The sequence below is a fragment of the Carassius gibelio genome, chromosome B18 (genome assembly GCF_023724105.1).
Source record: "Carassius gibelio isolate Cgi1373 ecotype wild population from Czech Republic chromosome B18, carGib1.2-hapl.c, whole genome shotgun sequence".
NCBI lineage: Eukaryota > Metazoa > Chordata > Actinopteri > Cypriniformes > Cyprinidae > Carassius > Carassius gibelio.
The window spans coordinates 18,968,207-19,040,295 of record NC_068413.1 but is presented as its reverse complement, the minus strand read 5'-3'; the positions used below and the strand labels follow the sequence as shown (position 1 = coordinate 19,040,295).

Sequence of the window (72,089 nt, the reverse complement as noted above, 5' to 3'; positions counted from 1 at the left end):
GTCTCCATCAGTAATACTATTTTACACTTTTTTATATATATATTTTTTTATTTATCTGGCTTAGGTTCATGAGTAAAGCCCTCAAGATTAGCATTTTACCACAGGGAAGTACTAATAAATATCTTGATTCAGTTTTTATTTTTCTTCACAGTCCATCACATGTGTCTATGAATCAAAGTCTTGTTGCTGAGCAGATAAACAGTGCAAGTCATGGAGTAAAAGAAGTGTACACTTTTTTTTTGACAAATTTTTTTTACAAATTATTATCTTCAACAAATTATTATCAACGAAAACTAAACTTTGCATCAGCAATGGTACATGATTTCTCAGATTTAACAAATTGTCAGCAGTGCTTTCATAAAATATTAAGAAGAGTTTATGTTTAACCATGCCTGTCAGGAGCATTTGGGACAAGAACATTGCGTGCCAACAGATTTTCTTGTGCAACAAGAAATTCTGTCCAGAGAGATTATTAAAAAAAACAACAACAACAAAAAAAAAAAAAACATGTTATGTATTGATGCATCATGTTCGTTCAGCTATTAAACAAGCTCTTTAACAACTATAACAGGACAGCTCTCAGTTATTGTGACTGCATCACCACTGCCCAGCTAGGAACCAATGAAGCAAAGCTGACCTTAACAGATGACCCCAGCCCTTAAACGAACATGTGACACGTCTCGACGAAAATCCGCCCCTGGCATTCTCTGTCCCTGTCTCCTAAGTGATCACTTACATGCTCTTTGTGCAGAGAAGCATTAAGGTGTGACTGACTCTCTTGCCTTTAGCGGATCAGACAAGGGTCTGATGGCTCTCAGCACTGCTGTGCTGCTATTGAGGTCTTCTGTTCTCCCAGAGAATGCTTGATATGTCTTTGAAGCTTGCCAATATAGTTACGTCCCCTAAGTAGCTCTTAAAGCTTACTCATTCTCTCATGTTTTCCCTTTTTTAACTTCTTTCTTTCCTTCTTGCACTCTATTTGTTCACTTTGTCAGCTCTCATCAGCCCAGAGATGAAGAAATGCTCTTTCCGGGGTCCGTGTGTGTATGTGTGTCCGTCTCCCAGTAGTTCTTTCTTCTTTGCTTTGTACTTTGCCCTATTTTTCTTCCATTAGACTCAATCCCCCCTGGATGTGAGAATTTACTTTATGTTTTTTGTCTTTTCAACATTCTCTACAACAATTAACGTGTACGAGAAACAGGCCACTGCCCTTGATAGGTAAGGGTTTTTGTAGTAAAGAAATCCAGGCTAAAACCACTCATCACATTCATTCTGGTACAGAGTGGTGTACTGAATGTTAAAGGGGACAAATCATGAGAACCACATTATCCTTAATGTTTTGTGGCAAAACTATTCATTGTACCAATAAATACAACTGTTACTTTCAGTACACAAAAAAAGACAATTTAAATAAACCTCATAATGCAAGTATAACCTATATATATCCAATGTGAGTCAGATGAATATATTTAAACATGTCTATGCATGTATTGTCAGGAATTATTGTTAAACTGCTATACCACTAAACACTAGAAGAACTAACAATACATAAAAAAATTCTACCATGCCTTGTGCTGTATATATATATATATATATATATATATATATATATATATATATATATATATATATATATATATATATATAATGTAGATAGTAGTGGAAAGTTCTGCAGGTGATTTACTGACCATGCACAAAATAAAGAACACAGATGCAGCCAACGTATTTTCCAGAATGACCAATGTAATGATGAGCTCTCCAAAGAGGACAAGGGTGGACAACCATTTCACACATCTAAAAGACTGGAAGACAGACAGACAGATGACTGCACTGGACAAACAGAATGCCAGGGAGCAAAGGGAAGAAAAGGCTATGTCATGATGGAAAAGAGAGAGAGAATGGAGGAGCAGTAGATAAAGAGATGGTTGGCTGGCTGATCAGGGGGATGAGAGATGAAAGGGGCTCGCGCTCCTCTCGTTGACTGTCTGTGCGTGTGAGATACAATGTGACAGCTGAGCAGAGCTGGAAGGCCAGAGATGAATTCACAAATGCTAGCCCCAAGGATGAGTGCAGGGTTAGGGATGAAAGGGTGGGGTTGAACAGATGTGTGGGTGCACAGGAGGTGAAGGGGGGAAAGGGATCCCAGATTTTTCCTTGCAGTGGTCAGTTGACATTCACATCCAACATGTAAATGAGTCGTGATCACAACTGTGTTTCATGTAAATTGTATGTTTGTTGTATTAAAATATGGCTGTGTTTGAGATTAATTTATGCAGGAAAATAATTGTCTAATGGCTTCAAAATGCCAAAACACTTCCTCTCTGAGACATAATTGTCTCGTTCAGTGAAAACAAACAGCCCAAGCATGCTTGCATGTGTCTTCTACAATATATTAATAATGACAAAAAAATAAAGCATTTTAAGGTTCTGCAAAAGTTTTTTTTTTTTTTTTACTTTAATAGGTATACTTGTGGGCTGCTATCAGTAGAAATTACTTTTTATGTTATCTGTGAAAGTAATGAAAAATCAATTTCTTGAAAAATGGTTAATTCAATTTAATTATAGTTTATTTTTATAGCACTTTTCACAAATCGTTGCAAAGCAGCTTTACAGAAAATGTTTTTTCTACAATATATTTAGTAGTAGTAGCTTTTTAGTGGTGACTATATCAATTTGATGTATACGTATGGTAGAAATATATGGTAAAAATCAATTAAAGATGTAATCAAACAGACAATGAACACTATTAACAGCAAAGGCTATATGTTACAATTAAACTTATAGCAAGATTTGTTAGTCCTGTATGTTGTTACAGGGTTGGCATCATCTGAGGTCCTCTGGGGGGGTGACATCATCTCTTCTCAGGTGTTCTGGATCCAGACTGGGATGTCAATTCTGTGGCAGAAACAGAGAAATACATAGAGACATAATTAGCTTAGCTGCTATTCCAACCAAACAAAAATTATTTGTTTGACCCAAGCTAAAATATAATAATGTGCATTTGATCTGATATAACTGCAGTACAAGATCATGAGATGCATTATTTGAATGCTTGGCCAAAGAGATAGGCCGAGAGAGTGTGTCTGATCCCCGAACATTATCAGGAAGGCTATTCCAGAGTTTGGGAGCCAAATGTGAAAAAGCTCTATCTTCTTTAGTGGACTTTGCCATCCTAAGAACTACCAAAAGTCCAGCGTTTTGTGACCTTAGGGTGTGTGATGGATTGTAGCATGGTATAAGGCTAGTTAGGTACGCAGGTGCTAAACCATTAAGGGCCTTGTAGTTAAGTGATTATAATTTGTAACTGATACAGAACTTAATAGGTAGCCAGTGTAGAGACTGTAAAATTGGGGTAATATGATCATATTTCCTTGACCTGTTAGGGACTCTAGCTGCTGTATTTTGGACTACCTGTAGCTTGTTTATTGAAGAAGCTGGACAACCACCTAGAAGTGCATTACAATAGTCCAGTCTAGAGTCATGAATGCATGAACTAGCTTTTCTGCATCAGAAACAGATAACATTTTTTGTAGCTTGGCAATGTTTCTAAGATGTAAGAATGCTGTTTTTGTAATATGGGAAATATATTTTTTATAAGACAAGTTGCTGTCTAATGTTACACCCAGATTTTTGACTGTAGAGGAAGTAACAGTACATCCGTCTAGTTGCAAATTGCAGTCCAAGAGATTCTGTGTACTGTTTTTTTTTTTTTTTTTTTTTGGTCAAAATAAGTAATATCTCTGTCTTATCCAAATTTAATAGAAGAAAATTATTGGTCATCCAATCTTTTACATTTTTAACACACTCTGTTAGCTTAGATAATTTAGAAGTTTCGTCTGATCACACAAAATGTGTCCCAAATTAGTCAGAACTTGATTGTTACTGGATGTTGCTATGCACAACACAAAATGGACTTTCTATGCATACATTAATGGATTCTAACAAATTCAATAGATCTGCAAACATCATTTTACAACAACTTTGAACATGACTTACTCTGTTTACACATAATGGATTTCAACTAAAAATGGAAAACGTTTATGCATTTCTGCCATTCATTTACACAACAATGATGTTTTGGGGACATGAAAATGCTAACTTTTGAAAACGGATTTCAAAGTTTTGAAAACAGTACCGTTATCATATCATATCATGAAAATGGTGAAATCATGGATGCATATTATGTGTTTAGTCTAGGTATGTGTATGTGCGCAGATGCGTAGTGTTTCTTTACAAAGTGACATCGCCAACTACTGGCCAGGAATGCATACTGTAATACACCATTTCTTTTCATTTTTGCAGATTAATGTAAACAAGTTTTGACAAAATTATCACCTAGTTTTTAAAATTGCAAACAAACTTTCATGCTTTTAGCACATATATATATATATTTTTTCTATATTTTTGTGTAAACCCAAGTCTAATGGTTTTAAAGGGTTTTGACCAATTGTCAGACCTGATGGCCCAGCAAAAAAGCAAACCATTTTAAGTTCCAAATAAAAACAGAACACTTACATTTAATTTGTGAATAATGTAATTCATTGGATTACTCAAAATATGTTTTACCACTTTGTTATTTCATGCATGAGGTTTTATTTCCACTGAACTGCCAGCAAAAGAACTACATAATAAACTATTAAATATAGCAATACTATCATATAAAATCACTTATATCGTGAAGATTTTGTACGTACTGACTATCCCTATTCAGATGCACATTTGTGGCCAAATATTCTGTCCTGTCAAAAAAGTAAAAAGACAAAGTCGGTGTGACTTATGTTGCCCCCATCATCACTGCAGATGTGTTTTCATCTCTGATATATTCATTTCTGGAGTCGGGCTCAGCATTCTGACACCTTCATAAAGAATCATGGGCATCTGAGGCCCAGGGGACTTTAGAGGAATCAATTTAAACTGGTTCGACGGTTGATGTGATTCCATCAGAGGGACCTCAATGCATTACATCAGGGTCTAGGTTTGTATTGCATCAGTAATTTTAATAAAAATACCATATCTGCCTCAGGGCGGCTCTAACATCATCGATAGGCACGACTGAGGCTAGATGAGACTGTGAGGTTTTATTTTTCTCCAGGGCCGGATGTAGGAAACAGGGAAGAGAGTATTAATATATCTCTCTTCTCCCTCCTGAGGACAAAAAAAAAAAGAAAAAAGTAAACATAGCAACCCACATTTGCCTGTTAAAAATATCCACACCCCACTGCAGGGACAAACCTATATACAGCATCTGTGCCCCGATGAAGAGTTCTCATGCCTGTCATCCACTTTACCACTATAAGATCCCACTCTGCCCTCTTCCTCCACGACTCAGCATGAGCCCAAATTAATATGCCACTCTGAAAACTTGTATGTCTTTGTAACTAATTCTTAAATGTTTCATTGATGAAAACCGCAGTTTTGACCATTTTCTATTTTGATATATTTTAAAATGCATCTTCAGTCTACTATGAAAACACTGTAACAGTATCCCTCCGAAATCATTATAGCAGGGTAATTTGGTACCTGTTTTTGTTATTAGCACAGATGAAAATGGTTGTGCTGCTTAATGAAGTGTTGAAACAGCAAACAGTGTTTTTTATTGTTTTTGTTTTTTTCAGCCGGAGAAGTGTTGAGCACATTTGCATTTTTCACAAGTCACGTTGCACTAGCAACTCAAACAAAAACACATATTTCTAGAAACACAACAGCCTGAAGTTCTTTTGAGAGATGAAGGCTATTCCATGCTCTGCACTCTTAAGAGTAGAAAGCAAACTGGATCAAACAAGCACAGACAGAGACTGAACAGTTCAGATGCACAACAACAAGATGAGGAGTCTGTAGTTTGAGAAATGGACCCCTTGCTGGTGCTCAGCTGGAAGCTTGATTGAACAGCACACACTAAACATCAGCTTTATCTGCAACATTGAAGAGAAAAGACGCTACTGGACTTTCAGGAGAGTTTCAAAGACGATGTCACGTCTGAGAGAAAGAACGGGGAGAACAGAAGAACAGATAGAACAAGGGAGAATGGGGGGGTATGTTTTTTCCCATAATTTCTTGACATTTGGTCTGCTATTGAACACTTTAAAAGATAAGGATATAATGATGTTTGTCCTATACAAATTACAGGAGTTTTTACCGGAGGCAAATGTAGCAAATATAAAATACGCCAAGCGGGAAGATATTTAAACGGGATGATCGCGGGATGGGATGGTAAAATACAGAATAAGCCTGGTGAAAATGGGAGGGTTGACAGATATGAAAGAGTGGATTTGCAGAGCTTGTGCAAATATACATGTGGCTCTGATCAGATGCTTTCTTGACTGCTGTTTTCTCACCACTGTCATTTTTGATGCAAACACACAGTATGTGTAATGTTTGCTTACCACAAACCACTGCAAATGTAGGCCTAACTTATCTTTAGTCCTTTAACAGTTTAAGTAATTGCCTCAGAAATTGCATCTAAAACTGAACAACTGATGAGTAAAGATGGCAGATTTCAAATCCTGCCCTGGCCGAGAAATTACCTTTGAAATACATGCAAATACTAATGGATGGCTTTCTCCAGGTGTTACAGAATAATTTGCTTGACCTCTATGTAAATTATTAGCCAATGGGTAGAGAAAGGTGTGCAATGGAAATCATAAGGGAATTTTTTTAAATAGCTTACAGGAAGCAGAGCAGTTAAGAGTCGATGGCATGGGATTCCCGCTCTTATTCACTTTACTGCGCCATTACGGAATGAACTAATCTGCACTGCCAACTTTATCATGATTGGATGAGGGTGATTTATTACAAGTCATGGGGAGAGATGACAGGGGAAGCCCTGCTCTCACACTTCAGCTCTTGAGAAGAAGTGGATAAGCGTAGAAGCAGCGAACTACATGCATTACTTCTGTGCACAATGATCGCCTTCTCAACTCACTCGTACAGCATAATATGATTCATTCTCTGTGTTAATTCCTGTCTCATAGATGCATTATTGACGATTTCAATGCAATTGACAACTTAGAGCTGTTAGAGATTCTTTTTCTGTAAAGGATTTTTCTTTTCTCTGATCAATTTACTCAATGTCCGCCTTCAAGGGCCTCCCTGTGTAACCTCAGGAGATCTCACGCTGTTGCAACAAAAGTTTCTGTGGTGTCAGACTGGTTAATGCAATTCAGACTGGCACTTTTCCTTGAACTAAGAGTAGGGAGGTGTGTGACATGTAAGGAAGCCTTTAAAAATACATTCACAAAGAGCTTTTAACAGACCCTGCACCAAAGCGCTGTAACATCAATCGCACACAACGACAAGCTCTCTCTCTGACTCTCTGACAAGTGTGCTGTTTCCAAGGCCGCTGAGTATCTTTATATTTAATTCAAACAGTAGTTTGCATAGAATCCTGTAAAACTCCAAATGCACTTTAAAATACAATGCAGTGTTCGCAAGATTTCTGCTCATACACTTGGAAGTAGTTGTAGTCTTACGTCAAGGATGATAACTATGACTACAGAAGTTTTAATAATCGTTCTAATTCTATGAGAACAGGGAATTGCAAGGTTTTGATATATTTATGGTAGGAAATTTACAAAATATCTTCATGGAACACGATCTTTACTCAATATGCTAATGATTTTTGGCATAAAAGAAAAATCATTAATTTTGACCCATACAATGTATTTTTGGTTATTGCTAACAACTTAACTCCAGCGACTTAAGACTACTTTTGTGGCCCAGCATCATTATAATATAATATAATATAATATAATATAATATAATATAATATAATATAATATAATATAATATAATATAATATAATTATTTTTTTTACTCATAACTAGATGCTTATTATCATCCACATTACTAGCGTGTTTATTAGTGAAAGCACTTATTCTGCATTCAGGAGTTAACATAATTTTAAATATAATTAAATATAATACAATTCAGGATTCTTTGATGAATACAAAGTAAAAAAAAAAAAAAAAAAAAAAAAAATGAAAACCCGTTTAAATGTATTTATGGTCTTTTTTTTTTAAATTCAATGCATCCTTTCTGAATAAAAGTATTAATGTCTGAAAAAATAAAATATAAAAATCCTGACCGGAGCATCTATTATGCTACATAAGAAAAAGAATGCTTCAATTAGACCGTGTGATCGATGATCGTGATCATTATCGCTCAATACAGCTTTCAGTGACGGGATGATCACCCTCAAAATCCTGATGGGAACACCCTTAAACATAATCATTTGAAATCAGCAAGTTATCACATTTTGAATAAAGACTAAAACATGGGTTCAACATGTTCCAGTGAATTATTCAAAGTTAGACCAGGAATTCGCATTTCTAACAAACTCAAACAGAAATTTATATTAAGAACTTCATAAGGGTCCAATTTATTTCTTGTTGACGTTATAAGACTATGGTTGAGTTGAAGGGCCTAATCCTATTCTCAATGCTACCAAATGACATTTCCCTCTGTGACTATCCCACATGGCCAAAACAAGCTTCCTCAAAAGCTATCAAAGAAATTTTTTCTTGACATATTTTATTTTCTTGACATATTCTAACTCAAGGAAAAAATAATGACACATTTTTTAATTTACTTTATGTCCAAGTTAGCAGCTAACATTAAAATCGACCCTCCAGGAGTAATGCATGAGCCTCACATTATATTGTGTGCATATAGTAGAGGCGCAAAGTTGGTTCCATGCCTCCTATCTAATAGCATTGGATAAGCTGCTGTTGCATTCAGGCACTATTAGCATGCACTAATGGGACCCAAAGAGGGAGACTCAGGGCTAATTACACTGTCTGCTCATTAGTGGGCCATGGGGGTTGGAGCAACAGAAAGTGCTTGTAAATAACAGTAGTTTCAGCCTGGGAGGCGATGAAAGACACTTGGAGGCTCGTGAAGGATGTGTGAGGAACAGGACTCTTTCCAAACCAACAGCGAAATCGTTTAAATGATGTGCGATTGCGCTGTTGACTTTGAAATCGTTGTGTCAGCGTTACAACTTCTCACAAGTCTCCAGATGGCTGTTTCGAGGAAAAAACACGACTTCTTAACACGGAGAGAAAGAGTCAACAATCAGCAGAAATCCTGGAGTATTAACACCTGAAGAAAGCATTTCTACAGAGATCTTTAGAGTGTGATATTAATTAGTTTTTAATGAAATGTAGATGAATAATAATAATAGAAAGAAAAAAAAAACTCTATTAACATTTAACAAGCGGTAAAATGGCGTAACACAAACAACAGCACCTCTGGGCTAAATACTAAATCAGATCTAATTACGGTGGCAGAAATTATGAATATAAATGAACGTGGAGCCCTTCAGGATGGATAGGCGCATACACACTCGTGCACGCATAAACAATCCCATCATCGCCATCTAACAAATAAATTAAGAGACCTGTACAGGTGCTCAATACAGACACAGCACTAATAAACCTCAACATGAGAGGTAACAATTTATTAGAACAATTAAACATGTTTTATATATATAGTCCAAAAACTCAGCAAAAATATATAACTGATATTACATATAAGTTACATATATTTTGAGTTTACTATAATCCAACTTCATCAGAGTGAAGTTAAATTTTTTTTTTTTTTTTTTTTTACACAGTTTTAATTTACGGTTGAGTCAATATATTATATTTAACTATATGACATACATTTCACAAATTAGCTGCCATAGTCGATGCATGCAAAAATCCCTAGGTAACAGTAAAGAGGACGGCACAATCTTTTTTTGTGTGTGAATTATCCCTTTAAATAGGTCAAAACAGCATTTACTTTTCCTTTAAAGAACTGTTACTCACTAGGTTTTGGAACAGAGCCCTACTAGAGTTTGTTTTTAATTTCCTAATTTCACTACACAGCTCATGGCTTTCTAAAAGCATCATGCTAAACCTGCAACGCAGAGCCCACCCCCATACTTCATTATGCATGTGAGTGGTATCACATTTAACAGATACGAGGCCTTGAGCATGTTACGCTACCCATAAAATGTAGGAATTTTGTATAAAACCTTCAGACCTATGCTACAAAGTATAATATCCAACAAGTGATTTATGAATTCCTCCTCTGATTTCCCCGTCCTCCATATATTGAGGTCTAATTACTCTCAGTGGCCTCTTTTTCCTCTGTACATGCCATGCTCAAACTAATGTGCATAATTTATTTACCTCCTGACAGTTTTTGAATAAGAAACACTGAAACACAGCATAACCTTGGTACATTTCCAAGTGCAGTCATCTCACTGTCACTTTGAACAGAAGTGAGTCTGGATATGCTAATTCAGTGAACACACAGTCATGACTCCCTTTTGTTTGTCATCAGGAACTTTGGCTGTGAATACGGGAACAGGCGGTGGCTTGCTCTCTATTGACACGTTTTTCATTTTCATTTTATGGGCATCATAATAAGGCGTGGATCAGTGGTTCTCAACCAGAAGGCTGGGGTCATTAAGGGATTCAGCAAATTTCCAGGAAAAGAAAATGGCTTAAAATTATTAAAAATAAGTCAAAATAAGCTTTAAAATAAGTAAAAACTGCCAAAATTTTAGATATTTATTGTTTTACTACTCTCTCTCAACAAATTTATATTTGTATATTAGGGGTGTAATGATACTTGTATTTATATTGAACCATTCAGGGGAGTGTTTCCCAAAACCATAGTTGCTAACTAAGCTAACTTTGTTGGTGGCAATACAATTTCCCATTGCCAACCAACTAAGTTGCTGACAGGTTAGCAACTATGCTTTTGGGAAACGCCCCCCAGTACGATGTTTTCGGTTTTGTTGGATACGTTGGACTTTATAGGAAATTGTGATGAATTATGAAATAACAATATTTTGGGAATATTCAGAATAAATATTTATTTAATAGTCAAATGATTAATCGCGATTAATCACTTTGTTTACATAATATGTGTGTACTGCGTATATCTATCATGCATATATACAGTTAATACACATACTTGCATGTAGATATAAAACAAATTAACATGTATTTACATGCATATATGTATATTCATATCATTTATATTATATTACATTTTAAATTATATATATATATATATATATATATATATTATTATTATTATTTATTTATTTATTTTTTTCAAATCTGTAAATAAATGAATGAATGAAAAAAAAAAAAAAGCAAAAGGCATCTCAGGAACAACACTTCAATGGTTTGAGTCTTACCTATCAGATAGGTCCTTCAAAGTATCTTGGAGAGGTGACGTGTCCAAGTCTCAACATCTAACTACTGGGGTGCCTCAGGGCTCAGTTCTTGGACCACTTCTCTTCTCTGTCTACATGGCATCATTAGGTTCTGTCATTCAAAAACATGGCTTTTCATACCACTGCTATGCTGATGACACTCAACTCTACCTCTCATTCCATCCTGATGATCCGACGGTAGCTATTCGCATCTCAGCTTCTCTAACTGACATTTCTTCCTGGTTGATGAACCATCATCTTCAACTCAACCTTGCCAAGACAGAACTGCTTGTGATTCCAGCAAACCCATCGTTCCATCACAATTTCACCATCAAGTTAGGCGCATCAACCATAACTCCTTCATAAACAGCTAGAAGCCTTGGAGTTATGATTGATGATCAGCTGACTTTCTCAGACCACAATGCTAAAACTGTCCGATCCTGCAGATTTGCTTTATTCAACATCAAGAAGATCAAGCCCTTTCTTTCAGAACATGCTGCACAACTCCTTGTTCAAGCTCTTGTTCTGTCCAGGCTGGACTATTGCAATGCCCTCTTGGCAGGTCTTCCAGCCAGTTCTATCAAACCTTTACAATTATTTCAGAACGCGGCAGCAAGATTAATTTTTAATGAGCCAAAAAGAATACACGTCACACCTCTGTTTATCAATTTGCACTGGCTTCCAATAGCTGCTCGCATAAAATTCAAGGCATTGATGTTTGCCTACAAAACTACCACGGGCTCTGCACCCATTTACCTAAATTCGTTACTTCAGACTTATGTGCCCTCTAGAAGCTTGCGTTCTGCAAGTGAAATTCGCTTGATTGTGCCATCCCAAAGAAGCACAAAGTCACTTTTACGGACTTTTAAATTAAATGTTCCCTTCTGGTGGAATGAACTCCCCAACTCAATCCGAGCAGCTGAGTCCTTAGCCATCTTCAAGAATCGGCTTAAAACACATCTCTTCCATCTTTATTTGACCCTCTAACTTTAACACTCACCATTCTAATTCTATTCTTTAAAAAATCTAACTACCTTTCTAATCTTTTTGTATTCTATTTTATTTTCATTTATTATGCAATTGTACATGTATGTGAGTGTGTATGTGTAAAGACCTCTAACTAGCTTGCTCTATTCTTTTATTTTTTTATTCTATATGTTTTCTTTTTATTTATTATATTAGTTAAAATACCCATGCTACGTGTACTGTGTTAACCTAACTGAGACTTGTTATAGCACTTATATATCATTGCTCTTTTTGTTGTTTTTGATTGCTTCCACTGTCTTCATCTGTAAGTCGCTTTGGATAAAAACGTCTGCTAAATGAATAAATGTAAATGTAAATGTAAATGAATGCATGAATGAATGGATTCAAAATGAATTGTACAGCCAATTTTAATATAGTTAAGTTTAATTTTTAATTTTTAAGTTGAAATACATTTTGTTATTTTTACTCTATCAACACTCCGAGTCTTACTTCCTGTAAATACATTTTGAAAGCTAGCATCTTTGTCATTTCAGCAGTGAAATGTACCAGCCTACCTGGGGATAAAAAGGTTGAGAACCAGTGTAGAAAAACACACCAAAGAGCATAAATGAGAAACCATGACATTACAGTATTGGGCTTTATTGGCTTTATTATTTGCTATGAGGACATGTCAGGACTATCACATGGGCATATTTATGCACTAAGCAGGCCAAGAGTTCAATACATGTTCCATTATGCTATGGACATAATTTCTGCTGGGTTAATGAACAAAACGAGAGGTTTTAGTGCCACGGGCAACATCCTACCACAACATTTAGGGACAGCACCTCCCATAATAGAGAAATTAATATTTCACAGGGCTACAACACCCATTAGACAAATGTGTGTGGACGTCCCGTCAATATGTGGCTGAAAGATTGATGAAATATCATGGCTGTGGGCAGGCCATGAACCTGTGTGAGTGGCCGTTGATACACAGGCTATTTTGGGTGAGTTTTTATATATTTTAGCTGGGAGCCAGAGTCGGGTAGGCAGACGCTCGTCATTGTTTCCTGCTAAATTAGAGCCAACAGCTTCAATGCACTGCACTGACTTGCCATCTTAAGATGAAAATATCAGGTGCAAGACAGTGGAATGATTTGCTTCACATTAAATATTACATTTAACTCTTTATATCCTCCTTGTGGCTTTTCATACACAGTGATAAAGGAGGCAAATATCACAAAAATAACCCTTAACTTGAAACCCCAGTGATTCTATGATAGAGTGCAGAAGCTTTCAGCAGCCTTTGCATGTCACACCGTTTGTTGTTTTACAGGGAGTTTAGAGACTTACCAGCTTCTCATATCAAGGCCAATAGTTATTTGACTACAACTTTTTCTTTCAAGTCAGACATTTTTCATCTGTAATTGCGAGTTTAAATATCATAATTATTTTTCTCTCCACAGTTTTCAAGTTTATATCTCATAATTGCTAACTATTTCTAGCAAAGTGCTACCTCAGAATAATGAGGAATAAAAATCTGAATTGTGAGATAAAAACTTGTAATCATCTTTGGATAAATTGTGATACATAAACAAGGCATTTTTATTCCATAACAAAAATAAGTTTCCTTATGATTGAAAAAGAACAAATTAAGTCATGATTAAGTGAATCATTGAGTTGATTCAAGAAATGCTTGAATTTTGCAAAACGATTCAACTGATTCACTAAAAAAACTGATCAGACATCCAGTAGCTCATATGCTGGGGGATACTGAGTAAATAACTAATCTAACTGCAAGCGCCGCTAGAACTGATTGCCTCATTACAAATGATTAACATGCCTCTTCGGTTAAAATTAGCATGGCGATGTGTACAATTAATTAACAATCTATTAGCTAAAATGCCATTACACACTCCATGTACTGTTTCCTTGTGCTGAAGAAGCAGTTTCTGAATTTATCAACACACATATCAAAGCAGACGCATGAAGTCTTAATTAGCAAAGACAAACTAATTTCAGACTGTAAAAATGTATTCGCACACACGACTGTGACCTTGGCGCTGATTGCTGCACCTCATGGTTTATCTCTGTGGTAGAGAGGAAAAGGTGAAACGGCTGGACGAGAGAAAAACAGGACAGCCTCCGTAGAGTTCACTTCTTATTTGAAGGTTAGCTTTGCAATTTTATGCCGATATAAGTCTGCTACTTGATTCAATTATTCTATAAAGCCTCTGCCTGCAATTAATTTACACGCCAAGCGTTGCCAACAAGATTGAGGATTCGTTGACCTTCTTTTACACTCTGTAAAATACTTGACTATACAAATAGCTTTTGGCTATAATTACTTGGCTAAATGCAGGTCTCAGTCTTCTGCCCATTTCATCACTGACTTCTGAGCTATAGATGCTTTTAAAGGGATTCTCCACCCCAAAATTTAAAATTTGTCATTAATCACTCAACTCCATGTTGTTCCAAACCCCCTAAAAGTTTATTTTGTCTTCGGAACACAATTTAAGATATTTTGGATGAAAACTGGGAGGCTTGTAACGGTCCCATAGACTGAAAAATAAATAACAGTGTCAAGGTTAAGAAAAGTATGAAAAGCATTGTCAGAATAGTCCATCTACCAGTAACCGTAACGTTATGAAATGACAAGAATACATTTTGAATGCGAATAATAAAAATATAATGATGCTATTCAACAATTTTTTTCCTCTATGTTATTACCGAGAATATAAGCTGAACACAAGCACCATACACTCTTCTGTGTCAGCCACAACACAAGGATACGCTGTTTTCTTTCAAATCAAAGTGTAAATACACTTGACAAATGCATCCTTGTGGTGCGGCTGACAAAGAAAAGTGTAATGTACCTGTGTTAAGCTTGTATTTTCCTAAATGTTGCTTTGGTAATACAAACCCGATTCCAAAAAAGTTGGGACACTGTACAAATTGTGAATAAAACAGAATGCAATGATTTGGAAGTTTCAAATTTCAGTGTTTTATTCAGAATACAACATAGATTACATATTAAATGTTTAAACTGAGAAAATGGATCATTTTAAGGGAAAAATAAGTTGATTTTAAATTCCATGGCATCTCAATAAAGTTGGGACAAGGCCATGTTTACCACTGTGTGGCATCCCCTCTTTTTTTTATAACAGTCTGCAAACGTCTGGGGACTGAGGAGACAAGTTGCTCAAGTTTAGGAATATGAATGTTGTCCCATTCTTGTCTAATACTGGCTTCTAGTTGCTCACCTGTCTTAGGTTTTCTTTGTCACATCTTCCTCTTTATGATGCGACCAAATTTTTTCTATTGGTGAAAGATCTGGACTGCAGCTGGCCATTTCAGGACCCGGATCCTTCTTCTATGCAGCCATGATGTTGTAATTGATGAAGTATGTGGTCTTGTTCTAGAACTTGGATATACCTTTCAGCATTGATGGTGCCTTTCCAGATGTGTAAGCTGCCCATGCCACACACACTCATGCAACCCCATACCATCAGAGATGCAGACTAATGAACTGAGAGCTGATAACAACTTGGGTTGTCCTTGTACTCTATAGTCCAGATGACATGGTGTCCCAGTTTTCCAAAAAGAACATCAAATTGTGATTTGTCTGACCACAGAACAGTTTTCCAATTTGCCACCGTCCATTTTAAAAGAGCCTTGGCCCAGAAAAAACGCCTGCGCTTCTGGATCATGTTTAGATATGGCTTATTTTTTGACCTAAAGAGTTTTAGCCGACAGCGGCGAATGTCACGGTGGATTGTGTTCACCGACAATGTTTTCTGGAAGTATTCCTGAGCCATGTTGTGATTTCCATTACACTATCATTCCTGTATGTGATGCAGTGCCATCCAAAGGCCTGAAGATCACGGGAATCCAGTATGGTTTTCCAGCCTTGACCCTTATGCACAGAGTTCCAGATTCTCTGTATCTTTGGATGATTTTATGCACTTTAGATGATGATAACTTTAAAATTTTTGGTATTTTTCTCTGAGAAACTCCTTTCTGATATTGCTCCACTACTTTTCGCCGCAGCATTGGGGGAATTGGTGATCCTCTGCCAATCTTGACTTCTGAGAGACACTGCCACTCTGAGAGGATCTTTTTATACCCAATCATGTTGCCAATTGACCTAATAAGTTGCAAATCGGTCCTCCAGCTGTTCCTTATGTGCACATTTAACTTTTCTGGCCTCTTATTGCTACCCGTCCCAACTTTTTTGGAATGTGTAGCTCTCATGAAATCCAAAATGAGCCTATATTTGCCATGAAATTTCAAAATGTCGCGCTTTCAACATTTGATATGTTATCTATATTCTATTGTGAATAAAATGTATACGTTTATGAGATTTGTAAATTATTCAATTCCTTTTTTTTTGGTTCTTCTGAATTTTCTATTCATCGAAGAATACTTTTTTAACATTAATAATTATCAGAAATGTTTCTTAAGCGGCAAATCGGCATAAGGTTCATGTGACACTGAAGACTGGAGTTATGATGCTGACAATTCCTCTTTGAATCACAGGACAATAAATTACATTTTAAAATATATTCCACCAGAAAACAGTTATTGTAAATTGTAATAATTTTTCACAATATGACTGTTTTTTAATGTATTGATGGCAAATAAATGTGATTAACATCAAGATCAAGATTTGTAAGAAGAATATCTGTATAGGGTAATACATGGATGAATGGAACATTTGTAATTTTCAGTTAAACTGTAGTTTCGAAACATTAAGCAAAAATATTGTCAAAATATGATTTTACCATATATATTTAGCATATGTAATGTTATCTATAAAATTAACCTTAGCAGCACAAGAGTATATATAGCGGCACTTCCACCTCCTGGTTTATCTCTGCAGTAGAGAGGAAAAGGCGAAACAGCTGGAAAATGTATACCCTTGTTGTCATGTTTATTAGACACCTTTAAAGCTATGACAAGAGATATCTTTGTCTCAGGCACTTATTGATTCCCAATTCTGGTTGTCTCCAGTCTAATTTTATGCAGACCAGCTCCAGTGTCACTTTAGACAAACAAATTGACTTTAATCCATAACGACGATTTGGGTCAGAATCACGGTAATTCCTACAGATTAAACTCACTGTGGTGTCAAATTGCTCTTTTGGGTAAATTCTGTCTAATTTCACCCTCAACCGCACATCCACGGTCGCTCAGATTATTCTAAATAAGGATCATCCCTTTGTTTCCTCAACTTCTTGGAAAAAAACACGTAGCTATTATCTGATTCCTTCACTGATTCCACTTGACCTCAATCGCTCTCTGGTGACGTGGTGCGAGAGCTTTCATTTAAAGGTTTGACAGGACTAATTATCTCCTTTGAAGCATTTGAAGCATAAAATGCATCTAGGGTGTGCATGGGGATCCAGCAGATGCTGGCGATTGGAGACGAGATAGCACTGATCTTAATGTCCCTCTGTTAATTGCTGCTGTAGGCACACCACTAATACGACCAGACTCTCATTCCATTAAGCATCTTGATTCTAACTCCTCTGGCTAAAGCTATCATCTCACCAGGAGATAGAGGACAATAGCTGAGAGAGGAGTCTCTCCTGTGGGTGAATTAAGGCTAATGGAGTTGAGTTTTTTAAGTTTCTTACTCTTGATTCATGATACAATGGCCCTCCAGTCTCTCCTAGCTAAACCAAAATGATTCTGCCTTACTGAAGTAATTAAACACCTTCTGAGACAGAATGATGTGGTATGATTATACCATTATGGAGTCTGTTTGTATTTGGATTTTGTAAAAGCTGCTTGCCAGCTTGCACAGGACTGCAAGCAATACTTGCGAGCATGATGCAAGTGTTAGCGGAGGGGCTAGCGTGACAGTAATTGTGCCTCCAGTCCAAACTGAAATTTAATAATGCCGCATTGGAAACAAGTGTTTAATCCAACGTGGGGAATCTATAGTGCATGTGGGAAGTTTCACACAAACCCCACTCTATGACTCAGACTTTGTATGATTGTGCAGCTTTGCAAAGACAGGGTGCATTTCCCAAAAGCATTGTTAGCTAACTATAATTGCTTGTTCCACTGCTACCAACATAGTTTGGGGATTCACAGTTTCTTGAAATCAAAGTTACAATGAACATTTGCAAACTAGTGTTTGGAACAGCTCTTGACCTTTTATTGGTGGACTTCTATAATAGTGGCAATCTATAATAATCTGTAATTGATTACAATCTCAAATCCTTACAAGTCATTACTAAACTACCTTTGCATGACAACATTACATTTACATATAGTCATTTAGCAGATGCTTTTATCCAAAGCGACTTATAAATGAGGGCAATAGAATAAATCAAAACTAACAAAAGAGCAACAATATGTAAGTGCAAATGACAAGTCAAGGTTATCCTAACACAGTACATGTAGAACGGTATTAACATTAACGACAGTACTATATTTTTTAAATAATTGAATGTGACCAAGTTTTGAGAAACATTTTTGACTAACTAGTTAATTTTTGCAAGCAATGCATCGTATTATGATGGTTAAGCACCAAGTTCCATCTTTGTAAAGGACACATTAAAGAAAAGGACATAATAAATGACATAAACGTATTGCAAAAAGAGGTCCAGATTCATGCAAGTTTAATGTGACAGAATTGCATGTTAATGTTATGTGACAGTTCACAGTTTTGAATTTGAATTAAATTGGTCACTTGACCGACAGGAAATTGAACTGGAATTTTAATTGGAATGACAGGAAGATTAATTTACCGAACTGTAATTCAAATGAATTCAGCTCAGATATTGCATTCTACAAGTGCTCTTGCACCTTGGATCACAAAAGTAAATGATTAAATATGATTAAATATTAGTGCTGTCAAATGATTATTCATGATTAATTGCATCCAAAATAAAAGTATTTGTTTACATTAGACAGGTGCATCTCAACAATTTAGAATGTCATTCATTTCAGTAATTCAACTCAAATTGTGAAACTTGTGTAATAAATAAATTCAATACACACAGACTGAAGACTGAAGCCTGTTAAGCCACTCCTGAACCACAGACAACGTAAGAGGAGTCTTACCTGGGCTAAGGAGAAGAAGAACTGGACTGTTGCCCTGTGGTCCAAATTCCTCTTTTCAGATGAGAGCAAGTTTTGTATTTCATTTGGAAACCAAGGTCCTAGAGTCTAGAGGAAGGGTGAAGAAGCTCATATCTCAAGCTGCTTGAAGTCCAGTGTTAAGTTTCCACAATCTGTCATGATTTGGGGTGCAATATCATCTGCTGGTGTTGGTCCATTGTGTTTTATTTTTTTCATGCTTCCTTCTGCTGACCAGAGTTTTGAAGCTGATGCTGATTTCATTTTCCAGCAGGATTTGGCACCTGCCCACACTGCCAAAAGCACCAAAAGTTGTTTAAATGACCATGTTGTTGGTGTGCTTGACTGGCCAGCAAACTCACCAGACCTGAACCCCAGAGAGAATCTATGGGGTATAGTCAAGAGGAAAATGAGAAACAAGAGACCAAACAATGCAGATGAGCTAAAGGCCACTGTCAAAGAAACCTGGGCTTCCAGACCACCTCAGCAGAGCCACACACTGATCACCTCCATGACACGCCGGATTGAGGCTGTCATTAAAGCAAAAGGAGCCCCTACCAAGTATTGAGTACATGTACAGTAAATTAACATTCTTGCCAGAAGGCCAACAATTCACAAAAAATGAAATACTTATGAAGTATTCTAATTTGTTAAGATCGTGAATTGGTGGGTGTTGGTAAATGTGAGCCAAATCATCACAATTAAAAGAGCCCGAGACTTAAACTACTTCTGTCTGTGTGCATTTAATTTATTTAACACACAAGTTTCACAATTCGAGTTGAATTACTGAACTAAAGCAACTTTTCCATGACAATCTAATTTATTGAGGTGCACTTGTATATGTGAACTTGGACCAGGAGTGTCTCTGGGGTATATTTGTAGCAATAGCCAACAATACATTGTATGGGTCAAAATTATCCATTTTTCTTTTATGCCAAAAATCATTAAAGATCGTGTTCCATGAAGATATTTGGTAAATTTCCTACTGTTAATACATTCAAACTATTTTTTTTTTTATTAGTAATATGCTAAGAACTTCATTTGGACAATTTTATGACCAACTTTTAAAGGTGAATTTCTGAATATTTAGATTTGTTTGCTCCCTCAGATTCCAGATTTTCAAATAGTTGCATCTCAGCCAAATATTGTCTTCCTAACAAACCATACATCAATGGAATGCTAATTTATTCAGCTTTCGTGTGATATAAATCTCAATTTCAAAAAAATGTAACCCTTATGACTGGTTTTGTGGTCTAGGGTCACAAAATGGCATAGGGTAAATATTAGGGGTGTAACGATACGCGTATTCGTATTGAACCGTTCGGTACGACGCTTTCGGTTCGGTACGCGGTACGCATTATGTATACCGAACGGTTCGTTGGAGTAATTAATTATATTTGAAAAAAAAAAAAAAAAAAGAGAGAGATAGAAATATAATGATATGCGTTCAACAAGGTAGCCCAATAACCCAAACAACGTAACAGGCAACGCCCCTGACACTCCCGAAGAAGAAAAAAACACCATCTTATATGTTTATGTTAGGCTACTCAGCAGGCGCTCGCTCACTCAGCACGCGCTGAAGGCTCGTTGCAAAATAGCCAATGCGTTTAACAGACTAGAAATGAGAAGATCCTCCAATAACCAACAGGTCTGGTGTTTGGGTGCACTTTGGATTCCCTTTAAGCTATAATGGTGATGGCAAGAGAGTGGTGGATAAAAAAACAACGGTATGTCGTTCTCCTCCTTTCCAAAGCGCTCGGGCAGAAGCGCTCATGAGGCGTCTGTCTTTGCTAAGCAACAATGACGTGCTCTCTCCATGAGACGCGGAAATTTCAGCGAAGGATAAATGGATTTGCAGCTCTAAAAATCGCTTGCAGTAGCTCTGCTACTAAATTTATTTCAAAATTGCAATCCATATACAACTACGATCAGCTGTTCCTTCATCTTGGCTGAGCTCTCAACGTTGTTACGGGAAAGGATGAAGCTGATTGGTTGGTTCTTGTCACATGACCCGCGGTGCGCTTGCGGCATTCTGAAAAGTTGAGATGTTTTTACATTTTGCTGTATCTAAAACGTATCGAACCGAACCGAACCGAACCGTGACATCAGTGTATCGTATCGAACCGAACCGTGAATTTTGTGAACCGTTACACCCCTAGTAAATATGTATATTTACTGTGTATATTTATTATGTAAATATAAATACACACACATACTGCACAGTATATATATATATATATATATATATATATATATACAAATATTTGCATGTTTATGCATTTATTCATATTCTTATATTTTATATTATATATAAATATATTTAATATATAAACAACACATTTTTTCTTAAATATATATATGCATGTATTTGTATTTTTTTTTTCATAATAAATATACACAGTATACACACATATATTATGTAAACAAACACTTTTGTTTTGTATGTGATTAATCGCTAGTAATCGTTTGATTGCATTATAAAATATATAAACTACATAAATTCCTATAAATGGCATTACACATCCATCCATCCATCCATAAACCTTACAAAGATTAGTCAAGCAAGCATTCAAAGTTAAGTTTGCCTTTCTATTACAGCTATTTGATTTTAAATTGACTCTAATTGTATCATCTTACATGCAAATGTTAACTGAAATTCTGCATTCTGTTTATCTCAATCTATTACACAGCTCTGTGGAATACTTGATTCTGATTGGTCAGTCACAACATTAAGTCTGAGGTATGTTTTTCCTCTATAACAACCAGTAAAAACTGATAACACAGGCTTATCTGGGTAACAAAAGTTGGTGTTGTACTCTTGCTAGAAACCGTTTTTATCAGTTTGTCTTCATTGTGTTTGCTTCGTGTCAGGGTCCTGATTCTGTGAGAACATCTGGATGGATGTACATTATCTCTTACTCAGAATACTGAATCAATATCAATACTGAATGGTGTACTACTCTTCAGCTCACTATACGGTGCCCCAGTTGACTCTACGGAAAAGAGTTACCTGAATATTCTTACAAAAAATATCCTTCCACGTCCCATGGGAGAAAATAAGTCGCACGACATGATTAAGTGATCACAGAATAACAGAACTATCCCTTTAAATTCAGTACGACTGAGGAAATCAGTTGTGTTAAATGGGAGTCTATACATCAGCTCGGGTTCAACATCCTGCGATTTCTCGCAAAAGTACAAATTCTGGAAAAACAGTCTCATTTAATAACTAGAATTCTTCCGATCTGTCTCTAAGACACAGTTCTTTGCCTTTGGCCCTCTATCAGTGTTTTTCCGTCCACGCACTTGTATTTTCACTCCTCTTCAGGACATTTCATCACAGTCTGGCAGCCATTTCACAGCTACGACAGACCCGATGTCTGTTCCATTCGAGGCCTCCTATCAGACATCTGCATAGTTCATGTCACGAGCCGCATTCCGCCTATCGCTCTGCTTTTAATATCTCTTACATGTCCATGCCTATCCATGCACTCTGCGGATCCATCAATAATTAGAGGCATTCACTTACGATGCAGCAGAAGACAGATGCATTCTCTGGCCGTTGCATTAAGCAAGATTGATCTCTGTGCATCCCGTGACACCTCAGGGGCATTTAAAAAGTGATCTCTCCTAAGCGGAGGCGGCAGAGAGGACGTAAGCTCGGTTCGTCTCGCGCAAAGACATTACTGCCCATTCTCAGCTTACAGGACACAGCCATTCAACCGGGCTGAGATTGCCAGCAGCCGGCCCGATTAAGGTTTCATCCCACAAATATTCATGTGCATTTAATGATCCCACATCACTTCATTCCACATGAATTATGAATATGATGAGTCAAAAAGACATTTGTGCTGGAGAGAAGAGCGGAGGAGGAGGGAAACTGGGACAGAGGTTGAAGTCTCCAGCGACTAATGGTGGCGATGCTGGTGATTTTCCCCAAGGTTAGAGAAGAGGATGAATGCGGCATGTGACGCATCTGATGGCCTAGATCTGGGAATCTCCACAGCTCGTTTTGGTGGCCAACCTCGCTCAAAGCAATAAACCCTCACGTCACGTTTGGCTAAAATAACGCTGGCTGGCTTCAAACACTCTAATATGATAGAGACACGGATGCCAGAGTGCATGTCTTAATCATGTTAAGTGTAACAGTTGACATTTGAGTGGACCTAGGGCTGCCTTGGACACATTTTAATCAGGAATTCAATACGCTTAAGTGGCCTCTTAATATAAACAAACTGGAACTATTCTGAGCTCACGTACTTTAGCTTTTGAGTGGATGACAATAAAAGTGTTCGCAATAAAGAAAGGGGAAATCTTTTTTCAGAAGCTAGCACATGCCAGATTCTTAGAAATGTTTCATATGGTTCTTCTATAGCCTACCATTTTCAAGAAAAACTACAATGTATATGATAATAACAAGGGGGAAAACAAACAAACATTATAATATTGTCAGGTGGTACATAAATTTGTATATATATTTTTAATAAAGTATATTTCATTTGTTTAATTGTATTATTTATTTTTATATTTTTTTTGACTGTTGCACGTACCCCCAGCTTTAATTGTAGGGCCCAGTATAAAAAACCCTGTTCTTAAGCATATGCACAATTAATTCCATTAAAATATCAACTTTCGAGAACAAGATAAGACTAAAATAAGGTGCATTTCTTATTGACTGAAAACAAAGGTACTATGCTAATTGGTGGCAGGCTGACATGTTGTAACAAGACAGGTCACGATGCCTCAGTTAAATATAGACTACCGGCTGGCATTTATTCTGCCTCACCAAAGGCCAACAAGGGCACTTGTAAGAGTACAATGCCAACACTTTTAATTTTAGTGCACTACAGCGATGTGTGACAGCATCGCTGGGGAATAATTCACCTTCAATCCAAGTCGTGACTAAGGCCGAAGAAATTCAGTGCTCCCCTGTGAGGTGCTGCCTCTGTGGAGCCCAAGAACATCGACCATCCTGAGACTCTGAGCTCACCTCAGGACTGAGGAACAACAACAGGAGGAAACGACACAGAGCTTCTTTCTTTCTAGTAGCGCTCTTTTCTCTTTCTCACACAAGCACATACATTCTCTTTTTGTTCTTCTGTCTGAGATTTGTATAATACACCTTAGCTCAACATAAATTCAATAGAAGTATGTTTTGTGCATTTGGAGTTAGTGTTGGGTGTCAGTGTAGTTCTGAGGGTGAACACTGCCATCTACTGTTAGATGGTGGAATTGCACACTTAAAATGTGAAGCGTGTGTTTCTAGCGGCACCCAGCGGCACCCAACAGAACTTCATCCTGATGTCTGACCCTAGAGATCAAGGAATGGGGTTGTGCCCAATTCTGACCCCTTTCAGTATGGTTTGCAATTCATTTTTGCATTAAAATATGTAAGCATGGAGTGACTTATTTGCATAACCCAGTGTTTGATTATTCTTAACATTTTAACAACACTGTCTAACAACAATGAAAGTAGTTTAACTAAGGAGTTTCAGAATATTATATAGAGCTTGTAACGGAAAATCGTTACATTTTTCATTAATCTAATTCTGGGAGCATTCTGGTCATCCTTTTACACTAATATTGGATTGTGTGTCTCAGGGGATCTTTTTCCAATCGTTATGTGTACCTTATGAGTATTTATATTATCTCTGATGTTTTGACAGCCACCTCACTTTATCATGCCCACCGAGTACCAGATCTAGCATTAATACCTGTGATTAGATTCATTTAAACAGTGCAAAAGTTACAGACAGTTAACTGTATTTCTCAAACAGTGAAATGGCGCCCCCTGTTGTCATTGATGTATCTGCGTCGTGAAGCCACTCTTCATCACGACAGTTAAAGCTCACCCACGGCAAACGCGTTTCAAAGACATTTGTGCTGGTGATAAATGCGAGCTAAAAGAGTTAACGCAATCATCCGGTTGGACTAGCATTATTTTGCAAAATGGGAATAGCCGATGAGGCTGACCGGACTCTGTTTGTCGGGAACCTGGACCCTCAAGTCACAGAAGAAGTTATATTTGAGCTGTTTCTACAGGTGAGTGATTAAGCGTCGTTCATTAGCCTGCTAATGCTAATGTTTTTTCTAATTACTATCAGCCCGCGTCTCAGTTGTTTGGAGTAGCGTTAACTTATAATTAACTTAGTTTGGAGCATTTTTGATCTCGCTTACACTTAATTTGGACAATTTTTCCAAGAGTATTATGTAATTTATATTGGTTTGCTGGTTATATTAATACACAAATACATTTTAGCTCTTGTCATTCATTTGCATTAAGTCTTTCTTTTCATTAATGCGACGTTAATTTACAATTAAGGCAAGCCATTTTAACAAATAAATATCGCCATAGTTCCCCATGTGATTAATTGCAGTACATAAAAAGTATTATTTTTTGTAAATTACAAGACTTCTGAAATATAGGCTAATTTTGAAATACAAATGATACACTATTTATTTTTTATGCTTTATTGTCAACAAGTAGCATGTACAGTGCCATACCTCACTATATAAAAACACATGTCACATGTCTCAACAAAAAAGGAACAGTAAAAAAAAAAGGAAAAAGAAGAGAGGGTAATAAGCATCTTTTTACAGACAAATATATGTTATACATTTACATTTCCATAGGATATTATTAATCAGTTTTAATACAGAAAAATATACTTTGCAGGTCAGCACCCTTATTTAAACATTATAATTATTATTGTTTTTATTATTACGTGAAAATGTTAAACGAGGAGCATATATTAATTGCTTTACTATTTTTAGATTGATATTACATCTACATACATTTTAATCTCTTTCTCGAGGTTTGCCTTTTGCAAACTTGCATTTATGAATGTGAAATTTACATAAAAATAACGTTTATAATAAAACCAACATCCTTTAAAGAGTGGTCTTTGATATAATAACCCAAAATCACATGTTTATAAGATAATGAAAATGTTTTTTTAGATATTATCAGTAATACATTATTTAGCCTCTCAGAATCCACCAGTGCAGGAAACACACACACACACACAATGGTTTTTCCTGCAGTGTGTCTTGGCTTAAGTAAAATTAATCAGAAGTCTCACGTGTGTTTCTCTTTCCAATAGGCTGGGCCGGTGATAAAAGTCAAAATCCCTAAAGACAATGAAGGAAAATCAAAACAGTTTGCGTTTGTAAACTTCAAACATGAAGTGTCTGTGCCCTACGCTTTAACCCTGATGAATGGGATCCGTCTGCACGGACGGCAGCTCAACATTCAGTTCAGAGCCGGTACCGATCTCCTCCTTTCTGCTTTGTGTGTTTACTAGAGATTCAGAACTGTCTAGCATTTCCACACACACACACTCTTTTATGAGTTAGGAACACTTCCACAATAACCTTTAATAATGTGTCATTAGAAAACGTTGGTGGAAGAAATAATCCTAATAACGTCATGCTGGAATTGTATACAGACTTAATTTTGATGTCATTTAGTTACTTGATTATGGTCATTTGGTGAGTGATTGTGTACAAATTATAAAAAAAAGGGAGATAAAATCGTCTTTGTTTAACTTGCTCTCCCACTGAAACAACTTTCTGCAACTCTGAAGCAATGCATCACAATATGGGGAAAAAGAAGTTGTAAAATGGGTGTCACATTTACTTAAAAAAAATAAATAAATAAAATATGTGATTTGTAAGACCAGATGAATGTTCATCTCAATCTGTGTTGTTTGTAACAGGCAGCAGTCATCTCAGTCAGGAAGGCAAAAGTCCAGCAAACTCTCAGAACCCCAGTCCAGCAAACACACCAGCTCACCGCGGTGGAAGGTAAGCTTCGATTAATGCTGTGATTTACAGGAGTGATCCTGGCACAAGATTTCACCTGAGACCTGTCACCGTTTACTCACAGCGTGTCTCTTGACCATTTGTGATCGCATTTCATCAAGTGGAGGGTTTCTGATTTCATGACCGCATGTTCTTAAACTATAAACTCATCAGAATAATATATCCAGAGTATAATATTAGAGGTGTGCAGAATAATTATACACTACAAATCAAAAGATTGGTGCGAGTAAGATATTAAATATTCAATTAACATGTTATCTGTCACTCTCATTTTTGAACATAGACTTGTGCATGATCCAAACCTATCTTTTTTTTTATACCTAAATGAACCTAAATTCATGACTGAAAACATTTTGAAACATGATTTTGATGTACCATTTACATGGTCATGCAATGTTTGATTTTAAAATGGGTTTCAAAGGATGAAGTCTGAGATTTTAAGTTTTCAAGTGATATATAAGTTCTGATGGTGTGATCAAGAAAAGGTCAGACAAAGGTCAGAACTCCTGTTATGATGGATGGTTTTTGAGGTGCACTCTTGCCATAAATTAATCTATTACTTTACCTACATAGATATCTTACCAATCTTTTTTATAATAAAATAAAATGTATATATTTAGGAGTCTTAGACCTTCCCAACGATATATAGTTTGTCATGATTAGATTAGGATTTATTTGTAATATTAGTGAAGTATACATAGGCATCCCACTGAGGGGACGAGTGACAGTTAACAGGTTTTAAATGGATTAAAACCAGCAATATTGTGAAATATAACAATTTAAAATAAAATAATTCAGTTTGACCTTTTTTTTTTTATGTGATTTTATACCTGTGATGGAAAAACTACATTTTCAGCATCATTACTCCAGTCTTCAGTGTCACGTGATCTTTCAAAAATCATTTTAATTGGCTGATTTTATTATTTTTGTTTGAAACAGTTGTGCCGCTTAATATTGATATAAAAACACCACACTATTATTTTTTAGGATTCTTGATTAAATGGAAAATACAATTAACAGCATTTTATTAAAAACAGAATTACATAAATATGTGAGTTTTTATATATATATATATATATATATATATATATATACACACATACATACTGGCAGCAACTTCTGTAACAGTGGTGTACTGTCTTGGTTCTTGGGGTTTTATCCTGAACTGTTGTAATTTTCTATTCTGGCAGAACCCCTGAGCAGCTGGGCTCTCCGTCCTACTCTCCTCCGCAGCATTTACAGAGATCTTTCTCTTCACCTGACAGTCTGCAGAGACAGGCCTTGGTGAGAACACCTTCTGCTCATTCTCACACTTCTGTTAATGTTAGACCAGACGTTAATGTTCTTGCTGATGAACACTTGAAAAAAGAAAAGACAATTAGCATTCCATCACTTGCTCAGCAATGGATGCTCTGCAGTGAATGGGTGCCATCAGAATGAGTTCAAACATCTGATTAAAACATCACAATAATCCACAAGTAATCCACAGCACAAGTCCATCAAGTCTTGTGCAGCGAAAAGCTAACAAATCCATAAAGACCTTTTTAACTCCACACAAAATACGAGTCCTCTTTCTGTAATATGACTTTCTCCAGTGAAATTAATCTCCTCTGAATCGGAAGAGAGATGTGCACATATTAAAAACTTGACTTGGATTTGAGTGGTGTGGATTATTGTGATGTTTTTATCAGCTGTTTGGACTCTCATTCCGACGGCACCCATTCACGGCAGAGCATCCAGCAAGTGATGGAATGCTACATTTCTCCAAATCTGAAACAAACTCTTCTAAATCTTGGATTTTGTTTTGAACTATTTATGTAAAATCTATTTCTTAAATATGCTCTGAAGCATTTAAGGTCATCACTCACTCACTTTTCTTTTCTTTTTTTGTAATAGATGAACAACATGTGGCAGGTTCAGATGCAGCAGTTGCTCCAGTTCAATGGCGGTCTCCAGCAGGGCACGCAGCAGCTGCGCAGTCCTCCAGACAGTAATCACTGGCAGCAGGATCGGTCCGGCCAGCGCGGTCATCGCCACCCTCACCAGGACAACAACAACCATCCCGGCAGAGATCAGCGGCACGGCCACAGCGGGAACAGCTATGACCGGCATCGGCGAGGTGACTTCTATCACCATGATGACCGCAGCGGAGGACACGGCAGGAATTACCCTCCTGAACGACGGAGAGACTCTAGTGAGGGACGATGGAAACACTTTTAAAAGCTTTTTAGTTCTCCTGTAAGCATTTTTAATCAACTGTTTTTATAACCTTTTGTTATCCTCCTAGATTTTAATTGTTTTTATTTTGTAGATTGCATCTCAACTGTTTATAAAAAAAAAGAGCACATTTTTGACATGAGGTTCAGACATTTCGACTGGGATGCAAGAACAAAAAAAAAATATATACAAAACTAGTAATAAATGGGCCATTTTGTGTGCTGACCTGTTTTAAATCTATATTTTGATCTCAGGGGGGTACTTATGTTTATATCGTTTTTATTTGTAAGAATGTCCTTTTTGAGATGTATTTCTGTACACCGGCAAAATGCATAAAAGAACAAAATATGGTACATTTCTTTTTCTCTAGCAAATTTGTAATTTCTCAGGATTTCTCATGAAAAATAGAAAACTAGTTTTCAGGTCACTTATGTTTGATAAAAAAAAAAAAAATTGTTTTAATTTTTTTTTTTTTTTTTTACTGATTCCGTTTACTTACTACTTTCCGCTTAAGGGATGTGATTAGGATCATGCTGAATATTAATTTGTCAAGATGGTCTTTGAAAATTTGTAACGATAACTAGTTTTAATAACTTTGGTATATACACAATTTTTACTGTCAAGTGCAAGATTTGATTTCATAAAAATCACAGTTTACTCATCACTTTGTGTCTGAATTTGTTGTCCAACTCTCTTATGTGAAAACTGTTGTTTTAATACAGCAAATACTTGTTTAATTGATCTAACAGGCATTTCAGCAGTCTATAGGTGGCGCCATAATTGAAGCATGTATAGTCAGTCAAAAAACAAAAAATTGTGTTTCTCTAAATGAGCATACTTATAAGCCTATGTATGGATTCTAATACTGGCTTAATAATATATTATTCCAATAATGAAATTGTAGGGTAAAGTATGCAAAAGTGGGACAGTTTTTGAATGATTTGCACAGAAGTAAAATCTTTTAATTGTAAACATTTTGAGTTGGAGTTCTATTCATATCAGTTTGGTTGTCATGCTGGGTTCTGGAGCATGAACACTGCTTCGGTAATGGTCAGGTGATCTTCCAGCTCTAGCTAGTTCTGTCTTCCTGGTCAGACCTGAACATTACTTCGCTAGAAAGGTGTATCCTTACAATTTTGCAAAAAACAGGCTTTTTATATACGAACATTTAATCAATATCTAATTTGCAGTTTTGTGTCCTTTTATTTGTGTTCTTTATAGAAAGTTCTAACTTGCTCATAGTTTGGTCAGCATATATACTGCTTATCATCATAGCCTACAAATGAAAAAAAAATCTGCAGAATAAGACGTCATTATGTATTAGATATTAATCAAGAAACGTATTTGCCCACTTTTATACACTTCCACCTTTAAATTTAACTAAATGGTAATTTGTTTTATATATATATATATATATATATAAGTATTATATTTAACCATTTGTCAGACGATTTTATCCAAAGCGACTTCCGAATTAGGACAACAGAAACAATCAGTTGTAGTATTAAAACAACTAAGAACAGAATAAACACTAAAAGATATTAACCGTATTACCTACACACATAAAAAAAAAAAAAACATTGAGTAAAAATAGCAAATACATTTTTTAAACTTAAAATAAAGCTAAAAACAATTCACGATACTAAAGAACCAAAGGCTAAAAGAGTATAATAATGAGTCCACTAAGCCCAACACCTAAAAAACCCCACAGCTACATATGTGTACAACCACACACACATGCATTTTATATATATATATATATATATATATATATATATATATATATATATATATATATATATAAAAAACAAATTACAATTTATATATATAAAATATATAAAAAATTATAGTCTATGGAATATATTGCAGCCAGTGAAGCTTTTATTCTTTTTTTCTTTGATGAAAACGGTAGGCTACATGTTTGTAAAGGCTAGATCTTGAACTGGACTAGTAGTGATACAGTCAGGCATTGACCAGCAAGTGGTCGCGCTTCAACAGCCTCGTGACACCAGGCAGCGGAATCCTTTAATGTCCGATCTGAGGTCATAATCTGCCCTTCCGAAAGTGCTTTAGCTTCCATCAGCGGCTCCCGGTGCGCGTGAAGCCGAACATCCCCACAAAGCTCCCGGATGCAGAAACGCGCTGAGCCCCGGGTCTGTGCATTAATCCGCGGAGGATCGGGTTCTAATGAAGCTGCTGTCCCGGGAAACGCGTTACCGAGGAGCTCAGCCTCTGCGCGTTCACCGCTTAATTGATTGAGCTGCTTGGCGTCCGGGATCCAGAAAGCGATGGCTGCTTGTGGCCCTTCACCGCCGCCAGCCTTTCACCACTCTATTCAAATCCATATATAATGTCTCTGTAAGTATACGATATACCTACATGCCTATATAGCCTATAACTTTTAAGAAACTTGTCAATCATAAAATAAACAACCTTTAAAATGTATATCCTTTTCTTCATTTTAAGAGAGTTGAAATTATATATATTCTTAAATTCCCATTTTCATTAATACATGTGCTGCACACACACACACACACACACACAGAGAGAGAGAGAGAGAGAGAGAGCACGCTTTAATATCATGACCCGATCTCTTGAATGTGCGTTTCAGTACCACGATTTTCTTTCAATTTTTTGTCGTAGGCCTAGCTACTAATTATACGCAAAAAAATGGACTTTGGCGTGCATAATTTATGTAGCCTAACTGGTAGGTTATTTATCTATCTATCTATCTCTCTCCATCCATCCATCCATCCATCTCTAGTTCACAGGTGCCACATGAACCCACTTCCCACTGTACAGTCTGTTTATCTTGAATTCTGTTGTATCCCTCTGTTTTAAAGCTCGCAGCAGTTGTTCTCATTTCTTCCCTTTGATCAAGATCTCCAACCAGAAAGAGCTCAAAGTTTTTCCAGTGGAGATCTCCAGATTTCCTTCACATAATCCCTCACGCTTTGAACGCGGCGGCTGTTATCTCGGATCCTCTGCGAGTTATATTTACTCGCATACATGGGAAAATGATAATCATTTGGACAGCAGAAACCCGAGCCTGAGCTCGATGAAGGAGTTCAGTGCGCCACGCACATCAAAGCAGCTCCATCTGTAATAAACATCATAATGTCAAACTAAACTGCTGCTGTCTGGAAAGAGCTGTCCTTCACACTCGTTCTGCATCAAAACCGAGAGAAATGTCTGTTCACCTCCATCATTTCACACGGTTAACACTGTCTGAACTTACTGACACTGATATGACAAACAACTGTCGATACTGCCTCTTAATTCACAATATACTCTTACAGAAGCAATGCATGGAAAACATTTTTTTTTTTTTTTACAGAATTTATTTATTTATTCGAATTTTACTTAAAAAATTGGGGAGAAAGAAACTGATCAGAAATGCCACTGGAATTACAGTCTATGTATTTCTACAGTTAGCCTATATAAATATTCATAGACTCTCACTCTTAAGTACCTTTTGGATTTTTTCACATTTATTTTGTATAACCTAGCGCCCTCACGACACACGTCACTGTAAAGCAGCCTCAAATAAAATATATTTTTCCCCTCCATATCTGTGACTAACACAACTGTAGGCTATTTTTCTTCTTCTTCTTTTTCTTTCAATTTGCATCAAATTGCCTTTGCTTCAACTCTAGAAAACAACAAACAGTTTAGTCTAGGATAAACAACAACAACAAGGAAATGCGTTTCGTCTGCACATTTATCAACTAAAGTTATTATATTCGTTGCCTTAGTTATTCTTTAAGTGTAGGCTATGATTATTGACAATCGAATAGCCTATTTGATTGCATTATTACACTTGATGTTTTTAAGCACAAACAAACAAATCATTATTTATCATGCAGATTTATCACAAGGTTGTGTCTCCTTCCCGCTGTTATCACAAATAGGCAAAACGTTACAATAAATAAATAAATAAAAGCCTAGGTAAATAATGCCTTAAAATAAATGCATTTTATTGATTTTTAATGAATGATTTTAACTTACATAACTTTAATTATAATTGTTGTGAACGTTAATAAAACGTAGGCTATTATAATGTTAAACGTTATATTTGCGCTTTTCTGAGACCCTTGTCCTGGCAAGTGAAATAGTTGCTTTACTCGGTCGCTGAAAGTTTTAAGACACGCAGGAGTTTCCGTGTCGACAGAACTTTTCCACCAACAGCAACACAAAATAACCACAACCGCCTGAATGAAATCATTCAATCATTTGTCGCCTTTTCTATTTTGATGACTTTAACTCTTTTGTATAGGCTACAAATAAGCTAACGCCTGCGTCATGTTTACTTAAAATGCATTTTATCATGAATGTGTCAGAATGAGTTTCAAAACTCTTTTCTCTTGTAAACAATGCATCATTCAACACTGAATATCGCCTAATAAAACCTGACCCAAACTAGATCAGATTTACGATTCTAGAGAGAAAAAAAAAAAACTTAGGCTACATTTTAAATAGTAGCTAAAATAAATAATCTTACATTTTGAATAGTAGTTAAGTCACCAAATTGTTTCACCTGCAGAACATTGATGTATAAAATAAAATACTACAAATAAATAAATATGCATTTGTGGGGTATTATTTCCTAATTTCTACAAAAATTAAACTATCACAACAGTATAGCTTATAAGAAGAAGAAGAAAAAGCAGAAGAGATGAGTACTTCATACTTCAGTTAACACATGAACCGTAATTCAGTGTCATGGATCGTGGATATATATATAAAAAAAAAGAAAACACACACACACACACACACACACGGAGAGACCCGGTTCATTGTTCTTCTGTACAGTGAGAGAGTGAGAGAGAGAGGGAGAGAGAGGGTGATTGACGTGAAGTGTGTCTGCTGTTGCACACACAGTGCAGTAGTGACAGGAGAGTTGGTTTATATAGCGGTGACTCAGAGCGCAGCGCGCACTCGCTGCATGAATGAGCGCGCGGGAGACACCGAGCACAGCTGCAAGAGCACGCACAGCCGATCAGATGAGATGTCGATTTAGATCACTATCTTACGCTAAAAGTTGTACACTACTTTGAAGAAGGCGATTATCAGAAGTTTTGTGGCGAACGTCATCTGGACACTATGCACTGTCAAGCCGAGCTGAGAGTCGCGAGCAGCGCGCAGCTGAAAGCCGCCAGAAGACGATACAAGACTTTCATGATCGACGAGATCCTCTCCAAGGAAACTTGTGATTACTTCGAGAAACTTTCTCTTTACTCGGTTTGCCCCTCTTTAATCGTCAGACCCAAACCTCTGCATTCATGCTCGGGTAAGTGACATAAAAACTTTCTATTTCATTTTATTATTATGTTTAATTTCTTTCCGAAATGTTTTCAAATTTTGAATGGACGGTGATATCCCTCACTTAGACTTCCTTTACTTTCCTTTTATCTTTTGTATTATTTATTTGCCCTCATATCTTAAAACAAAAATACAATTACACTGCAAAACTTTCAACCCATCAATACCGATGCATTTTACTTGTTTTGCCCGTTTTATTGAAATTACTAATAAAGAAAATAAAGGTGAAAATATAGCCATAGTATGAGAAGAAATTGCACAAATTATTAAGCCTATTTAATGAAAAGCATGAAACAATGAAAGCATTGTTTATAATGAGCATGCGACATTATTTTATAAAAAAAGCTATTAAAAATATATATATTTCCACTCTTGTTGTTTTTATTTTATTTTATTTCATGCATTTGTACTATTTGCACAGTTTTAAAGAAATGCTTGCTTCGAAACTGTGTAGCACCTATTTTTTCTTCTCATAATATGTTCATATTAGTAGCTTAATGCAGTAGTTTTTAAAACTAATAATAAACGAAACTAGTCATTTAATTTATATTTTGTTTCCAAATTCTGTATAGGTTACAAAACGGCCAGGAAAGCGGTATAGTTAAGAGTCTACATTATATTATATATATAGAAGTTCAGTAGGCTATTTGAAGCAACTGCTAGGAAATCGATATCGGTATTTTCCCCTTAATTAAACAATTCGTCATGCTAAATAAAACAAGCGATTTTGTATCATACTCATAGATATTAAAACGACTCCAGCTCTCTTTACGCACTCTTTAAAGCGCGCTTTATCAAGTTCCGATTCATATTCCAATTTAAAAGTTAAAATAGTAGAAAAATATCAGTATTTAAGTTCAAAACCTGTTTGTAGGTCGTGAATTAAATTGTGGAGTAGACTCTGTATATGTGATGAAGTCGTTTACTCTCAAAAACATAAAAGATAATAGTACAGCTGAAAGTGGTATGACTTTTTGGGTCATAACCTATATATATATATATATAAAGAATGTGATAGATTTACTTAAGAGACCTTACGATTTGTACATCTTGTCTTGTATTACATTTATATTTACAGTAGCATTGTCTGATTGGTGGCTGTTGTATATAAATTCATTCATATGCCCTGATTATTATTATTTTTTTTTAATTAATATTATTATTTCCACCATATATACCTCACTGACCGCAGTCATGACAGTAGGTGATAGCTGAACTCCACAGACAGACATCCCTTTGAAATAGCATCACTTCTCCTTGATGATTTATCATGGCACAATGAGATGAGACTCGTCATATTTCATCTTTAAATGTTTTAGCCTACCGTGTTTTGACCGTTTTTGCCTCAGTGACCTCAGGGTATTGGTGTGCGCACATTCCCCAAACTGCATTTGTTTCATTCATTTAAACTGTCACATTTATAATGAGTCGGGTATCTGTGGTAAAATAATGACATCTTCTCCTCTTACTCGCCCCAAGGAACACAAACTCTTGGAAGCCACAGGACATTTATCTATTTACAGAACTGTTGCCACACTCTTGACTATGCAACATAGGATGCAGTCAGGTATGACATCCTGAAGCAACAGGTGCAGTGTCATTCCAACATAATGAGGAGCATTGTGTGAAGTTCACAAGATGTTGCAAAATGTTCCTGGCATGCCATTAATCCAGGTTGTAATGCATCAGGGACGCATTAAAAAAAAAACAAAAAAAGTTTGACCCTCAAGATCATGATTGCATCATGGTAGTGTTGGTAGCAGCACCTGTGTAATTAGGTTTAAGGGATTGATTAAGCACATTTGTGAATTCTCGCAGCAACTGTGACCCATCCAAAGGTTTAGCAAGGTCTTAACTCTCTGGTTTCGTATGTGATTTCCCAAACAGCGCCCCACAGATCAAATATTATTCCAGTTGTCATTTAAAACTCACTGTTCCTTATACTCGTTGCACATAAATGTTCCCCATATTAACACTGGACATGTATGCTGGCAGTTATTCATACCAGGCCCACCAATGCAGGCCATTTTCTTTTCTTTTTACTGTAGTTATACAACCAAATAAAATCTGGTCCTGTAAAACTAAGTGCTGTATGTTTGCGAGCTTTTCATGTCAGAATGACTGATCTCACAGCAAATCTCATTTTGCATTGATGGATAGTTTTAGGTACATATTGATCTTGTTTCACAACACTAAAGCACCAAGAGATTTTCCTTCATTTCACAACCAGGCGTCTCCAGATCATATTATAATGATGCTCAAAAAGCCAATACTGCAGATATGATACTTTCTGAAACCTTTCGAAATAAAAGTTCATTGACATTATTTTCCCATGAAGAATCTTTAACATCCATGGCATCTTTCAAATGATCTTTCAAATATTCACAAACTATTTTGACTGAATGCAACCAAAAAAAAAAAGTTTTTCATAGCATCGCTGTTTAAACTCCTCTTGGATACTGGGTACTAATTACATGCAGTGTTTAATTTAGTAGACAAATTTATCTAAAGTTATTTAGCATCTGTGTTTGGGTGCAAACTTCCAAACTATAGCCCAGAAAAGTGCAAAGTATCCCTCTCCAGACCTAATGCGTGTTGACAGAGAGCATCTTCACTCCCTCATACCTGCTGTGCAATTTGTGAAATCAGAGACCTATCCTCTAAACGGACGGGATCATGATAAAAATAGCTTTAACAGGTCACTCGCTTTCAACAACCCGGCAAACACAGACGTACATGTTTAAGCGCGACAAAACATGCATGCAGATGTATACATACGTAGTATTAGGTCATAAACATGTATGCCAGAATAGGCAAGGCACATTAACGCACGCATGCTTCCTTCTGTTTGTTCATCCAGCTGTGAGATACAAGGCAGTGTGAGAGTTTTGGCAGGCCGGGGCGGGGGATAGAATATCCAGCCCAAATATCAGAATGCTGCACACACTGTGTCTTTTCAAGTCGGAGGGGTGTGAGATATTCTATATGCCAGCACATCAATGGATGATACTGCTTAATATAGAATGTAGCTGGCATTAAGACTGGCACTTACTGAAAGGCCAATGGCCCTGGAATCTCCCACATTGAGAGAATATCTGTCTCCTGTAAACTCTGTCACCACTAGGAGCCGCTGTAAGACACGGCAAAATACAACAGGCAATTATTCAAAAATGATACGGATAATACGTATTGAAATGCATATTTTTCTACCTTATTTTCTCACATAGTTTCTGCTTACAAACTTTAACATGACTGAATTCAACCCTGACTTCTCATTAAACAAGTTTGTTCACTTGACTAGCCTACTGAGTCAAAATATTCGGTTACAGCAGTCACTGACAGGCTAAATCATCTTTAAATGTAAGATTAGCCTATGTGAAATTCAAACATATTAAATACATCCTCTAATATTACACAGCCTAGTTGCACACACCTTTCATATCCGTTTGTGTTTTAAAGCGGCACAACTGGGTTTTGTCTGTAGGGAGTGTTTAACACAGCAAATACAATCATCATATATACCCACGATTACAGTAAGATCGATGCAAGCCTTGTTCCCGAATGTCCAAAGTAAAGTAAAGATGCAGTGGGCTTATTTAATAACTTCTGCAAACACAATCAGTCTCGAGTCACGCTGAAAGCATCATCATGCAAACAGCAATATTTAGCGTAGGCTACATGTCTATAGCCTGTAACAACTGCAAAGCGTCAAATGTGTAAACAATAGGATTTATGAGATAAACTCAATAAACAGATTATGAAACGCACATGCCAGACGTCGCTTCCCGCGTCTCATAGCAATTGGCCGCCGTTTTTCGCTAGATATTTGCATAATGTTACAAATTTCTCAACTTTTGGATGCTTCACTGTAAAGTCCACAATTCACTGTAAGCACAAAGCTCAACATAGAAATTAGGCTAATTGAAAAAGCCCGCTCTACTCAGTGAATAAATCCGGCACTACTTTCACGTATCTTGTATTAGTCCGCGGACTCGCGCTCTTTTTTTATTTTTATTTAATAATGGAACTGACACAGTCTTTTATCATTTCATCTGTACTGAAAACAATCCTTGGAGATGTCAGTATTACTATCATATACAGTAGTACTATAACAATAATAATTTAGCTGCTTTGCCGATTGTTTTGAATTTGTAATGGATTGTTTTGTTTTTTCTTGGCGGAAGCTTTAAGGTAACACATATACGATTCTTAAGAATAAAACACAATTCAATATTTAATTTCCTTTTTTTTTTCAATTGTTTGAGTAGCAGTGTAACAAGAATTAAAAACAATGCAAATGAACCCTTCAGGACCCCTCAACTTTTTGCCTTTTTTATTATTTCGAATGTTTATCGTACTCGCGTTGACAAAGGTGAGGCCTAGCACTTAAGAGTTTCTCCTGAGAGGGACGCACAGCATAATAGCAGGTTTTGATATTTCGTTTGGAGACATGTCTCTCGTCATAACACGGGAAAGGCTTTTAGGAACATTTTTGAAAGGAGGAGATACAGATACAATCATAGATAGTGCAATCTCCTCTGACAGCATGCTGAAAAACAACCTAATAGGAGGATGAGTTTCCTTTAGAGGAGCAAATGATTGAGAGACAACCGTCCACACCTTGCCTTTACATTGATCCACTGCAGACAATAAAAGCGGATGTCTTTCAGATGAGAACCAATTATGTTCACACACACATAAACAAAACACACAATTATAGATGCATTCTGTCACAATTGTCAGACCTCACCCATGATGCAACCCGGAGGGTGTGGCTACAGACATTTATGGAAACCTATTATCTGGGTATTATGGATATCTGTTGTGAGATCTTAGCTTTATTCCCTTTGGGTAATTATGGAAGCCAAATAATTCACAGGGTACTGTTTCGTGTCTAAACATTTAAAAGTAATACGATACACTGCTTAATGTTTTCCAGAGCTTAACGCTTTTTTACAGTCCGAAGGGAAGTTGTTAGATGCCTGGAAGACAAAACAGTCAAACAGAGCCAAACATATAAAGCTATCAGCTGCATTATCAATATGCTTGAGCAGATTCAGCTCAAAATCTGGCTTGCAGCAAGGAAGATCTGGAAAAATAAACTCTTTCCATTCACTTGCAGAGGCTGAGCTCCACCGTATGTATTTTTGTATTATGTATTAACTTGCCGGAGAGGTTTAATAGATATTGAGAGATAAAAACTCAAACGAGTGATGAAGCATTAAATCTGTCACCACTTGGCACAACCAAAACACAGTGTACCGTGTTACTGAGAGTTCAAATGCACATCCAGTGCCAGATGAAATCATCCCTCTGGAATCCAATCATTCAAGGAAAATAAGACAGGACTGAAAGAGCGCAATCAAGAGCTTAACGTTTGCTACTGTTTTCTGGCCATCGGTCGGCAAATGCACCAAGAAGAAAAACTGTTTGAATCATTCAAGTAAGTTCGTTAATTAACAGGGATCTAGGATACAATTAAGAAGCTAACCGATTGTCTTTATAACTGTCTAAACGTGGATCAGAGACATAGGTCTAACAGGTCAATGATGCATTTGCTGCAAATGTGAGAAAAGCAGATGTTCCAGAGTTTTAAAGCGTTTCCATTTCATGAAAAAGAAAAGGTAATCAAAATGATATAATTCATAAAATAATTATACAGAACATGATGGCACAGTGTCAGGAGACTGGATAGATTAAAACTGATTGATAGGCATTACAATCAGATCGTTGGGATGGATTTTAAAGAAAGAAAAGGGAGGGTGAGAAAGAAAGACAGAGAGATGAGCCAGAAGGGATGTCGTGCCTGAACGTGTTGCATTGATAGCAATGAGATCATCCTGTGAGTGCATACATGTTTGTGCATTATGTGTGTGGAAAACGTCTGCTTTCACTACTCTGTCCTGTCTCTCCACTATATGTTGCACTTAACAATTGTGTTGTTTTTTTTTTTTTTTTACTTCAAGTGTATATGTCATTACAGGGCTCCCAAATCCTAATGGCATTATGAGCCATTCATAAAATAGTTAACTTTGCCTATCAGGAGCGCTTTTATCTGCATAAAAGCCCTAGAGCCAAAGACTTTTGAATAGCATACTTAATGAAATATACATGTTTTTGATGTTTTGCCACCAGATTTAGAATTAAAATGCGACAGAGATTTCATAAGGATGAATATCATTTTATTTCAGTAACTAAAAGGCAACAATTCAAGTATGTAAGAGAGAAATTGCACCCAGTATTTGCAGTAAACTCCAAACACAAACGTTAATGTTTTTATATTTAATCAACTTCTGATGATTATGTGTCCCTCAGGCCATATTCAGTAAGGAAATGATTTTCTTATTATAAAATATAAGGCTTTGTCACAGTCATTTATTTATTTTTATCTGCAAGCAATCAAACGATTAGATAAGACATCCCAAGCATTTACCGGGATTAAATAAGATTGCAACCAATTTGCTTATGAAATGGACATGACATCATGTATTAATTTCACCAAACGCTCTTTCATTCTCACCTCACTCAATAAATCTCAGGATCACTGTTTCTTTGCTTGACGACATCTCTCCTGGAGGTATGATATGCTGAAGTGACCTCTCTCTGCTCAGACGGGCCCCGTGTTGCATTTTATGGACTCTGGCGTCTCGCTGATGTCTGAAAATAAAAAAGAGAGAGAGTTAGAAATATTACAACTGTAAGGGAGACGGTACAGATGCTCCAGGTAAAAATTATTACCCAGAGTGCATTGAGTTGCTGACAGCGTGTATCATAGAAGAGTCATTATCCTCCCCGAGTTCAGAGTAAAACAGCGGTTACATCACCAGAGCAGACCTCCGGACCTCTTAACACTTACCTACACTATCAGAGAAGGTGGGCCGACAGCATCACACGCTTTGAGTTCACTCGGACGTGACGGCTGTTAAAACTCCAGCTCACTTCAGCAGCTTGTGAACTAGATTTTACAGCGACGCACGATGTGTGATAGGCCTGATAAGAGCAGAACTGTTCCTAAAAATACACAACATTATTGATACATTGATGATTTCCATTATTTATTAACATTTATTAAGTGTATTTGTATAATGAATGGAGTTAGTTAAATATTACAAATGATTTTTACAAAAAGATTACAAATATATATACATATATATTTTTTCTTTCTTTTTGCATAAGGTACAATAATGAATCAATGAAAATTATGGTAACATTAACAGTAACATTAATAATAATAATATATTCTATAATAATATTTTTTTGTATAAATCAGATATTTTTCTGAGCAGATCATGATATATATATATATATATATATAATTAAAGTTAAATATATTTTAAATTAAAATGAAACTTAAATGGTTTTAGAAAATGAAGGAATACACATGAAAATTAATTTATTAAATGTATTAAATTAAATGTTGTCATAATGTGCAATGATGAATTGATCTGATTCCAAATTGGCAGTAGATAATGAAAGTTTACAAAGAAACATGTTTTGGAATTTTTCACAGTGTGAAGCAACGAATCTTGCAGAATGCAATCATTAATATTTAAAATTGTAAATAGGAATTTGCTTTTATGTTCACTTTAAGAAAGCAGAGCAATTATGCTGTAAATATTGAATCGGCTCTTCAAAATGCACATCATTACTGATTCATTAAAGATTTCTGCCAACAAACATGGTCAATATTTGACTTCTATCAATAGTAACCAGACCATTATGCTCCCTGTTTGCTCCAGCAGGCTCTGCTCCTCTGAGATCGTACCCTCTCCTGTCTGTGATCACACACCAGCCGCCCAGCAGCCTCCCGCAGATCTCTCAGCCGTCTCCTCACCTGACCCTTCTGTCACCCCAACACCCGCTGAGCTCCGAGCCCACGGCCAGCGAGACGCCCGTCAGCATCAGCAGCGAATCAGAGACGGAGCACAGCACCCCGCGGCTGAAGAAACCCCGCCGCAGCCGCACCATCTTCACCGAGCTGCAGCTGCTGGGCCTGGAGAAGAAGTTCCAGAAACAGAAATATCTCTCCACTCCAGACAGGTCAGTGTTTGACGAGGAAGCCTCGCACTGCTGGGATTGCTCAATTGAAGCTTTACGCCTGATTTGACATTTTTAAGGCCCGCGTCTATCCCTCATAAATGGTTATCGAAAAACTGGAAATATGTTACTTGTATGAAATTATTTATTTGTTTGTTTGTTTGTTTACTTATGAATGCAAAAAATTTAGAAACAAATATTTCATTTGCAACCCAAATTAAAGACATAATTATAATAACTTTTATTAATTTATTATTATTATTATTATTATTATTATTATTATTATTATTATTATTATTATTATTATTATTATTATTATTAATATTATTATTATTATTATACATTTCTAAATGGAACATTAAATATTTATAGTGGAATATATGACATCGACATTATGAGGATTGTTTGCTATTCTAGGTTCACTTTTATTTATTTATTAAAAAAAAAATGAAAAAAAACAAAAAAACAAAAACAAAAGAAAAACAAATACATTTGCAGCCCCACAAAAAGTTAATTTAATATTTATTATTGATCATTATTAGCTACTTATATAACATTTGTATTTCTGGGAATTGATTGGAACATAACACATTGGCATATATATATATATATATATATATATATATATATATATATATATATATATATATATATATATATATATATATATATATATATATATATAGATTGTGGGGGAAAATTATTCTTGGACTGATTGGAATATAAAATGCAATAATGAATCTTGCGCAATGAAACCATTAACATTAAAATGCGTTGATTTTAAGAAAGCAGAGTAATTATAAAATACTATAAAAGAAAATAATTCTTAATTCATATAAATCCAGAAATAAACACATTAAGCAAATCACTGTTAGCCAAACTATTACATGGCTCAGTGTTGTATTTAAGACGACAGTAAGATTTTAACCGTGCTTTGAATTGCAAAAGCCTTTAAAAGAAACACTACCCCATTCAAGACAACAGGGCCACAGGCCAAGAACAGCAAACAAAAATTATTACATTGATTTCATGCCAATCATTTAAAGCACACGCAGGTGTATTTAAAAAACTTTGGGCCTTTGTACAATGAGATGAGGTAATCTACCTGTCGTAGGTCTTCTCTCACGGGACAGTTTTTGGCCATAACACATTTTCCATTTCATTTCTGGCTCTGCGTTTAGATTTGGCCGGAGTGGATGTGTTTCCATTATGGCCCAGAGTGTGCATTTGAGTAAAATCAATTCTGTCCCACCTACAATGATTCTGAGCATGTCTGCCACACACACACACACACACACACACACACACACACACACACACATTCTGTGAGTTGTTGGTCAGACACAGCTTCAGGACAGATCCTGTCCTCCAGCAGAGGAGCTGTCAGAGATAATTGTCTGAAAACTGTCAGCACCACCAGACATGCAAAGCACAGAAAACCACCACCACAAGACTTCCTCTCAAATAACCTTTTTTTTTCTATTATTATTTGTGTGTGTGTGTGTGTGTGTGTGTCAAAAATAACTCTCTTTAATTTTCTTAAAACAAGAAAGATGCTGCATCTGACTCAAAGTGACTTTGTATGTGCATTTAAATTAAAAACACATTTATAAATATAGATACGCATTGAATTATTTATGAATATTATTTATGGCCAATGGCTGTTTTGGTAATCAATGTAAATGTAAACCTAAATGTTCCCCCTTGTCTTAACAATAAAATTGGCAATAATAATAATAATAATAATAATAATAATAATATATATATATATATTTTTTTTACCAGTATGCTATTCAGAATTTAAAGTAACTTTCTCAGTAGTTGCACACCTAAACTTGACACAAGCTTGCAAAGCTGGCCTGAAAGCGTCCTGTTTTGTTGGTTCCAGTCAGGGTCGGTCTGTGGAGGTTTTGGCTGAAGGCTGCTGAGTTCATAGCAAGGTCATGATTACGCTCTCTCTATCACTCTGTCACACTCATCACGGCCTGCAGCTCCCGCTCAGGAATCAGTTAATTAATTCACTGCTGAATGAGAAACAAGCGAGGGAAATTCCTCATCTCCTGGCACGTTTGAGGAATGGGCCTCAGGTTGGTCTTCTATCAATCTCAAAGACGACCTGAAGGTGTTGTGCTGTTTTTGGCTTGTCCTCCTATAGGCCGCACACTCAGAACATGAAAGCAATGAAAAAAATGTCGCAATATGGAGTTTAATGATTTATTTCGTGACGTTTTAATGGTTTTTATGAGGCAGAGATGATTATAATCATCTTCATCACCATTATGAATAAATGTCAGAACCCAAACTGAGCTTAAATTAGGCTTATAGTTGCAAGGAACAAGCCGACGGTGGAATGCAGCAAGTGTGTGTGTGTGTGTGTGTGTGTGTGTGTGTGTGAGTGTGTGTGTGAGTGAGTGTGTGGTTTCTCTCTGAAGAATAATAAGCACAAACACATAGGTGCTTTTCTTACCACCAATTATTGTAGAGAAAGCAGCCACAAATGATAGACAGCTAGATGGTTTTGTTAAAAAAAAAGAATAATAAATTGTTCCTCACCACTTGTAGTCATATGTTTTGCTTAGTTCTGTCAAACGATTAATCGCATCCAAAATAAAAGTTTGCTTTTACATAATATATGTGTGTGTACTGTGTATATATGTATATATATATATATATATATATATATATATGTATATATATATATATATATATATATATATATATATATATATATATATATATATGTATATATATATATATATATATATATATATATATATATATATATATATATATATATATATATATATATATATATATATATATATATATATATATATATATATATTATGTATATATAAATACACACATGCATGTACATATTGAAGAAAAATATGTTAGGTTTATATATTAAATATATTTATATTTAATATAAATTATATGAATGTAAACATATACACATAAATACATGTAAATATTTTCAAAATATATTCTGCATGTGTGTGTTTATATAAACATAATAAATATACACAGTACACACACATATTATGTAAACAAAAACTTTTATTTTGGATGCAATTATTCATTTGATAGAACCATAATTCAGCATGATATGACAGATATGACTCTTAGCAAATAAACAAATACATATTTCATGTTATATATATATATATATATATATATATATATATATATATATATATATATATATATATATATATATACAGTATATATATATATATATATATATATATATACAGTATATATATATATATATATATATATATATATATATATATATATATATATAACTAATACATAATTTTATTCTGTGAGACTGGCATGCGAGGGGCACACTATAATACAGTGTAATACAGAGTAGGACATAGATATTTGATGCAGCTGCACAATCAAAAACAAAAACAAACCTTGTTTCGTTGTCTCGTACACTACTTGGAAGGAAAGAGAGGAAAATGAGATAATGGACAGATAAAGAGGAGGAGACGGGAAAGACCAAAGTCAAGGGCTTTTGAGAGCAAGTGTTAATCTGCTCATTTCCAGAAGATCTCTCGGAGAGGCCCGAGTGAGGAGGTGCGTAATCCTGCTTGGCCGCTCGGAGCCACTTTGAAAGTAGACGGAGCACAAATCTGTGCACTTTTTTGATATCTGTCTCTCTCTCGCCCTCAAATCCCATCTCACATGTCCTCTCTTTGCCTATCATGTTACAGCAGACCAATCGCTTCATTAGTCATGCGCTGCCTGCCCAAGTGCCCCGAAACGAACCTCTGTTGCCTTCAGGCGAGTCAGGAGCTCCATGACTGGATTATCTTATCCTGTAGAGATAAAGCGTGATGGCATTCCACGGGAGGTCTGCAGTTACATTCGGCCTGGGAAGACTCTTCAGTTCACAGCTTGGCAAACTCGTTGGATATGTCATGCCAGCTTTGGGAAATTTTGCAGTGATTAGATATACATCTGCACTCTTGATGGCCACCCACTGGCTTTTATGCGTAAGACAACAGGTGACTTTGGGATTTCGGTCAATTACTTCCAGTTCTGAAGTTTGCCGCCGTTCTCGCAGTTAGCCTTGTGTCTTGAGGTTGGGTTTTCTTCGGGTCAGAACAGATTCGTAGAGTTACTGCTGCCTACAGCTTCATAACAGACATGGATCTTCAGAAGAGTCTGATTTGGGATCACCCCCACATATTTGTGTGTGTGTGTGTATATATATATATATGATTAATTAGCAATTTATTAAGCAATATTTAACCCATGTGATTGAATCTCAGATGCATTTTTTATCTTCTATGTTATGTCAAATACTGAAGGTGATTCAGTTATCTCCCAGTCTGAACAATTCTTTCTGTTATCTAGATTTTTTCTTCATTCACATTTAGCATTTTGAGGCTGTTTTTTATTTTATTATTTAATTTTCTATCAAAATCACTTAATATTGTCAGCATTCAGCATTTCAAATCTGAATAATTTAATTTAATTTAATTTAATTTAATTTAATTTAATTTAATTTAATTTAATTTAATTTAATTTAATTTAATTTAAATCACTTCATATTCATAATTTTCTATGCAAATGTTCTGTTTTATTTTATTTTAAATTAAATGTAAACCTTTAAACTACACATTCAATAATAATGAATAATAATTATAAAAAAAAAATAATAATTATAAAAAAAACCTTAAACAACATATGGAACAAAGCAATTTACAATGACCCCCATATTCTAATTCTTGAATAATTTTTGCACTGAGCGCTGGTTTATTTCTGACATCCTGCACTAGATTTTTAGGCAGTAACTATCACATCAATATAGCACTCCTTGCGTAAGGTGCTTAGAAAACTTAGATTCACAATTTAATTTAATAATGGTGACACAATAAGAACAATACAGTCTTCTAAAATTAAACATATACCTCTAAGGTGCATAAATATATATTTCCCCACATTTTGGCTAAACAACTCTGTTTTGAAAATGAACTTTGACCTACAATTATGCATTACAATTCTCCCTCCTTAGGAGGCTCACAAGGATTTGGAACAGAATGTGTTTGATTTATGCACTTTTCTGAACTCGTGCTTTTATTGTACATGTGTGCAGATTGGACCTGGCTCAGACTCTGGGACTCACACAGCTCCAGGTGAAGACATGGTACCAGAACAGACGCATGAAATGGAAGAAAATGGTGAGTCAGAAGAGCCCGCTCAAGGCTAACACCGCAAGGACTGTCTACCTTGCGAGCTTAGTTCGTTTAAATACTGTCGTCTTGTATCACTAAAACATCTGTGTTGAAAATCCACCAAAGCTTTGTGTGTGGAAATGGAAACTCTGAGACATATCATTAAAAATCCATTAAACAGTTTTGAGCTGCCCTCCTCAGCACTCAATCCAATCAGTGCGTGTAACAGCGAAGACCCCGGGCTGCTGGTTGTGCGAGTGATGATTTAAAGGACAGTGCTGGTCTACGTCAGCGCGATCAACCTCTCAAGCAGGAACAAAAGATCAACAGAACGTTCACCTCTGAGATAAACGGCCACAAACGGCCAGCTCATATGGCTATATATCATCCCTTAATCACTGCAAAAACCATCCTCACCTTTGACTAGGCCAACATTTTTCACAGCTCATGTGTGTTCATGTTTCTCTAGGTGCTAAAAGGAGGACACGAGGCTCCTACCAAGCCCAAAGGCCGACCAAAGAAGAACTCCATCCCAACCACAGAGGAGATCGAGGCCCAGGAACGGCTTGCGGCCAAACTAGTGGAGGAGGAGAGGCTACGAGCCGGAGCGGAAGATGAGGTCTTCCAATCCCAACCTCAAGATCTCAGTACGTCCGCTACATCCGAGTCTGTCTGTCCAGAAATCCCGGAGCAAGAACAAGCCCCTCCATCTCCATCAGAAGCAATGACGACCAGCTAAACGCAGCCGTGCTGACGCACAACCAAAGACAGCTACTGAAAGACTTTGATGCTCTCTGGACTTGAGAAGTTGAATGGCTTCCCAAACCTGATTTTGAGTTGACGGTGGCCTCCCAAATGCGGTACTTTAGACATGCAAAAATGTGTGAATGTCATTGCAAAACAACAAAACATTCAACCAAGTGGCTTGTATAACCAAAACCGATAGAATAAGCACACTTCTCGATGAAACTTTTTTTTGGTATACAACTGGACACGTATAAGTATTTGGACGCATTCTGGTTGACAGACTGTGGATCATGTTCATACCTAGTTAACAAAAATATGTTCTAACAATGTTTTAATAACGTTCCCATTAAGTTATGCAAACATTATTTCTCAATGTTCTCTGAATGTTTTTTTTGTTTTTTTTTTTAAAACATGTCCTTGATTGATTGAATGTTAAGAGAACAATCCATTTGATCATTTAGCAGACATTTGGGGAATTTTACTTTTGAATGTTCTCTGAACATTCTGAAAATAGTAGTAACATTTAAAAAAACAAAACAAATGTTAGACAATGTCCAACTAAAACTTTTCAGAAAACAGTTCCATAAACAACGTAAAGATGTGTTGTGCTATCATTTCAAGAGCATAATTAATGGGATAATTCACCCAAAAATGTTAACTTCTTTCTTCACTGACTCATTATCATGTCGTGTTTTTCTCTCTTCTGCTGAACACAAAATAGCCTATTTTAAAGAACTTTGATAACCATTGATTTGTATAGTATTATTTATCTTTCATTCTATGGAGGTCAATGCGTTTTCCTTTTAGGAGGCCTGAAAAAAAAAAAAAACATACAAAAAAAAAAAAAAACGTGAATTTTTGAAAATATAAATTTTAGTGTATTACGTTTAGTCTATAGGTATATGTGCACAGACGCAAACTTTACAAAGTGACATCGCCAACTACTGGTCTGGTCTGTATTTAAACAGTATTTTTTGTTGTTTCACGTATTCACATGAACAAAGATCTTTTCGATAATGTTGTCATCTGTATGCAATACTTTTCAAAAACACAAAGCGAAAAGGTTTCAGTTTTAGTTCGTCGTTGTCATGTAAACATACCCTCATACAGGTTTGAAAAACTTTGCGGTTGAGTAAATGATGACAGAATTTTGGGTGAATTATCCTGTAAAAGGCTAGATAACTTTAAACAAATGTTCAGTTAACATTACTAGAAGAACATTGAGAAAGTTCTCTGTTAGCTGGAGCGTGGACTTCATAAAGTCACTAAAAATTAATTTGAACCCATTTGCAAATTTGATATAATGCAGGCATTTTAGATTATGCCTAAGTGTCCAGTTACTTTCCACTATATATGGTGATGCAGTGATCTACATTGCTTTAAATGTTTCTGTCACACAGCTGCCTCTCTGAAATGTATTTTATAAAAAATTTCAAGCCATTTATATGCTGCCAGATCCGCCAACGTATAAAACCGAATCACACAGACTGACTTTCTGCAGTACAGCACGTTCTATGTGGACAAACAGTACGTTTTTTCTGGGTACGTTCCTCTTTTTGCCTGTAAATATTAGCGGTTTAATTGCGCCTGTAGTTTACGGGGCACCTGTGTACTGTTGCTTGGGATTCTGCGCCAAAACACACATATCTGAGAAGCTAAAGTGCCCTTTGAGGTGTTTTTTTTCCCTTTTTTTACACATCTATGAAGCTGCTGCCATTAAAAGTTAATAGGATGGGTTAGTATGAATACCAGTGTAAACATGTACAGAGTTCGGGATTTCGCATGAGAAAATGTTGCTCTTTTTAAAGCAGGATTGTCCAGTTTGGGTAAAGATTAGCTTTATCCATTCAACATCTCAATGGATAAAGAATTTGTCAGCTTAGTATAGAAAAAGAACATCAATTTTGAGAAAACATTAAAGGTAGTATTGATTTAAGTAAACCTTCCAAAGTGCCCTCTCTCTGCCAAACGACAATGTGTTTTCTCTGTTCCTGTTTGCAGAGAAAAATTGTTTCTTTTGTTCGTTTTATGCTTCGACTTCGTTGTATTTCAACCGAATCCTTTCTTCAAATCACTTTTGTGTGTGTGTATAACCTTTGCACGGCCGTTTAGCGCTATTCTTTGAGGCTGAAACACATGATATATGAACTCCCAGATGGATCATGCTAGCTATTGTATGTTTCGTCCCATTTCATTCCCTTTGAATGAAAAAAAACGTTGAGCCCTTTTCCCCCACTGTGGAGCGGCGCAGTATGACACCACTAAGTGCATGCTGGTTTTATTACTGTAAGAAAAACCACTTAATCTGTCAGGGATGCAAAGCAATTAATAAATCAAACTCGCACTAGTAAAACCTGCAAAAAAACACAAAAATCTGTGGGACATGTCGAAGCCCGCGGGAGCTCTGCACATGCCTACAGCTGACTGACGGCCCACAAATACATCATCACAGCCTCCTCTATTCTGCATGTCATAAGCTCCGTTCCCAACCGTTGTTGCCTTTTGCGAAGATTTTATTTTGTATAGTTGTTTTTTTCTTTCTTTTTCTTTTTGGCTAACAACAAATATTGCAAATATATTCCTTCTTTGATATAAAAAAACACTATTTTTCTGGTGTACATACTGAATTTTATTGGGTGAGTAGTTATTTTGTATTCTTTTTTTTTTAGGAGAGGACTATATAGATAGATATTTGACGAGAATATCTTTTTCACCCAAACATTCTGTAATTTTTATTGTATGTGTGTGTGTTTGCATATTTAATAACAATGAATAAAGATGCCATTAATTTTGGAGGTCTGATATCATGATTTTAGTTTACTTTGCAACAGTTTTCAACTAAAATTGATATCAAATTGAAAATAAATAAATAAATACAAAGAAATGGCAAGTGACACATTAAAATAAATGTAAAAATTTCAATTTGAAAGACTAAAATAGTATTACTACACTTACAATAAATAAATAAATAAATAAATATTCTAAATTGTTTCCTTGCACATATTTTTATTCCATAGAATTTCCCAGAATGCAACACAAAAGCCAAAAGCCATCGCCATACTCACTACATTCACTTACCAGAAATGCTTTCAGTTTGCTACAGTATATTGCATTCATAATGGTCAAAAAAGAGGGACATGTTTATCCTGTCAACTTTTAACATTTTTAGATACATGTATTTAGGTTCCATGATTAAATAAAAGATTAAAAGTTCACACAAGTTACATTTTTGTCATCATTTGTCCATCATCATCATGATGTTGCAGACTCATAAGTCTTCACAAATTGAGTCTTAATATTCTCTCATCATTTTTGTTCAACCTATAAAAGCCTACATAATCAACAAACATCAAATATGGCAAACAGAAGCTTAGATGTGCATGCTTGATGCACAAGAACCACTGAGGTTTGCACGTCAAACACAACTGAGTGTTCATTTGTTATATCTGACATGCTTCAAGTATGATATTTCTTAACAGCACTGCATATATATATATTTTATGTACAAACTTACAATTGTATTGCAGGTATTAAGACATCAGCATTGATGTTTTATGGATTGGGACCCCTGCTAGTGAACAAATGCATTGATTCACATGTGAACTAGGGAGCAAAGTGAGACACAAAAGACATTGAAAAGAGTCTTGCTAGACACTGCTTTAGGCAAAAAGTCTGTGAAAACGTGCTTAGCCTTTTTATTGCGCAGGGTCAATTTCAAGATAACAAAAAGTCAAGAAAAGTGTAATGTACTTTGGTTGTGCCATGAAGAGTGGGACAGTGTTTATTTTAATCTATTAGACAATTTGTATTTCAACTTAATAAGCAAAAGCACCAATACAAAGCATAGTGATTATTTGTCATATTTGTATCTTTTTATTGCATTCATTTCTTTACACAGTTCGTTCTTAAATAAACATGTATATCTATTAAAGGCTTATCATTCACTCCACACTTCCTTCATGCTGTCCTGTCGTGTACCTCGCTCCTCAATGACCCGCTCAAACAGGTTTGTACCGTGAAGTGCATTTTTTTCTAGTTTGCAGCACACACTGATGAGAGCAAGGCAGTCACCTTGGGCTGTGTGTGTGTGTGTGTGTGTGTGTGTGTGTGATGTAAAGGGTCAGGGTTAAAGGTAGCTTTAAACCCGAGGCAGAGGATTACGGCTGACAGGAAGTTGCAGTGGAAATGTTGATGACTGAAGTGTCACTGATTATCACTGTTCAGCCTGAAGTTTTCGGGTCATGTTTGCAGTAGGTGATATGGGTTACAGTAAAGTTCCATTTGTTAACATTATTTTACTACATTAGTCACCAAGAACTAACAATTCTAGCATTTTTTTTTTATTTCAGTTAAGGGTAATTTCTACATTTAGCTACTAATGCCTTCTTAAAATCAAAAGTTGTTATTTAATGTATCTAAAAATGGACACTTAAATATTAATAAGTAGTGCTGGGCAATATAGCTAACGATATGACCATGCGCATCTATTCTGCAATAATGAAAGCGATATTGCGTAGCTAGTCATTGATCTACGGCTCGGTCTGTTAAATGCCGCTCCATTTGAAAGATGGTGATTTAGCGGTAATCAGGGAACCAGATTTACTGATCATATCGTTAGATATATCACCCAGCCCTATCAATAAGCAGTGTAAATGTTTTGCTCATTGTTAGTTAATGCATTTACTGATGTTAACTCATGGGAACTTTTTGTAAGGTGTTACCGCAAAAGGTTTCCATGATATTTATTATTGGCTTATAACGACTTTATAAACGTTTTAGAAAAGCCTCTAACAGCAAATAGCCATATCTGTTTTGAAGTCTATGACAAAATAATCACATATGTATGTATACATAAAATATATCTAATGTACTGTAATATGTATAATTTGAATTCAGTATGTACTATAAAGTGTTTAGAATGACTAAATACTGGATCAACTGCATTGTCAATTCCAGCAAAATTTGCATCTGTTAATATTATTTAATGGACCTGAGACAACATGAACAGTAACTCCACCTGTATAGATCTACTATGGGTTATTTTATATGGTATTTGTGGAGCAGAAGTAAGTCTTGAGCTCACAGCAGTATCGCTGTATGCATTGGGGGTAGCAAGTTCCTGTACTTGATTGCAGTAACAATAATGCACAATTACAGCAATAATTAACAGCAGCAGCAGAGCAAATCTATGACACCAAGGCCAACATCGTCAAATCCATTACCACCCTAAAATCCTTTTCATGACAGAACTATTCTTAACTATTATGACCTTATAATAAAAGTTTATGTTTGCATGATGTTTATTAATTAGTTGTAACACCTTTATAAACTTTATAACAGTAACATTTTAGCCAATGTATTAGTAAATATTAATGTCTGCTTTAGCTTTAATGACTTTCTTAAAACATAATTCTCTGTGTGTAAAATCACATTTATTGACTGGGCTGCTGGGCTGCTTTTTTTTTTTTTTTTTTTTTTTTTTGTAAGTGTCTTTACTGTATGCAGTCCGTATCATATTGTGCAAAAATCATTAATGGCTTTCCAATGACTCATATCTTTTGTCAGTTTTCATCTATGCAAGTAATCTTCTTATCTAGACAAAATACCTCGTAAACTCTCTGAAGATTTATTTTAGTCACTTAATTCAAACGTAATATTTCATTCAGATTTCTTATACAACAGCTGCGCATCAGGGCAAAACCTCATATAATTTGAATTTTAATTAAGTTCTATATAGAAACCTTTTTTTAATATTAAAGTTTTAGTAATTTTGTTGTGTGCTTATTGTTTATTTTATTTCAGGTAGCATATATATATATATATATATATATATATATATATATATATATATATATATATATATATATATATATATATTTAAGTTTACATATATACATATATAGTTTTTGTCCGTGCAAAGTGATCTTATGAATGAACATGTAAGTATAGCTGTCACATACAGCGAGGTCTGCTAAGTCTCTTTTGGCATGGCAGGTCACAGCAGGCATGTTGAATTCTGGGTAATCGGTGTGTGGTATGGTCAGGTTATGGAAATAGCCCGCAGGTATGTTGCTCTAATCGGAGAGGCAATCGTTTGGTCTCCTGACCCCCAGGTTCACAGTCAGGTCAGTAGAGTCTGGTATCTCGAGTGATGTCATCGTCGCCCCCACCTCCAGACATCTGTCACATCACACTCATCCATCCCCACCTTCACCTGTCAGCTTAGCTCGTGTCCTAGCCATTAGCTTACTGCTACGAAAAAAGAAAAAAACATCCGTGTGCTTGCCTTATCTGTGCTGTGACGGGGAGGTGATCTGTACATACCAAGAGAAGAAACCACAACCTGTCCAGAGGAAAGGATCCACCCTTCCAGCATACGAACAATGACCCTGTTGTCTTCACCTGCAGAGGAAAACCTGTTATTATCAAGGGCATGTATATAAACTAACAGCGAACACACTGTGCTGTATCTATAATTCATCACGCTGACAGAGAGCGCTTCACAACGATTACGTGTTTTTAAAGCCATGCTGGAACCTTATGTTATGTACACAAGAAATACACACATTCAGTGAAGTGCTTTCAAATGCACCAAAAAACTAGTTTCATCTGAAAACGGCTCATGCAATATTCAAAAGAACGACAATTTTAACATAATTTTCCCAATTGATTAATCACAGTTCATTCATTGTTTTGTATTAAAATCAGTGTTGGGTGTAATGCAAAATATTCATGATCGATAACTGTAATTAAATTACTTAAAGTAAAAGCAATTTTTCTGTAATTTAATTCCAGTTACTTTTGATGTAATTGCATTTTAATACTGTATATACTATAGTACAAATCTATATTAAACAACAGCAGATTTAACATTAAAGTTTAGCATCCAATTGTAAAATGTGCTTGTGTTTTAATGCTCCTTTTAAAGTACTTTGGTGAGAATAATTCATGCAATTTATATTATTGTTATATTAAAAAAAAGAAAAAAAAAACAGTATGATGTTTATAGCTGTTGTCTAACTGGTTGAGGTTGACAGAAAGTAATTAGTAATGCAATTATTGTTTTAGAGAGAGTAATTAGTACAGTAATCGGATTACACTGTTGAAGATATTAGTTTTCTCATATGTTATGTTTTAATTGGCAAAAGCGGCATATTACATTTCAGGAACAGAAATCTGAACATTTAATTAACCCAATAAAATCTTGGTTTCATTTTATTGACATAACAATTAAAGGTTTTTAAAGAGGGAAGTTTGGATTTCTAGTTTTAGCAGTCTATAAATTAGAAAATACTGTGAACATCCAATTACCATGTTTTTTAAGATTAAAATGTTGCTTAAAATCTGGTGAATTATACCTCAGTAAAACTTTCACAATATAGATAGGAATAAATCTGTAAAGTCTGGAGTGAGTTCTATACTGAAGAGAAAAAAAAAACTGTCTTTAAATATATTTATGATAATTTAAATCTATAAATAAACACTTAAATGTGCATCTAGGATATTTTATTTCCATGAAAAAATAAAGCATGTTATAAAAGCAAATATCTCAAATAGTGCAGTAGTTTTGCCTGTGTTATCTTGCTTTAAATATGTAAAATATTACACATAATGTGTTTAACTATGCAAACTCTTCACTAAATCAGAAATTTGAGACTTGTTCTTGGGAAACTCACTGGCACAATGCTAGGGTGCTGTGAACGGTTGTCTGTCCAGTGCTATGCGGTTGCTAAGTTGTCTTCACTATGTCACAGTTACTGCAATGGAATGCTAAACAGTGCCTTAGCAACCACTAACAAGCAAATATTATTACAGGTAAAGTACCTGACAGGTGACAGTATAAATCATGTCTACAGGTGTCATTGTTTTTTTGTTTTTGCTTGTTTGTTTCTTTTTCAGCCAAAGGAAATCACATGCTTTAAAATGTGGCCCTAAGTTTCACCAGTACACAGAAAATTATATATTTATTATTATTATTGTTATTATTATTATTACTTTCATGTGCTTTAATGGTTTTAATACATATATATGACTTCAGGTTGATATTTAATATTGGAAAAATCATCTGTGGAGGATGAGCTATGAGTTTAATAGACTCTACATTTTCTCAGTCCATTTACCAATCAGCTGCATCTAAAGCCTATCAATCTTTATCATCTCACACCTAATTAATGGCCGTTAATGCTGTTCCCTGCGGACAGCTGGCTGGTGTTATTTCAGATACTTGCAAATGTATTTACAGTAGTGATTAACCTTCAGCAGTCCGCCTTCGCTCACTCATGCTAATACACCGGTCAACAATCTGTCCAGCGTCTGCGAGATGGCGCTGCCGCCTACACACACATATCAAACACTCTGCCATACACACACATACGGTGGGCCACAAACTGACCCATCCACACTCTCCTGCTTGCCTCTTTTGGGGCTTTCGAGGGTATGTCCATGCAGGCTTATGACTTCAAGTGTTTGACTTGTAGACCATCTATAAGAAACACATCTGTTTTATATCCAGCGACGTCCACATTTATACAATACACTGTAAAAAAAATATTTATATATTCTAAATAAAGAAACGTTTACTGGAGTGCATTTTGGAATAAAATGCTATTTCAGTCTTTCCACTTCAAAACTTCATGTGTATGAATTTTACGAGAAGTTTCTGAGTGAATTATTATTATTTGCATCATCGCAAAATGTAAACTACATTGTCAGCCGATTCTAATCTACTAGATGTGATTAAAATGCATGACACTATTAAGATATTATAAACATTCGCATCATGATTTTGAGTTTGAATCATGATTTCACTATTTGCCATTTAGAAAAAAAAAAAAAAAAAAAAAAAAAAAAAAAAAAATATATATATATATATATATATATATATATATATATATATATATATATATATTTTTGTATATATATATATATATATATATTTTTTTTTTTTTTAATTTACTATACAACTTTAATGAAAAACAAAAGTATAAAAGAAATGTATCTAAAAATCATAAGTTTAAATAAAAGGCTCATATGGACATGAAAATATAAAATATTATGGTAATTATTTAACTTTATTTAACACAAATACAGCGGTAGAAACCAATTTTCATTGAGTAAATAAAGCCTGTGAACTTTGAAAATATGGCCTTAGAAAACTTGGAAAATAACACAGAAACTGTGTATATCTAATGTTATGGCACCTCTGTGGTGCATTTTATCTTTTTGTTTGGTAGCTTGACAACCTTTAGTCACCATTCACTGCCATTATGTGGAAAAAGTATAAGCATCCTGCCTGCGGTTGATGAAAAAAGCAAATCATCTGGGTTTTGAACGACTGGAGAGTGAGTAAATGATGACAGAATGTTCATTTTTGAGTGAACGATCTCTCTGCCATCCCAAAACTTCAACCCTTGTCCCTGAGAGAGATGAGTCAGACATGGCACAGATAGCGTGGGGTCTGCGGGACATGTGATCTGCCCGTTCTGCTGCCCAAACACTCCATTAAGACTGTGATGGGGACGGACAGACAGTGAAGATGGAAAGGCACGGCGCAGCGGTCACTGTCACCCAGCTGGCCGAGCTATAAGTCATCACCGGGCACAGCTGCACGCAGACGCTCCCAGAAGCCACCAGCACAGCCCGCTCCGCTCAGGGCTTCGTGTTGTGTTTTCCCTCAACATGATCTAAGGCTCCGTTAAAGCCTGAGCCAAAAAAGACTTTCATGCACATTCTTTGCATTGGAATCCATGCATAAGGCAATGCCAATTGAAAAGTGCAGGCCCATTCGGTGCTGTGTTTGAACTGGGAGCGTTCTTTTCTTCTACAGGGAGTTTTGTGCCAGACCTCAACTGTTGGTTTCTTCTTATGATAAAAACAACTCTTAATGCACTTCATGAAACATTCGCTACAAGCTTGTAATCCACATTTTACACCGCTGCTTGGCTTTATAAGTGAAGCTGCTTTCAGAGCCAAGGAGACATCAGTGACTGCCACGCTGCAGACTGTGTAATGCAGGATCAACGGCCTTTGGAAATCGCTGTGCAATTACGTATTTGTTGACAGGCCTCAGTAAAAACGAATGTGTCTTATGGAAATGATATGCTTTATAGTGCATGAGCACGGTCAGGCTGGAAGACTTGAATTCCTGTTCAAAAAAGATTTGAACTGATGAATTACTTTTGGGTGGACAGTGGATTCGCTGGTCAATAATGGATGATGTACAGTCACACAGAACAGCTGGTTTTGAAGCCAGTGTCATTTAATTTACTGACGTTCCTGTTTGAGAGAAAAAAGAAAAAGAAATACAAATAAAAATTAGTAACTGTGGTAGAGTAAGGGGCAAATTCACTAAACCTCGACAGCAATTTTACAGTGTTTTAGCAATTAAAAAAAAAGCATTTGATTGACTAAATACCACAAGCCTGTGCTTCATTTGTGGTGGCATTTTTGGTTGTTTCTTTTGTGGTTCTTAATTATTTGAAATTATTTTTCATTGTGACATATAATGTGCAACAAATTCTATGAAAATAATTTGTTACATTATATATTTTTTCACAAAATGCTGACTGTGGTAATTATCTTTGTGCAAATCAAAATGGAACTGTTTTTTTTTTTCAGTGAATATCAACTTAAATTTCAGTCTGTTCCTCATATTTATTCAATAGCGCATATGGGTTAGTGTTATGGTTAACAAATTAGCAACACAACTATATGCAAACGTTATGGTTTTGGTACCTCATATTACCAGCAACTTTATATTTGTAATCCAGAAAAAGAGCTTATTTTATGAAAATGATTTTAACTTAGTTCTATTTTTACTGAACACAATTATAAACACAACACTTTTGTTTTTGCCCCCATTTTTCATGAGTTGAAGTCAAAGATTTAAGACTTTTTCTATGTACATGAAAGGCCTATTTCTCTCAAATATTGTTCCCAAATCTGTCTAAATCTGTGTTAGGGAGCACTTCTCCTTTGCCGAGATATTCATCCACCTCACAGGTGTGGCATATCAAGATGCTGATTAGACAATGATTATTACACAGGTGTGCCTTAGGCTGGCCACAATAAAAGGCCACGCTAAAATGTAGTTTTATCACACAGCACAATGCCACAGATGTCGCACGTTTTGATGGAGCGTGCAATTGGCATGCTCTCTGCAGGAATGTCAACCAGAGCTGTTGTCAATGAATTGAAAGTTCATTTCTCTACCATAAGTCTTCTCCAAAGACATTTCGGGCATTCCACATCCATCATCTTCACCTCCAAGATCGTCTGAGACAAATCATTTCTGCACAAACTGTCAGAAACCGTCTCCGGGAAGCTCATCTGCATGTTCGTCGTCCTCATCTGGGTCTCGACCTGACTGCAGTTCGTCATCATAACTGATTTGAGAGGGAAAATGCTCACATTCGATGGTGTCTGGCACTTTGGAAAGGTGTTCTCTACTGTACAGGGCAGATGGCAGACAGCGTGTATGGCGTCGTGTAGGTGAGCGGTTTGCTGATGTCAACGTTGTGGATTGAGTGGCCCATGGTGGTGGTGGGGTTATGGTATGGGCAGGAAAACAAGTGCATTTTATTGATGTCATTTTGAATGCACAGAGATACCGTGACGAGATCCTGAGGCCCATCGTTGTGCCATTCATCCACGACCATCACCTCATGTTGCAGCATGATAATGCACAGCCCCATGTTGCAAGGATCTGTACACAATTCCTGGAAGCTGAAAACATCCCAGTTCTTGTATGGCCATCATACTCACCAGATATGTCACCCATTGAGCATGTTTGGGATGCTCTGGATCGACAGCAGTTCCTGTCAATATCCAGCAACTTCAATTCAGTTCAATTCAATTCAATTCAAGTTTATTTGTATAGTGCTTTTTACAAAACAAATCGTTACAAAGCAACTTTACAGAAAATGATGTTTCTAAAATATTTAGTAGTAGCTAGTAGTTTGTGCACATTTGACAGGATTTTCGAAAAAATACAAATAATAATTATAATACAAGACGTAGTCAGCTAGACGATGAACTATCAATATTATTAATTAAGTTATTATATGATGCAGTCACACATTTAGCAATATTTGTTAGTTCTGTTGTTGATTCAGGGTTAGCATCATCTGGGGTCCTCTGAGGGTCAGCATCATCTCTTCTCAGGTGTTCTGGATCCAGACTGGAGCTTGTGTAAATCCTAGTAACCACGGGATGTAAATCCCGTGGCGAAACATAGAAACAAAATAGAGACATCATTAGCATAGCTGCTGATCCAACAAAGTAAAATTAGTTTAACCCAAGTTAATGAATAAAAATGCACCTTTGATCAGATGCAACTACACTCACAGTTAAAAAGATGCATTATTCAAATGCTTGGCGAAAGAGATGTGTTTTTAATCTAGATTTAAACAGAGAGAGTGTGTCTGAACCCCGAACATTATCAGGAAGGCTATTCCAGAGTTTGGGAGCCAAATGTGAAAAAGCTCTACCTCCTTTAGTGGACTTTGCTATCCTAGGAACGACCAAAAGTCCAGCGTTTTGTGACCTTAGGGAGCGTGATGGGTTGTAACGTGGTAGAAGGCTAGTTAGGTACGCATGAGCTAAAACATTTAGGGCCTTATAGGTAAGTAATGATAATTTGTAACTTCACACAGCCAATGAAGAGAAGTGGACCAACATCCCACAGACCACAACCAACAACCTGATCAACTCTATGTGATGGAGACGTGTTGCACTACGTGAAGAAAATGGTGGTCACACAAGATACTGACTGGTTTTCGGACCCACCGGGATCCCCTAATAGAGAAAAACCGTACATTTTAGAGCGGTCTTTTATTGTGGCCAGCCTAAGGCACACCTGTGCAATAATCATGCTGTCTAATCAGCATCTTGATATGCCACACCTGTGAGGTGGATGATTATCTCGGCAAAGGAGAAGTGCTCACTAACACAGATTTAGACAGATTTCTTGAACAGTATTTGAGAGAAATAGGCCTTTTGTGTATGTAGAAAAATATTAGATCTTTGAGTTCAACTCATGAAAAATGGGGGCAAAAACAAAAGTTCTGTGTTTATAATTTTGTTCAGTGTACATTATATTAAGAAATACAAAGTTGTCTCCCTCAACTTCAAAATTTGTCTTTTATTGATTGATGTTTATTAATGTCCGCAAAACGTCACCTACATTGAAAATATCACAATAGTATAATAATAATAATGTGGAAGTGTTTCGATTTGTGAAAATTGGCCTTTAATGTCATCATTAAATACATTACATTAACAACATTTTATTCAGTCGTTTACATTTAAATAATTTTGTTTCATTAATATAAATTATGTAAACATTTAAATGATTCTATGTTACTGGATCTTGCATGATAACAATTTTTTAAATCCATGACTATAAGGTATATTATAAAATCAGCAACAAGCCACTCCAGAAGTTGGTGTGCATTTTACTATTGATCACAGCAGCAATTAACTGACTAAGTGGCTAATTTACAGTACCAGCTATTCTGTATGCACATATATGCAACTAGCATATGTAACAATGTTAAAAACAACAGCATGTTCAAAAGGACAATGCAATCAGTAGATAGCCTCCTCTGGGTGTTCCTCACGGTTGTGATGTCCTCACCTTGACTAATCCTCTTCTCCGACTTCCTGTGTTGATAGACCTGATCTCAGACCCTTGAGCACAAACACTCTGCACCACGGCCGAGGCTGAGGAGAACAGAATCAAGGGTATTAACGTCAGGCCGCCTGTTTTCTTTTTCATTTTGTTGGTTAGGAACAAGCAAGCTGTGTACTTTTGCAGGACACTTTCCAGCAGGAAAAGTGGGAAAAAAAAGAGGAAGCATGGATTTGTGAGTGGCAGGTGTTGAGAGACGGCTCCCATCATAGAGCATTTATGCTCATTTTTAACGAATGCTCTGACAGAGCCGTTTCTGTGGGCACCTGCTTCCTCCAACATGCTGGAGGTCAGAGCGGGGTCGCGGGAGAGTCAGTGGGTGGGGCTAGTCAGTTTGAGTGACAGCCTCTAATGCGGTATGTTAACACTGAAGCTATAGCACACGTAGGCTGAAGGGGGGAAAGGAATGAAGTAAAGTATAGATTGGCCTCCAAAATAAACAAAAGGTCATTGTCTGTCAGATGATGACACGAGGAGCGCATGCACACACACGTTCACGCACCGCCTTACACACGTGTCCATAAAACTCTGGAAATTACATCTAAATGATGATGTTTGGATTACTAACCAAAGAAGTTTATATGAACTTGTACTTTTGAAAGAAAAACATAAGGCGTTCTCACCATGCCGTCGTCCGGACATGATTATCCATCTGATCGCTGCAATTACCAGGTTCATATATTTTTAAGACACCCTTGGCTCCTGCAATGGGCCCAGTGACTCCATCAAAGAGAGGAAAATGGGGAAAATAACACTGAAAAAGAGCTTTCATGGGTCTACAGGTAGGAATAACTCGGCCTGACGCTGTTCCAGCTCACCTAGGTGAGCCGCACAAAAGGCTAAAAGCATTAAAACACTATTGCCTTTTGCAAGCATTACCTCTGATTGGAAAGTTATTGCATGCTTTATTAAAGAGCAGCTGCTTTAGGTTAGATGAGCGTTCAGCCAACTTACATTCGTTCTTTTATTCTTAGATGTACTTTTCTGAAATCATGAGCATCATAAATTGCTTTGAACTTTTACTGACAGACAGAGGAAAGGAATATGGATCTAGAAAAGATAGATAGATAGATAGATAGATAGATAGATAGATAGATAGATAGATAGATAGATAGATAGATAGATAGATAGATAGATAGAATATAGATTTGAAAACTAGAAGGAACTGCTGTGTGTGTGTACAGTATATGTGCGTATATACCTGTATATGTGTTTGTATCTATGGACACACATACACACACACACACACACTCATGTTTGTTTTTGTGAAAAGTGTGTTCATCCCATAGGCGTAATGGGTTTAATACTGTAGAAACTGTATATTCTATCGCCCTTCACCAACTCTACCCCTAACCCTAACCCTCACAGGAAACTTTGTGCATTTTTACTTTCTCAAAAAAACTCATTCTGTATGATTTATAAGCGTTTTGAAAAATGGAGACATGGCTTTTGTCCTCATAAGTCACCCTCACCTTGTAATACCTGTGTCATACCCATGTCATTATACAGAGTTGTGTCCTGATATGTCACAAAAAAACATGCCCACACACACACACACACACGCACACACACACACACACACACACACACACACACACACACACACACACACACATTAATTACATAATACTTACTGGCTTTGACTACAAGACAGCCAAATAATGTCACAAATAGTCTGCAGTTTGAGAAGAGCTGCTGCAAATTCATTCAGTTTGGCCGGTCATAACCCGAAAAAAAAAAAAAAAAGGTTCAGGAGTAAACAGGGTTTTGAGGTACAATGCTGAAATCACATGCATGGTGGCCCTGCTGTTAAACAATAAGACTATTTTCTCAACAACAAACTCAATTGACTCCGATGACTTCAGGTCTGCTTGATGAGCTGTCAAACCCATCAGAAAGCACGGTCCCATGAAGAACGATGCCAGCATTCCTCTTGCGCACCCTGCCAAAAGCCTGTGTGTGTTGCTCCTGGTTGCTATAAACATTTAGCCAATTTGCATTGACTATGTGATACTGTAATATTTCCTTCGAGATGTTATCTGCCCAGGTTTGGCGTGCTGCCACATATTCAGTGATGTGATGTGCCTTCGGTCTTGACAAGGTGAGCGCAGAGCCCGCAGGCCCACGGTGCATTGCTGCTCACTGAGGCAGAAGAGGAGGCAACGGGCCAACGGCAAGCGCGAGATTTCATAAGCACTTAACTCTGATGAAACCAAAGAATATGGGGTGAAATGACAGATAAAAAATGAGTGTCAGGGTTTATGTCACTGTGAATGTGTTTGTCTTTGTGGGTGTTTCTGAAACTTGAGCATGTATGCAAGCTCTTAATCAAGCGCGGGACAAAGAGGTAATTCATTAAAAAGCACAGCTAACTATAGTGTTTCTAAGGAACAATTAATAAATAAAGACGAAAGGAAAGACTACACTGAAAATAATTGATGTTTTGGGGAAAACTGACTTTAAAGTAGTAGTCCTCTATAAAACTGAATGGGTTCATAGTAAATAATTTAACTTAGATATAACTAAATAAATACATTTATATCCATAAAATACAAAATTAGATTTGTATCTAAAAACATCTACAATAGTATATTATTATTATTATTATTATTATTATTATTATTATTATTATTATTATTATTATTATATAAATGTATATTGTTTATATAATCGTGGATACATAAAGTAAACACTATCAAAATTTTATTTAACAAATATATATATATATATATATATATATATATATATATATATATATATATATATATATATATATATATATATATATATAGTATTTTAAGCAAACAAATCTGAAAAAATTTAAATAAAAAGTATGTGGAAAAGTTCATTAAATTATTATATGAATTTATTAATTCATATAATGATTTTTTTTTTTTTTTTTTTTTTAAGAATTTTGACATTTTCGACATAATTAATAAATACATTATATTTTTTTATTTATTTGTTTACAAACATACATTTTTTATTTTATAAATAGAAATAACTTGTTTTGTTTCAGGTAAGTCACTCTCCAGTCTAACAGTTCTCATTATCTTCAGGATCATTTTTATACGAACCACTTGGCAGGTCATTGCCAATCTTTTCACAGACGCATAAGTGCACTTCCAAGTTTATCTTTCCTACAGTGTGGGTGGTAATGATTTGATTTGTCCAGTGCAGAAACAGAAGATGTTTCCTCATTAGCCTTCAGATTAAAAAGAAGCTGTCCACCCCTCTGTGTATTAATGATGAGTGAGAGCAGAGCTGATCAACTCAACTAAATAAGTACGGTCAAGAGTTTCCTCCATCACCACTAGATAATTAACAAAAAGGAAGCCTGTCAAGATATTCATAAGGAGTCGAACAGTTTGGGCTGTGCAATAAACACACACACACACACACACTTCCTGCAAGTACCTGCTATCTTGACTGTGCTTTACCGTATTACAGTGGCTTTAAATTCCCATCACTGCATTGTTGAGCATATTGACATATTTCACAAGTCAAATGCTGTCTTAGCTAGTCTGTATTCCAAGACAATTGTGTAAATACAGTATGTCACAATATCAAATCACCCTAGCACAGCTAACAAGGACTGAAGAGAAAATATTAAAACGCTGTACGAGAAGTTATGCAGCGGGTGAGTCACTTGGACTTTCAAGTTCGCCGTGAATGAGTCACTTGGAGTTTGCACAAAGACTAATTGTTCTCCAATGGCCTCGGAGGCAATTTATGTTAATTCTGAGCGTACAGTCAAGACACGCTTAATTTTAGTCCTCATAAAAACAATGACATATAGGAGTCAAAACAGAGAGGCCCCACACATTTCAAAACCTCACATTTATCAATCAGTGACAGAATCTCACAGAAAGCCAATGAATGATTTCGGCGAAGCTGTTATACCCACAGGGGGGGAAATCACCTTTAGCCTCTGAAGAATGTTCAATGTGTGTATACCTGCATACACTCCCATTAAGAATGGATAAACCCATTCGTTACGGTGTTATTTACCAGATTTTAAAGTCAGCATGAAAGCATACTGCAGCATTGTTCACTGCAGTAATGATCCTCGCATATATAGGAGTGCTGACACTATACATTTTTTGAGATTATTCGGTGACGTTGTGTTCCCAAAGCGTAATTCATCAGCTCTGATAGCAGTAAGTATGGGAAAAAAGACCGAAAACTAAAAGATCAGAGTCAATATTTGCACTGTGAGCGTTTAAGAGTGCAGAGAGTAGTATGAATTGTGTTTTTTTTTTTTTTTTTTTATGAAAATAATGCAAGAGGGAAAAGATTTAACCTCAGCTTAACTTAAACTCTGAATCATTTTCTGGTTGCTCTTCATTCAATTACAATGAATATGGACTTTTGCCTTCGAGCTTCAAAAAATATAATAAAAGTTGCATTTACAGTTATTCAAGTAGTTATTTACATTTAATAATTTGAAGCAAGTTTACTTTGAAAAACAATCAAGCAGCTGAAATTTGCTGAATATAGCATATGCCGCTTTACATGAGTGTCTGGATGTGAATAAAGTTGGGTATATTGTGTATTCAGCTGCACACAGCCAAGATTTGCTGCAGTATATCATATATATTTCGTCATGTTAGTGTGCTGTGTGTGCTGCATTTGTAGAAAATTCTATTCATCTTGGCCATAACATCACTTTGAGACAATATAAACAAAGCGAGCTATCAAAGCTATTTTAAGGCTTGGGAGGTTTGTAATATAGCACACAAAGCATATCTACTATTATGAGTATTATCATTTTATAGCATTTTGGAGCTTGGCAGCCCTTACTTAGGAAAGTGTGGCAATAAAAATTCTTCAGAAATTCTTCAACAACAAACTTCATTTGAAGGAAGGAAGTCATATACTGTAGGTTTGGAACAGCATGCGAGTGAGTGAGTGTGTAAACAATTTATTTTTCTCGTGAACTTTTCCTTTAAATCTAACAGTGCATGAGGAGGTTAATTATAACACTTCACATCCAGGCTTTAACACGACTGAAAAATCATAACAGACAGCAATTAATTGGTTTGATGGAGGGATGAATCACTTTTGCAACATCCCCAGGCAAAACATGATCTAATTCTGTTCTTATCACTCAGGGAGACTGAGAAACAAGCGTTCACATATATATGTCTATATGAAGAAAAAAAACAACCTTGAAAACACTGTTGACACTGTACTCATTTAAAATTATAGTTCACCCAAAATTACAATTCTTTCATTGTTTACTGATCCTCAGGATGTTGCAAACCTGAATTTATTTAACCTGTTGAACACAAAAGAAGATATTTTAAAGAATGTCGGAAACCAAACAGTTTGGCTACAAACAGCATCTTATTTTGTGTTCAACAGAGGAAGAAACTCATCCATGTTTGGAATAAGAAGAAATGATGACCGAATGTGAATTTTTAGTTGAACTATCCCTTTTGTCTCAGAGACAGCGGACCTCACACACTTTTTAGGAAGGAAAAATAAAACGTCAAGCTCTGCTCGTCACAAGCTCTCGTTTTCTCTCTGGTTATTAGATTGAGGTCTATGTTACAAATTCTTCATTTTATTGCGGTAATAAATCTATCAACTCCGCTACACTATGATTTTTCTCCCTTTCCTTTTGGAGCAGATGTGTGGCATAAATAAACAACTGGTTTCTTTTTATCCTCGTCTTTCATAATTACTTTTTCCCCCCTGAGTATTTGTTATTAGAGGGGCACGTCTTGCTGTTTGTGTGTGTTAGTGATGTCTTCTGTCACGATGTGCACACTTATCCTGGTGACAGTAATCCTAGCAGAGCTCTCTCTCTCTGTGTGTGTGTGTGTGTGTGTGTGTTTGTGTGTTGAAAATGGCCTGCAGGATAAGTCTGGTCAGAGTAGTATCTTTGAGTTTGTTACATACAGCAAGTCAAACGGAGCACATCCTGATGTGTTTGACAGACGCCCTTCCACCCCAATGAAACAAATAAAGGCACACAGTTGCTCCTTTGTCAAGATTAGAAGTGAAAAACATATAACAAGACGAGGGAAGTAAAGTCATTCTTACTGTTGAGTGACTGGTTGCAGCACTTTCCATGAATATGACTTATTTCGGTGTCCAAAGATAAACAAAATTAACTTAGCATGGAAATAGCTCAATTTCATCTTCTCAACAGTATTTGACATATTTTGGAAATAATGTGTTAAACAGACATTTGATGTATTATATAAAAAAGGAGGCTTAATAAATATTTTAAATGATAAACTAAAAACACAATATTTAGTTGTGACTGCATGGAAAACAACAAAACAAAAACAAAACAAAAATCCTTTGAAAACTGAAAATTAATAAATATTATTATTTTAAACCGTTCTACAGCCAGCTGGGAAGAAAACATATTTAGTTTATTTTTAAGAAATACTGTGGTGTTGACAACATTCATAAGGCTAAACCATTAAATACTGTAACGCAATAAATAAATGAAAATAAATTTAGCATTATCAACCGTTTTATTAGTTGTTATTTTTTTTTGGTCTAACTAAAACCATATTTTTTGGTCTTAAAAGAACAACAATGTATAGTTTTCCTAATCTGGGAGGGGTTAATTTTCAACTCTGATGTATATATTTTTATTTATTTTGTGAAATGTAACATTATAGCAAGATTACAAAAATCTAAGCACAGAAAGGTTAAAAACTGCGGTTCATATCGATTCAGAAGTTCATACAGAAGAGCACATTTCCTACCACCGACCCACAGTAGCGACAGTAGTATTTTTTTCTTTCTCCCGGCAGACATGAAGAAAACAGAATCAAGTGAATGTGTGTGTCTGTGTTTTATGCGCGGCCAGTTTGTTCCTGTTATACTCCCACACACCCATGCAGGTTTCCACTAGCTCATCTGAAGAACTCAATCCCTCCCGAATTACAGGGAGATTTAACTAGATTATCCACTGGGTCCTCGCCCGCTGAGAAAACCAGGCCCGACGCAGCGACGCTGGGCCAGCACCTGTTCCTCCACAGCTGCTCTACAGCAAGAGCGATAGAGAGAGAGGAAATGAGACAGAGACGCTCACAGAGAAACGTCTCAACTAACTGTTTCCCTTTCCACTCTAATTAATACAATTAGATATAAGTCTGAAACATTTTTTACAGTCGCATGGCGGTTGCCAGTTATGCTTTATACATCACAACCTAATAGTTTGTGTAAGTATAAAATGACATAATAGTAATAACAAATAACATAATAGTTTCTCCATTACTTCAGCACAGTCAACAAATCAAAGTCTTAATGAATAGAGTTTGGTTGCAGGAGTAGGCTACGCAGAAATAGTGGCTGTAATAAAATGCAGCAATTTAGTGCAAAACCCAAACAAAACAGGTGCAATTTGCAGAAATTATCAGGTCTGAAACCTTAATAGCTCAGCATGGCATCGCTAAAATCACATTACACAAACTGTAAGGCATAGAATAATTTAAACGGTGATATTAGTGAAAAAAAAAAAAAAAAACTTTTTGGAAAAATATGCCTATAGAAATATCCAATCCACTGCAGTTTCCAGCTGAAATGAGCACTAGAGGCAGAGAAACACCAACAACTTTTATTCTTTTTCACACAAATTATGATTTCAGTGCCAGATTGTTGATTATCAAAGACGTATTGTCACATAGTTCCTTGCACAATACTTAAAACCCTTTTACTATATGTGCATGATTTGTAAATGAGTATATTTTGACATTTGCATCACATATCCAGCTCCATATGATTGGTGTTTCTTACAGGTAAACTTGCTCAGTGGTGCACCCGGTACAGCACTGCTATTGCGATGAAAAAACCTCGGACACGATTCCTGTGAAATCCAGACTTGTAGAACTAAATTAAAATGACATTGTTTCCTTAGTAATTGTGCTTTTTTATCTTACATTTGCTTTTGTTAATTCTATCAATGATGTTAAAAGAGTAGGGTTTAGTGTAGATGGTGTGTTGTTTCCAAGAGATTTAATTTATGAATTGCCACTATACAAAAACATACAGGATTCATGTTCATCTGTATTGGATAAAGCTGAATGCACTTCTAGTGCCTCCCACTGAACATTTCACTTTGAAAGTATCATGCAACATACAAGAAGCAATGAAATATATATATATTTTCCGGAAAATGTCATGACAGGTATGTTTTTCCATTGAGTCTTGGTTGGAAAATGTTTGGTTAGTGAATGATGGTGTAATATCAGTCAATACTTTGTTTGGAAGCCTTAACTCCTTTATTCTCATGTCTAAATAGTGCAATCAAGATTCAGAATTGCAGTTTTCAATGGCTATTTTGAATAATGTGCAGAGATTATCCATAAAGATCCTTTGTTATTGATTTATTAGTCTGTCCTAAGGTGTCTTAAATCAAAATATGCAAGAATGTTACATCTTTGCATTTTACTGAGTCCAAAAACATAGTTTTTTTTAAGCATCTCGCACCATGAACGTTGCAAATTTTTTTAAAGCGATTCTCAAGACCCCTGCATTCATTTCTATTCCATCGGTGTCTCTGAACACATCCTGTTTGAACGCCCCTCCACGTACACACTTACGGGCACTCTGCTCTGATCTTTTGTTTCTGGATAAATTATAGATGGATTACTTTTCACCGCAATCCTATTTTATACTTTTGAATCTTCAGACTAAATCTCAGTTGACACAAGATGATGAAAATTCTTCATCTTTACTCCCATTCATTGAGCTCCTCGGTGACCACACCTAACGCTGAATGGCTCTTCAAAACTGCGTGTAGTTACTTGAGGGTTGCATCAATATAATCATTACACTTTGACATTTCTGGTTGAATGAGACTAATAATTGATGTTGTTGTCATTTGCAGGACATGCAGTAGAAAGAGGACATGTCTCAAACGCTCTTATTAGAGACCTTGATACCAGTCTAAACACTGTGGCATCAAAGTGTTGGTCCAGGTGGAAATAAAGACTGTGAGGTCATAGGCAAAGATGTAATGTCTGGCTGTCTCATACCTCAGTGTCATTTGGTCATAAATAATTAGAAATGATAGTTAATTTACTTCGCTTGTCAGGTGAGAACAATGGACAACTAATTAAAAAACTGAAGAAGCCGCAAAATGCCAAAATGTTAACTCTACACGGAAACATGCTGCGGCTGCTAGGAGACAGGTAAACAAACACTGTCATGAGAAATGGGTGTTGTTCCAAAGAGCCTGAGGGGACAAGGCCAAAAAACGCCTAAGGAGCCAGTTCCACAGGAAACAAAGCCAAGTATCATTCACCGCACATTCTGTGCAACTAATTGTTTTCACTTTTCACCTCTTTCAGTTCACCTCTCAAATGCTGGATGCAACATTGTTTCATCTTTTGCTTCAAGTACTTACTGTATGGATAAAGAAATAGTCAGTGGTTTTCAGTAAGACTATGTTAATTTATTAGTGCATCCTAATAAACCATTACACAACAAAACTGTGTCACTGAGTCATACAGTAGCTAATGGGCATTGATGAGCGAAACATGCAACGGACGACTATTCAAAAAAAAAACAAAAACAAACAAACAAACATGCGTGTATGCATAAATAAATAAATGCACCTGGGAAAGTAGTACCTCAGAGTCTGACATTTATTATTAAGGCATATATATATATATATATATATATATATATATATATATATATATATATATATATATATATATATATATATATATATATATATATATATTGAAAATAATTAATAAACATTAAATTAGTCTTATGTTTTAATTTTTGTTAAAGTTTTAGTAATTTT

The 72,089-nt window shown here is 35.9% G+C and overlaps 2 protein-coding genes across 3 annotated transcripts; both read left to right on the top strand.

The window, feature by feature from the left end:
- Positions 1 to 25,127: 25,127 nt before the first annotated feature.
- On the top strand, positions 25,128 to 29,981 carry LOC127977528 (RNA-binding protein 7). The gene is made up of 5 exons (XM_052582431.1): positions 25,128 to 25,318; positions 26,380 to 26,542; positions 26,995 to 27,082; positions 28,291 to 28,384; positions 28,997 to 29,981. The coding sequence occupies exons 1-5, from the start codon at positions 25,226 to 25,228 to the stop codon at positions 29,318 to 29,320; spliced, it is 762 nt and encodes a 253-aa protein (XP_052438391.1). The 5' UTR covers positions 25,128 to 25,225; the 3' UTR covers positions 29,321 to 29,981.
- A 4,271-nt stretch (positions 29,982 to 34,252) lies between these two features.
- Positions 34,253 to 51,823, top strand: LOC127977526 (homeobox protein BarH-like 2). Of its 2 annotated transcripts, none has more exons than XM_052582429.1 (4): positions 34,253 to 34,607; positions 42,379 to 42,679; positions 47,790 to 47,874; positions 48,338 to 51,823. In XM_052582429.1, the coding sequence occupies exons 1-4, from the start codon at positions 34,421 to 34,423 to the stop codon at positions 48,605 to 48,607; spliced, it is 843 nt and encodes a 280-aa protein (XP_052438389.1). In that variant the 5' UTR covers positions 34,253 to 34,420; the 3' UTR covers positions 48,608 to 51,823. The 2 variants fall into 2 exon arrangements, with proteins under 2 accessions (XP_052438389.1, XP_052438390.1); XM_052582430.1 differs by having other exon boundaries at positions 34,265 to 34,607; positions 42,382 to 42,679.
- The last annotated feature ends 20,266 nt before the right edge of the window (positions 51,824 to 72,089 follow it).

Coding starts and splice junctions, on each gene's coding strand:
- LOC127977528 (XM_052582431.1), top strand. CDS start 25,226: ATGGGAATAGCCGATGAGGCTGACCGGACTCTGTTTGTCGGGAACCTG. Junction 27,083..28,290: donor CCAGCTCACCGCGGTGGAAG/GTAAGCTTCGAT, acceptor CTATTCTGGCAG/AACCCCTGAGCAGCTGGGCT. Junction 28,385..28,996: donor GTCTGCAGAGACAGGCCTTG/GTGAGAACACCT, acceptor TTTTTGTAATAG/ATGAACAACATGTGGCAGGT.
- LOC127977526 (XM_052582429.1), top strand. CDS start 34,421: ATGCACTGTCAAGCCGAGCTGAGAGTCGCGAGCAGCGCGCAGCTGAAA. Junction 42,680..47,789: donor TATCTCTCCACTCCAGACAG/GTCAGTGTTTGA, acceptor ACATGTGTGCAG/ATTGGACCTGGCTCAGACTC. Junction 47,875..48,337: donor GCATGAAATGGAAGAAAATG/GTGAGTCAGAAG, acceptor ATGTTTCTCTAG/GTGCTAAAAGGAGGACACGA.